This window comes from Cryptomeria japonica, unplaced genomic scaffold (genome assembly GCF_030272615.1).
Source record: "Cryptomeria japonica unplaced genomic scaffold, Sugi_1.0 HiC_scaffold_12, whole genome shotgun sequence".
In the NCBI taxonomy this organism is placed as follows: domain Eukaryota; kingdom Viridiplantae; phylum Streptophyta; class Pinopsida; order Cupressales; family Cupressaceae; genus Cryptomeria; species Cryptomeria japonica.
The window spans coordinates 2,747,477-2,819,565 of record NW_026728834.1 but is presented as its reverse complement, the minus strand read 5'-3'; the positions used below and the strand labels follow the sequence as shown (position 1 = coordinate 2,819,565).

Genomic DNA, 72,089 nt, shown 5'->3' with positions numbered 1-72,089 from the left:
TGAAGCACTAATTGCTCAGATATTTCCTAAAGGTGTCGGTAAGTATGATGGAAATTTACCCTTGAAATGTTTTTCTTGTAATAAGATAGGACATTTTGCTTCTAGACATCCAGAGAGAATGGCTAAGTTTGATAAGTATGATATGAATGATAGATATGATAAGCATGAAAAGTATGATAAGCCTTACAAGTCTAACTCGAAGTTTAGGAACTAGAAGAACTATTATTATACTGCAGATGAAGGTGTTATAGATGATGAATCAGAAGGAGATGAAGTTGTGTTTATTTCCATTAAAGAAGATAGACCTATGCCTAGTAATTCCACAAGCTGTCCTATTGAGGAGAAAGCTTTGGCTGCTAAGGTAGAAGAAAAGGGTGTATGGGGGATTAAAAGTGGTTGTTCACATCATATGATTGGTGACAAAAGAAAATTTATAAGCCCATGGGAGAGGTTCTATTTCTTTCGATGGTAAGCATAACATTGATGATGTCTTGTATGTTGAAGGTTTGAAGCATAATCTTTTGAGTTTTGGACAAAGGGTTGATAAGGGTTATGATCTACAATTCAAGGATGGTAAATGCAAGATCTTGAATACCTCTGGTATAGAGATTTCATCTAGGATTAAGACTAAAGGTAACATTTTTCATTTGAATGCTGGTGAGAAAATTTGTTTGATTGCTAAGATAGATGAGCGTTGGTTGTAGCATAGAAGGATGCATCATGTAAACTTTGATTCATTGATTAAGATCAGTTCTACAAAAGTTTTTAGAGATCTACCTCATATTGTTAAACTTATTAATCCGATATGTAAGGACTATCAGTTCGGTAAGAAAACAATGATTTATTTCAAGAGAAAACCTTATACATCTGATGGATTGCTAGATCCTATGCATATTGACCTATGTGGACCTACAAATGTTAGAAGTGTGTAGGGTGATAGATACTTTATGCTACTAATTGATTATTATTCTAGAATGATGTGGGTTGTCTTTTTGAAGGAAAATCAAAAGAATTTGATAAATTTAAGATATTCAAAGATAAAGTGGAAAATGAGTCTAGATTGAAATTGAAGTGCCCGAGATCTGATAGAGGTGGAGAATTCTATTTCGGTGAATTCAATTAATTCTGTGAAATGCATGGAATTGAAAGATAGATATCTTCTCCTAGGACTCCATAGTAGAATGGGATTGTTGAGAGGAAGAATCATACTACTTTGGATGCTGCAAGAACCATGTTGATTAAAGGAAATGTTCTAAACATATACTCGAGAGAATATATTGGCACTGCAGTTTATATACTCAACAATGTTCATATCAAAGGTGATACTGGTAAGACCCCTTATGAGCTTTGGTTTGTCATATTCCTACTATGAAATATTTCAAAGTTTTTGGTAGAAAATGTTATATTAAGAAAGATGAGGATCTTGGAAAGTTTGATGCTAGAAATGAAGGTATCTTTTTGGGATATTCCACAAAGAGTAAAGCTTACCGGTGCTATAACAAGAGTTCGAGAAAGATAGTTGAGAGTGCAAATGTGATGGTGGATGGGAACCTTTGGAAGGAGATCAAAGCTTATGATAATGGTCAAAATGTTGTTTAACTCCTATTCAGCTTGAAGATCCTAATAATAATGATCTAGTAGAAACTGTTAATCTAGATGTTGTTGCTATTGGTGATGATGTGTAGGAACCTGAGGATCATAACAAATAGAAGAATTTGAGGTATATTAGACTAAATCAATTTGAGAATTAGATTATTGGTGATAAGAATAAAGGTGTGATGACTAGAAGAAGGTTAGCTGCAGAAGAAGTATGCCTGATTTCTAAAGTTGAACCTAAAGATGTTGTTTAGCCTGTAAAGATGAAAAATGGATAAGATCCATGGAAGAAGAGTTGGATCAATTTGAAAAGAACAATGCTTGGCAACGTGTTCTTAGACTTAAGGATTGTTGGTATTATGGATGTGTTGCATTAGTTTTGTCATTGATGTCAACATTTATCCTTTCGGAGATCTTTGGTTATGTTGAACCAGCACATTTTGTTTACCAGCATGTTCAGTGACTTATGCATAGTCACTGGTATATTGTTCACCGACAGGTTATATGGTTCACCGACATGGTTGATGACATGTTATCATCTAGAGATCACTTGATTATGTCAAAGGCATGGTTTGGATACTTGGTTTTGGTATTTTGGTTATTGGTCTAATCGGGTTGACATATTTACTGTTACCAACAAATTGGTCTAGGTTATGGACCGGTATGCATTATCTATTCCAGATCAACATAACACATTATGGAGATGATTTTTTGATTGGATATTATTGTAAATATATTAAGTTGACATTATGTATTGCATCTTGACTTATTTGTAATTGATTTTATTGTAATATTATTAATGAGATGACCTACACATTTGGTCTTAGGTTTTGTATATATGTAAGATCTCAATTGATGAGATAAAGGATATATGGTATGTAAGGTTATGGTATTGTAACATGGTATGTGCGAATATTGAAGATCATATGAGCAGACCATAGAGAAGATTCAAGGAATGTTTGAAGGTGATTATCAAGGCTTAATCGGTACTGAATCTAGCATTGTAGATGCTATTTTGAGTAGTACATTATTCTAGGATTTAACCATCCTACTGTAGTCATTGCGACTCCCATTTGAGCAATGTTCTCTAGGCGGTTGGCCTTTCTACATGTGCAAACCCCATTTGTATACGGATTCTTTTAGGAGTAGTATCATATGATTCTAGGTAAGGTTCCCACTATGGGTTTTCCCCTTACAGGGTTTCCACATTAAAATATCTATGTTATGTGTTGTGGATGTTGTTTCTCTCTTTGTTTCATGCATTGTCACCGATATTGATATTAAATTTTAATCTATTAACCCACATTAAGTTTGGTTTACCAGTATTAAGTATCAAGTTTGATTAAGTTATATTTGGGTTGAAATTAATAGACAACTGATTCACCGCCCCTCTCAATTTCCTTCTGGGTCCTAACAATTGGTATCAGAGCTAAATCCTCTTTTTGTGGAAGCCTAATAGCTTGAGGAGATCCTATGGCAACAAACATTTTTAGGAAGGAAAGTCTGAAACTTGATGGAACTAACTATATTATATGGAAGATCAGAATGGAGACACATCTGAATTGCATTGGAAGAGACATACAGGAAGTTACAAAGAATGGTTATGTTGGTCCTACACTGAATCAACCTAATCCACCAACATTGGGTAAAGATCAAGAAAATGATTGCAAAGCAAGAGAAGCACTTTTGAGGGCATTATCAGATCAATAAATCATGGGATTATCAAACTGATCCACTGCTAAATCTATTTGGGATAAATTGGAGAGACTGAATGAAGGAGATATCACTGTCAAAATTGTAAAACTAAAATGTTTCCAGGCCAGGTATGAAAATTTGAAAATGGAAGAAGATGAAAGAATTTCTGCTTTTATGGAAAGAGATAATGAAATAGTTTTAGGAATATAATATTGTGGAGCATCCTTAAGTGAAGATGAAATTGTTTCTAAAGTTTTAAGAGTATTGCCATTGACATACAAAATGAAAGTAACTGCTATTAATGAGTTGAGAATAATGCCTAATACATCAATATCTAGAGATACCTTGGTTGGAAAACTTTTAGCATTTGAGCTTGAGGAATTTGGTCTTGTTGCTACAATTAAGATAGATTTAGCCTTCAAAGCATCATCATCTACAACATCATCATCATCATCAAAAAAATATGATTGGAAAGCACTTTATGCAAGAGATCTTGATGATATCAGAAGGGAAAATGAAGAACTGGAAGAACTTGAAGCACTATTTGCAAGGAAAATGCCTAAAGGTCCAGTTGGAAGTAAGTATGAAGGTAAAACACCATTTTAATGTTTCAATTGCAATAAAGTTGGTCATATGGCATCTAGATGTCCTGACAGACATGCAAGATTGAGGGAGGAAGCAAAAAGAACATATAATCCTAACCCTGAATATCATAGATATAGATTTAAGAAGAATAGAGATAAATCTTGTTACTATGCTGATGAAGGAGTTATTGTTGATTCTGATGAAGAACTGATAGATAATGGATGGGATTTTGTTGCAATAAAAGAAGATCAACTAGCACCTACTATTCCACCAGTAGGGTAGGCCCTAACAGCTAAAATTCAAGAAAAGGATGAATGGATCATAGATTCTCAATGTTCACATCATATGACTAGTGATAAAAGTAAATTCTTATCTTTTTAGGAATATAGTGGAGGTCTAGTAAGATTTGGCAATGATAAATTTTGTTTGATCAAAGGAAAAGGCACTATATCTTTGGATGGTAAGCACAATACTGACAATGTTTATTATGTTGAAGTTTTGAAGCATAATCTTTTGAGTGTTGGTCAATTAGTTAAAAAAGGATTTCAGTTACAGTTCAAGAATGGTAAATGCAAAATCATGAACAAAACTAGATTGGTTAAGTAGTATCTTTCATTTGAACAACAATGATAAGACATGCTTGATTGCACATATTGATGAAATTTGGTTATGGCATAAGAGACTTTGTCATGTAAATTTTGATTGCATTGTAAAGATCAGTTCAACTAAGGCAGTAAGGGATTTACCTAAGATTGTGAAACCTCATAATCCGGTATGTAAAGAATGTCAAATGAGAAAGCAAGTTAGAATAACTTTTAAGAGTATTTCTAAGAAATCCAATTATGTTCTTGATTTAATCCATACTAACTTGTGTGGTCCGAAAAGAACAAGAAGTCTATAGGGAGATAGATACTTTATGCTAATTATTGATGATTATTCTAGAATGTGTTGGGTTACTTTTCTCAGGGAGAAATCAAAAGCTTTTGGAAAATTCAAACTATTCAAGGCAATGGTAGAGAATGAAACCGGTAAGAAAATCAAATGTTTGAGATCAGATCAAGGAGGTGAATTTATATCTAAGGAATTTAATACATTTTGTGAAGTGAATGGAATCAAAAGACAACTATCAATGCCCTGGACACCTCAATAGAATGGAATTGTGGAAAGGAAAAACATAACTATTCTAGAAGCAGCTAGATGCATGATATTGGAAGCAAATCTACCTCATGTGTATTGGAGAGAAGCAGTGAATACAACAGTTTACACTTTTAACAGAGTTCACATCAACGGTGAAACCGATAAGATCCCTTATGAACTATGCTTTGGAAATAATCCTACTCTTAAATACTTCAAATTTTTTTGAAGCAAATGCTATAGTAGGAGAGATGAGTATATTGGTAAATTTTAACCTAGAAGTGATGAAGGATTATTTCTTGGTTATTCATCTAAGAGAAAAGCATATAGATGTTTTAACAAAAGATTGGAAAAAATCATTGAGAGTGCAAATGTGAAGATAGATGAACAATTTAGAAGAAATTCAAGGTCTATAGATTCTTAACCGACAGTTGAGCTGATCATAAATGAACCTATACATAGTGCACCAGTATAGAGTGTGGATCTAGTCACACCAGCATCATCAGAGAATTCCACAATGACTGAAGAACAACAACATGTGAATAGACAACTGATTCAAACTGCCCAAAGGTATGCTAGATTAGTTGAGGAAGAGCAACCCAAATCCACAATCCCTTGCTTCTCTACACTTAGCCCAAATTCCTAAAACCAAATCTATCTTTTTTTAAAAAAATTCTTGTCTCCAAAAATGGAGAGTGGGTGATTTCCTATAAAATCTCCCATTCTTGCCTAAAAAAACCTCAGTGAGAGTTCTCACAGGTTTCTAAAACTAAAAAAGGAAAAGTCAAAAAAAAGATCAAAAGGGATCTCTCATCAAAAAGGAAAGTTAACAACTTAGATGATGCTTCTAATTTTTTTTCAATTTTCGCTCAACTTAGGAAACCCACTTTTTAGGGTGTCTAAATGGTCACATGGGAGTTGAAACATGCCTAAAATTACTCCTAACCCTTAGGTATACCTTATGGGCTTTAGGAAACACTCTTAAATTACCCCTAGGTGTCCATTAAACCCCTTTTAAACCCCTCTGAAGTTAATTTTCGGGTCAAACTTAAGTTGACCACCCCAAATATTCTCTTCCCAAGGCAATTATGGAATCACATTAAATTAATTGAAAAAGCTATGGTTAAACAACTCCCTCCAAGAAACAATTAAAAAAAAAAAACCAAAACATAAATCAACGCATGTGTCAAGTGACACAATAAAAATACTTTTACAAAATTATGCATGAAATCTTGTCTCTTGTTGGATTTACACAAATAAATAAATTCAATCTAACACACATGCAACATCCACTTTTACAAATAAAATACTATACAAACGGGGTGTTGTCTCTCCAAATAGACAAACCTTGGTTTTATGTATGTACATAGGTCTAGGTTTGGTTCTCCATAATATTTCCATGGTCACATGGATAATTTTCCCTGCGCATGTCAATTACACATTAGTACTTCCAAATAACTTCATATAACATTTAAACACATGAATAAGAATACACGTCAAACACTCTGCATACCATATACATTTAAACAAAACAATACATCTTACATCCAAATAAATCTACATATGCAGTTATCATAATCCTCGTAATTTTAAATCCATACATAAAACATACATCCTATTTCTATCATCATAGTGAAGTCCTGCAAATCCAATAATGACATATATCACCTCAAAGTAATCCTATTATGGAATCATATACAGTTCTATATCATAATGCATATAAATGAAGCATCAACATACATCAATGTTATCCAAATCCTGGAATCTTATAAGTTCTAAATGCGTAATGCATAAAAATGTACACCTCAAGGTGAAATGATTCTGTAACTTGTTTCAATTACTTTTCTCACCAATCTATCTATCTAACATAGCCCATCCTATTGAATTATAGCATTTATTAGTAGGGTCAAACATGGTCAACTAAGTTAGTCAAAGCTTGGTTAGGGAGGGCCTTACAAAATAATACTAAAACTCATGCACTAAAGGGGGGAAATTAATTTTTGAATTTTGAAATCTAAGTTGAATAATGCAAAGTTCTAGAAAGAAATGATGCAATCTCCTAAGAGATTGAAAATGAAAATTATCCACAACAAATTGAATTTTAAAATTAGTGCCTAATGAATATAACCTCTTAATTTGAAAAGTGAAATTTGAAAGGAGGGAAAATTTAAATTTAAAAATAAGGGTTGTCAAAAACTAACCTCTTAATTTTGAAATTTTGGAATTAATTTTAAAATTAGGGTGTATGTAATTAACCACTTAATTTTAAAATTTAAATTGAAAATTGAAATGTTAAATTTAGATTTGATTTCGACCTTAGGGTGACCTAAAATCAATAAAATTTCACAAATATCTAGATTTGAACAATAAAATATAGTCAAAATAGGCTCCTGAAATTTTGAGAAAAAGTTCGGGACCAGGTAGCCCCCTCTTGATTTGACCAAATTTTTGCCAAATTTTCGGGGAAGCTAGATATTGTGATTTTAATGCGAATTCTAGAAGGATATGGAAATTGGAGTTGTCTAGATATGCAAAATCAAGCCTTGAAGGTCCAAATAGGACATACTTAGGATATGTAATGAGATGATTTGTTGAAGGAAGGAAGCAGAAAAGGGCACGCTTAAGGTTAAGGGCCAACTTTTATGAGCTTTATATTTAATAAAATTGATTAAATGCTTAAATTAAAATTGAAAATTGCACAAGATTAATTTAAATTAAAAAATGAGGGTTTGTTGCATAAACCGCTTAATTTTAAAAATTTAAATTTTGATAATTTGAATGTTGTAAGGTGGGAATGTGAATTTTGAATTTGAAGAAATAACCCAAATCTGAAAATTAATTCAACATCAACACAATCCACAAGTTCAATTTTAAAATTAAAAACTAGGGTTTTTTTATTTAACCACTTAATTTTTGAAATTTTGTTGAAAATTGAACATTTAAATAAAAAATTGAATTGTAAAAATTAGAGTTCTTAGATCTGAAACAATTAATCCAATTTAGACAAATCACAAGATCAAATTTGAATCTAAAAATTAGGGTTTTTTTTTGTGAATTTAACCTTTAAATTTTTTAAAATCGCAAGAAAATTAAACTTGTAATTGAAAATTTGAATTGTAAAATGCATAACACTCAGATTTTAATATGAAAATCAAAAGTAAGGATAATTCACGTCATGTTCACCAAAATGTAAAGTGGAAAATTTTGAGCTTAGCAAATTCACCACATGGAATGGAGAAATTGCTAAGTCAATTTTCACTTGGAGGACATTACATTAAAAAGAGGGGAAAATCCACTAGATTCGATCACTAATTTGAGAAGGACTAAATACTAAGTAGCTTGGTTGAATGTGGAATGTGTTTGATGCTCTTTTGTAAGTTGACTAGTTGAATTAAGATTGAATGCAAGGAATGAAGCCAAATATGAGGAAACAATGAGTTGTAAAGTCAAGATTTTTTTGTGCACCTAAATCTGAGAAGTATGAGATGATTCAAAGCTACTCTGTGAAAACTGTAAAAAGTAGCAAGGATTGTGTGCAGGGACCAGGGTGCCCCCTCTTGGTCCTCCAAGATTTTTGATCGCTGAAAAGGGTTTTTCCATCTCTATGTCTAAAGTTTATCTCAAGAGTTACAACTGTGTACCTATTTTTTTACACACAAAAGAAAAGGGAAATGCGTTGGGAATAGGGGCTTGCCTTTAGGTCAAACCCTAGTTTTGGAATTAACTAGGTGGTTGAAATAATGAAGTTGAAATGACTAAAAGTAGAAATCCTCCTCTTTGAAGGGATGTTGAATTGACTAAACATGAAATGATTATAGCTCCTTGTGAAGTTTTTCTTGTCTCCACATGAAATTAGGACTTCATGAATTATAATGATGATCTCCTCTTCAATGCTTGAAATATTGACTCTATTATTGCTCCAAAGATTGAAGGAAGACTGAAAATGCTTAATTGCTCTTGAATGCTTGAATGCTTGATCTCTTTGATGCTTCAAGACCTCTTGTGGATGCATGATATCTTGTTAGGATTCCCACAAATACTGAGAGGGGAGGGGGGGTGAATCAGTATCTAACCGGTAATAAGATTTTCTTAACTTAAAACATGTAGAGCATATTAATATTGTGTACCAGTAAACAGAAAGTAATGCAATAAATAGAAATAAAAACAACCACATGAAAAACAAACCATAACACAATATTTTAACAAGGAAACCCGGTGTGGGAAAAACCTCGGTGGGATTTGTGACCCACAATATTCACTTATTGGCCAATAAGAGAATATTACTGCTACAAGAGGGACCTGCACATGCAGGAAGGCCAAGTGCCTAGAGCTCATTGCTCAATTACAAAATGGGAAGTCTCGCTGACTTACAAAATGGATTATATAAATCCAGTGTCTTGTACTGCTTCAAAATAGCATCTATAATGTCAGATCTAGTACCGGTTTCTGCTCTGCTTCTTACATAAACCCTTAACCTATAATTCACATAATAGGTTAGCCTTATTTCGCCTAATTACATTCCTCTATCTATTACCAAACGTTCTACAATGATCTCTTATATATATGAGTCATTTTACAATGTTGCCAAGTTAGCTTAAAATGATTTTACAATAATAAACAAAATATATTACAACAAAAATCCTGTCAGCTTCTGTGGCGGTATGCTTGCTTTTACTGTTGGTGCCGATGGTCTGTGTGTCGGTGTAGATTCTAACTTTGTTGGTGCCGATGGATTGCCTTGCTGATGACATAGTATTGTAAGGTTTCCATCAATGACAAAACCTTTAATCATCTACAATGTCTCATTGGAGTGTACATTTTCCAACAATCTCTCCCTTTGGCATTGATAGCAACACTCATGAGAAAATTCAAAAAAGTAAAGTCCAAAGATATGTTACCAAAAATGTGTGAACCAAAAAAGTGTGAACCCCCCTGAGCAGATGAGTCTTTAGCTGATTATTTTCTCATACCACTACTCCCCCTTTGGCATCAATGACAAAGGTTGTCAAAGTGTCAATAGAGTATGGTTTCTTGTCTCAAACTTGTAACCAGGTGGTTACAATTTGAAAAAGATCCGCCAAAACCAAATTTAGGCTTTCAAGAAACTTTTTACTGTCCTTTATTGTTGCCTTTGTTCTTTGAACTGTACCGGTGAGGTGTTGCATTTTCTCTGCCAGTGTTTTCTATACTTGAACTAATGCATCAGATATTTCTTTCCTTAAACATGTGAGGTAGTCCAACTTTGGACTTAATCTCCATTTCAGATCCTTAGCCTTACTTTTTAATTTCTCTTTTTCTCTTTCTAGATTTAGTAACTCTTCCTCAAAACCTGTTATCTTTTGCTCAAAAATTGATAATGAATCAGATGAATTAATAAAATTGTCACCTAGCTTATTAGTTTCCTCCTATATCTTAATCATTTTCTTGTCTATATCAACTATCAAAAAGTTTGTCTTACAAATGTCTCTGTACAAAGTTTTGAACTCCTTAAGTTTGCTACACAGTTCCGGTACAAGTGTGTCAAAATGCCTTGTACACTTCTTTATTTGTTCCTCAAGGAATTTTTGTTTTTGTTTTTCTAACCTCTCTTTGAATGCTTCTTCCTTTATTTGCTCAACTGTCACTGAGTTGTCAATAATATATTTAGACAAAGTGTTGAGTTGACTCAAATAATCCTTATTATCTACATTGCATTTTGGAGATATCATCTTCAAAATTAGAATTGTGTCATCTATAGCTTTATATGCCTATGAACTACAATCTGTTATTTTCTTTATAGAATCTAAAAGAACTTCAGTTACATTTGTTGATTTAAATCCTATAGTTGAAGGGTCAACATTCTAAATTCCGCCAGTGAGAGTAATATCCTTGCTTGTAGTGACCTCTAGTAGGTTAGTCTATGTTTCCATTTCTTTAAGAAAAGGTTTTTGTTGTTCTCCTATTGTTGGTGGCACTATTTCCACATGAACCTGTTGCTCTATGTTACCATCTGTTTGTTTTCCTTGTGTGTTATCTATTTCATTATTTACCAGTGGCTCACTAGCCATATCTGTCTTACTGGTTGTGTCCTTGTCCATCATAATGTTGACTTTCTAAGTATCAACATCAATTGTGTATAGTACCTTAGAATTAGGATTTGTATCCTCTTGTGATACATCCATACTCTCATTAGCCGGTTGATTTTCAGTTGTTGTTATCGGTGGAGTAACCAGAGGCGGTGGGGATAAGTTATCTCTTATTTTGATGATTGGAGGTCCACCAACCTTTCCTTTTCCCTTATCCTTGTCTTTCTGATATACCTTGATTGGTTTAGGGTTTCTATACTCTTCTTGTTTTTCCTTCTCAACAAGGAATATATCCCATGCATTTTCAGTTTCTTCTGCAACGTCATTTACTCTTCCAACCATTAGTGCAATATTCCTGTGTGTAGTAGAGAATACTAACCGGTTAGCCTCTGTAATTAGATCATCTATTTCTTTCAGAGAGTTAACTGGGTAGACAACAAGTAGTTTCTCAATCTTTATTTTCTTGTCAAGCTCTATAACAGCTTGCCTTCTAGCTTCAAGTCTCTTAAATAGTTCTACTGGTACTTCATCTATAATTTGCACCAAAAATTTCTTGTAGATATCCAAGTGTAGAATTACACTATTTTCAACTTTCTCCTTTTCATAAACTGATAATGTATCATATAGTTTGTTAATTTTCATAAGTTGTCCTTCCTCTATTATTTCATCCAAAAGTTTGTCAATTGGAACAATATTTTGTTGAGTCCTTTTCTTTGGTGTCAACTTTTTCTTCTTAGGAGTAGACTTCTTGACCGAGGGCCTCACTGCCTATTGTTTTTGCTTGGTTCTTCTAGGTGAAGGTTCCTTTTTCCTTACAACTCTTTTAAATGCTACAGGCATATCACTCTCTGAAGAAATAGCTACCGGTGAAAGGTGAGTTTCAGGCTGCGGTGCTTCTAACTCATCTTCAGTGATGTTGGTTTGTTTCAGTACATCTTCTTTTATAGCCTTAGCCTACCTTGAACCTCTCCTCACTATTGCTTCTACTTTCTTCACTCTCTTCTTGGATTGAATTTGTTTTTCAATTGTTTCAGCACTACTAAATACCTCTTCCTTAGGTTCATTGGGTGCTTCCAGAAGGGCTTTAGCATATGTTTCCATTAGGTGATCATCTGTCTCATAACCCATTTCAGTAACCCAAATTGTTCTTGGGGTAACTGCTTCCATCCACATCTCATCCTTCTTGATGACAAAACATATCTTATCCTTGTATTTATTTACAATTTCCTGTGACAGTCTGACTCTGTTTTTCATATGGGCCTTCAATGCTAGAAAATACTCATTGATATTCTTCTCTTTGTGTTCACCCATATTGTTCAATAAGTCAGATAACTATTTCCCTACCAGTATGTCAAATCCAAGGTTCTTATTACCTATACCGGGCACCTGTTTTGTTATATGTAGTATTAAACATACAAGTAAATTACCAAATCTGAATGTGCCTTTCTTATCCTTCTTGATCTTTACCAGATTGTCAATAATTTCATCCTTTAACCATTCACATACATCAATTTTCACATTATCTTTAACCATATCATGAGCACTTTTTATGCATAAGCTAGAAACTGAGTTAAGTTTGTTTGCATGAGTTGTTTTGTAACCTAGAATCATGCTAATGAATCTCACATTTGTGTCAGTTACATCATTCACCCTTAGAGACCTTTTGTCAGATGTTGCACCTATTAGGTTCATTACTAGGTCATTTGAGACCTTTTTTGTCTTGTCTAGTCTGTTACCAATGGAAGGTAACCCTGTTACAACTTTCACAGCTTCCTTGGTAATTTTATGAACCAAATCTAGCCAAAAGAATGCGTCATGTACCCTGCTCAATACTATCCTAATAACTACCTTAGGGAAATCCAGAATGCTGAGGATTTCAGTGAATCCTAGGGTTTCAATAATTTTGTGTTCAGGTTTCACATTACCAGAATCATCACATATGATAGTCTTGTACATGTTCTTGATTTCCTCATCACCTAACTCTTCTATGTGGCAATGGATGTACATTCTAGGATCTTCTGCAAAAACAATTCCTTTGGGGATTTGGGAAAATGCACCAACATTATCATCCTTTTTAGCTATCTTGAGAACTAGCTGAAATATGGGCCTAGGGCATTTGATTACCTCGACTACAGTAGGGTTTACTATGAATTTAGGTATAGAAGAGGATGCCATGATTATAAATACCTTTTTCTATCTTTGGAAAGATTGATTGCTGAAATGCTTTGCCTCTTTGCTCGAAATGCCTTAGCTCTGGAAATTTTGCACTCTTCGAATGTTTGAATGCTCGGTGAAGTGAAATGGAGCCAAAAACACTAATTTATAATGTCAATCTGCCAACTACCACATTTAATGCTTGTCAGTTAAGTAATCACTTAACATATCTACTGGTATAGAAGTAATTTCAACTTCTTACCATCAACCAAGGGAATAATAGCATATTTCTCATTTGATTGCTAAACCCTCAAAAGAATTTTCTTCAATTAGATGAAGAGACTCCTGCCGGTGGAGTGCTACTCTGCTTTGCCGGTGGAGTGTTGCTTGGTTCTACCGGTGGAGGAGTATTCCCAACACCATTTAGGTCTGACTTTCTAATCCATTGTTTTGAGAATTCTTGCTTAACTTCTTCAACTTTTTCTTTTCCTTTCAAACTAGAACCTTTGTTGTCTGTCGATGGTGCCTTACTTCTGTAGAATTTTGTAATATGTCCAATCTTGTTAAAAGCATAACAAGTCACATTATTTTTTTGAATAGACTTCCCATAACCTATGTTGGTTTGTGTTCTACATTGATTAGATAAGTGTCCAAATCTTCCACAAACATAACATCTTACATTCATTTCAAAATTTTTAGAGTTATGACCAATTTTGTTGCATTTTGAACATTGATCGGTGGGTGCATTGGTATTCTGATTTGCTCTAGATCTACATTGATTTTGTCTATGACCATACTTGTTATAGTTAAAGTATTTGCCATTGAATTTATAAGCAGTAGGTTGTCTTACCGATTTGCCATGATCCTGTGTGTTTGCAGTACCGAAGCTTTCTCCAACTTCAAAGCCAATTCCACAAGTGTCACCTTTAGGTTTTTGATTCTTCAGCAAGTTACCAAGTTCTTCTGAGCTTTTCTTGAATTTCTCTTTATGTAGATTTGTAGTATCTAGTTCTCTTTCTAAGACTTCTTTTTGCCTAATCAGATCATTTGAGTCATTCTATGTGTGCATCAGATCTATCTTCAACATATCATTTTCATTACTAAGTCTTGCATTTTCATTTGTAGCATCATTTAGTCTTCTAGTCAAGTCTTCTTCATTCTTCTTTCTATCTTCAATTTCTTTACAAAATCTCATAGTCATATCCTACATCTCATTCTTTGTTGTCATGTTTTCTTGTTTCAACTTATTCATCAGATCACTAAGAGTTTCTTTTTCATCATTCTCATTTTGCATCTTTTCACAAAGTTCTCTTCTCTTGTTTCTTTAAATAGTAAGATTTTCTTGAAGTGCTTAAATAATATCCTGAGCTGCTTTTAGGTCATCTTCAAGTTTGATATTTTTCAATTTTTCTCCATCATAGTCTGAGAGAGCTGCTTCAAGTTGCTTCATCAAGTTTTCCATCTCTACCGGTGTCAAGATCTTCCTCAAGCTGTTAGTCTTCTAAAAATAGAGGACCAAGCTCTGATACCAATTGTTAGGATTCCCACAGATATTGAGAGGGGGGCTGAATCAGTATCTAACCAGTAATAAGATTTTCTTAACTTAAAACTGTCATGCTCTGTGTGGTGTACTTGTACCTGCAAACATAATGCACTCAATAAATCATTACAAGCAATGGTTAGTAAATTGAAACAATGAAAGACAAAACCATAGCTAATCGACTTATTGCCTCCTAGTAAATGCGAGTATGAAAAATGCTCTCAAATTTTGCTATGCAAATTCCAGTGACTTGACTACACTTAGATGGAGGATTTGAATGCTGAAAATGCATGATCTAGCAAGAATAGCATGATTAAGCTATATGAGTTCATGATTGATCTAGAAAATGAACTAGAATGAAGATGCAATTAAGCTAAAATGAGCATGATAACATTGCTAAAACTGATAAACTAGAAGCTAGATGCCTATAATAACAGTGCTTAAGCTACGAATGAGATGGGATCCATATTGCTCAAAATGAGGTCTATTTATAGGATTTTCCAAGGCTAGGGGTGAGTTGGCATGAATCAACGGTTGAGATTGATCTAAAGATATCAATGGTTAAATTGGAGGAGGTTGGCAAAGGGAGTTGGATTAAAGGGAACACTTAGTGACAAGTGTCACAAAGGTTCTAGAAGATGTTAGGATGAAAGGGGACATGGGGGTAGGTAGAATGGGTTAGGTTTAGGAATGGTTAGGTTTAGGAGTGGTAGAAGTTAGGAGAATTTGAATTAAAAAAATTCAAATAATATTAAAAAGGCTAATTAATCTCAACAACTCATGGATTTGATTTGTTTTAATTAATTAGGGGATTTAGAAGAAATGATTTTGGATGAGGGAATTAATTAATTAAAGAGGTGAAATGAACCTATTTAATAAATCCTTAGATTTATTAATAAGTAGATGAATGAGAGATTTAATCAAATTGCGTAGTGAATTCAATTAAATTGGTAAGGAGATATTAATTAAATAATTGCTTATTTAATTAATTATCTTCAGACCATTTTTAGGTGTATACATTTTTCCCCTCTTTGAAGCGAGGTGTGATGACATGTTGATTCAAAGAATAATCTCATTTTGATGATGATATTGATTTGATAAGATTCCTCAGCTCTTGATTACTAAATTCTGGTATGATGATGCCCCCTCGGGAGATCAATTGAGATAATTGATCTTTGGATTTTTTGAAAGATTGATATCCCAATAGATTTGATTTGATTTCTACAATTGTGTTTGATGAAAATGCGAGTTCTTCGATTAGCTTGATTGCTTAGATTGGTAAGATTGAAAAATCTTGATTGATTAGATTCAGTCTGGTTTCAGGAAGGATTCATCCTATATAAGACAACAATGATCAAAGCGTCTGGTTTCAGGAAGGATTCATCCTGTATAAGACATGATCAAAATGTCTGGTTTCAGGAAGGATACATCCTTTATAAGACATGAATTAGAATCAGATCGTCTGGTTTCAGGAAGGATACATCCTATATAAGTCGTGATAGAATCAATTAGGTTTGATTGATTGATTTGATTTGATAAGGTTGATAGATAAGGAACTAACAGTTTGTTGATAGCAAGTTGCTGAAATATTTGGATATGTTGATTGTTGATTCTGTTGAGAGAGATAGCATAAGATTTGAGTTGGGTCGATAATATCTGAGAGAAATATGAGTCATTATTCTGATTGCGTATACACTTGTGATGATACTTTGATGATTCTTGCAATAGATTTAACCTTGGATAAAAGGAGCTTGTAAGATCCCATGTAAGAATGAAATGCAAGCTAAAATGAAAATGAAAATGTAACAGAATGCAAACTATGACCGGACCAGTCACTGGATTATTTTGTGTTTTTTTATTCATCATTGAGCTTTTGAAATGTGGGAAGTGAGTGCAAACATCGATGGTATAATTAAACCATGATGACCTGAGCACTTCTTTCCTGGATTTTGATATAGCAAGTTAACACAAGCATCTAGGTATAATTGAATCTGAGATGACCTGAGTGTTGTTTGCGTAAAGCAGGCAGTATTAATCATTTCAATACACAAATCAAAAATGTCTTCAATGATACTCCGATGATCATGTCTCAAGACAAATTTGCACATATTAATGATTAATTTTCAGACAACAGACAAGAAAAATATCATGTTCCTTCCTTGTTCCTCTAGTCAATGACATCCTAGAGTCACTCAAAAATCATGATAGCGAAAAGCAATATAGAAAAGTTGAACAATCATGTTACAATCATTATTCAAAAAGATATTATCCATTGAAAAGTGTGTGATGTGCTTAGATTGATTTCGTGATAGCATGATAGTTGATAGTTTGATCTTGTGTTCAATGTTGGATGTGTCTTAGTTTTCGCTTGATAAGATTTGTCTAACTGTTTGTTCTACTTGTTTGATTTAGCTCAAAATTAATCAAGAGTTTGCCCCCAACTAGGTGTAGGATTTTGTCCCAAGCCTAGAAACAAAGTTGTTATGATATATTCAGTGATCCAAACCATGGTAAGAAGCCACCTGGGATGTCTACGTATGTATAAAGGCTTTATAATGGTCATGTATAGCACTAATGGAAGAATGAATGCATGAAATAATAGATGGAAGAGCTACTGGACAAATAGCACCTGTTTGCCAAGTTTTCACCATCTGTTTTTATTGCACTTTTTCTAATATTTGATTTTTTTTCAATTTTTAGGATTTTTTTTCTTTTTTAGTGTTTTTGATTTTTTTGATTTTTCACTGTTTTTGATTTTTCTGATTTTTCACTGTTTTTTATTTTTTCTGATTTTTCACTGTTTTTGATTTTTCTGATTTTTCATTGTTTTCGATTTTTTTCTGCTTTTTCACTATTTTTGATTTTTTTCTTATTTTTCACTGTTTTTTATTTTTTTGATTTTTTAGACATAGAACTTCTTCAGGTGCATGCTATTGATAGGTTCTTCAAGCTGATCTTCATCTTGTGTTGATAACTAATATGCTCCTGACCCAAATACTGTTGTGACCACAAATGGACCTAACCAGTTTGGTTCAAATTTTTCTTTCTTTTCTTGATCTTCTTGGTTGCATGGATTTTTCTTTAGCACTAGTTCTCCAACTTGAAAGGTTCTTGGTTTAACCTTATGATTATAGCTCTGACACATTCTTTGCTGATATACCTTTAGATGATCAAAGGCATTATGTCTACATTCATAGATCAGTTCTAACTCTTGTAGTCTAGATACTCTTTGTTCTTCATCTGGGATGAGACCTTCTAGTGATACATGTAGAGAAGGTATCTCTACTTCAATTGGCAATATGGCTTCTGATCCATATACAAGATAGAAAGGTGTGGCACCTGTCGGTGTGCAGATACTAGTGCGGTAGGCCCATAGAGCAGGGTTTAGCTCGGTATGCCAATCTTTCCTAGCATCGTTCACTATCTTTTTAAGAATTTTAAGGATAGTTTTGTTAGATGCTTCTGCGTCCCCATTTCCCTATGGATAATATGGTGTAGAGAATCTATGCTAGATTTTGAACTTCTCACATAGCTCTTGTACATCTTGATTCTTGAATGGTCTCCCATTATCAGTGATAATGGTCATTGGTATTCCATAGCGACAGATGATATAGTTCAAGATAAATGCAGTAATTTGTTTTCCTGTGATATTGATGAGAGGTACCACTTCAATCCATTTTGTGAAATATTCAGTAGCTACCAAGATGAATTTGTGTCTGTTAGATGAAGAAGGATTTATCTTTCCTACTAGATCAAGACCCCATTGGCAGAAAGGCCAAGATGTTGCTAAAGCATGAAGTTCTTATGCTGGTACATGAATCAAATTTTCATGGATCTGAGAGTTTTTGCATGTTCTAGCTATCTGAAAAGATTCGTGTTCCATAGTCGGCCAATAATAGCCCAAGCGTATGAGTTTTTTTGAAAGGGTAAGACCACTTGAATGAGTGCCACAAATGTTGTTATGGACTTCATGTAAGGCCTTCTTAGATTCTTCTTGTTCGAGACATCTTAAGAGAGTACTGTCCAGACCTCGTTTATATAGGGTATCTATGATGAGAGTATAATGGGAAGATTGGTGAATAAAGTTTCTCTTTTGGTTCTTTGATAAGTCAGGAGGTAAGATGTTGTCTTTCAGGTATGTGTAGGTTTGGCCATAGCGGGAGGAATCATGTCCAATAAGTTGATAGATGGTTTGGGAATCAGGACAATTAAAGGTGGGATGAAACAACTCTTCAACCAGGAATTCATAATGTTGTTGATTTTCCTATGTCTGCAATAGAGAAGCAAGTGTAGCCATGGCGTCTGCTTCTTTGTTATCATTTATTGGAATCTGTTCAAAAGTTATTTCTACAAAGTATTTCTTGATATCATCAACTATCTTTTTGTAAGGCATTAGTTTGTCATCTTTTGTTTGATAGTCATCATTGATTTGATTAATGACACGCTGAGAGTCTCCAGAGACTTGAAGTTGTTTAATATTCCATTCTACAGTAATTTTGATACCTATTACCAATGCTTCATACTCTGCTATATTGTTTGTACATGGAAAGCTTAATTTGTATGCTTTCAGGATTATATGCCCTTGTGGTGTGATGAAAAGAATGCCTGCTCCTGATCCGTGTTGTGTATATGAAGCATCGAAGTATAGTTGCCATGCTTTTGTTATAGTTGTTAAGATATCAGCATTAGGAAATTCAATCTGTAGAGGATGATTATCTTGAAGTGGTGTCTCTGCTAGTTGATCTGCGATGACTTGTCCCTTGATAGATTTTTTGTCAACATATTTGATATCAAACTCGCTTAGAATCATGATCCATTTTGCTAGTCGTCCTGTCAATGTGGCTTTGCTGAGTAAATACTTTAGAGGATCAATTTTAGCTATCAACTTGATGGAGTGAGATATTAGATAGTGTCATAGTTTTTGAGAAGCAAAAACTACTGCCAAGCATGCTTTTTCTATTGATGAATAGTTAACCTCATATCCCACTAGTGTTCTATTGATGTAGTACATGGCTTGTTCTTTTCCTTCATTATCCTCTTGTGTGAGCAAAACTCCCAATGATGCTTCAGTAGTTGATACATAGAGTAATAATGGTTTTCCTGGAATTGGTGACATTAGAATAGGTGGTTGCATGAGATATGCCTTGATCTTGTTGAATGCTTCTTCGCAATGATGGTCCCATTTGAAATTAACATGTTTGTGTAATAGGTAAGTGAATGGTTGACATTTATTTGCTAATTGAGCCACAAATCTTCTGATTGACTGGAGTCTTCCTTGTAGTGATCTTAGTTGACTGATATTCTTGGGAGATGTCATTTCCATGATTGCTTTTACCTTAGCTGGATCTACTTCAATTCCTCTTGCTGAAACAATGTATCCCAATAGCTTTCTTGAAGTAACACCAAAGGCACATTTCTTAGGGTTTAGCTTTAGCTTGTATTGTTCTAACCTGTCAAAGATCTTTTCCAGTATGTCTATATGTTCTTCTCTATTGTATGATTTAGCTAATATCTCATCCACATAGTCTTCCATGAATGTATGCATCATGTCATGAAATATAGTTGTCATGGCTCTTTGATATGTAGCACCTGCGTTCTTTAATCCAAAAGGCATGACGTTCCAGTAGAAAGTACCCCATGGGGCATGTAAAAGTTGTCTTTTCTTGATCTTTGGGTGCTATTTTGATCTGATTGTATCCAGAGAAACCATCCATTAGAGAAAACATGGAGTGTCCAGCAGTTAAATCTACAATGATGTCAATGTTAGGCTAAGGAAAGTCATCCTTTGGACATGCATTATTAAGATCTCTAAAGTCTGTACATATTCTGATGCTTTTATCTAGTTTTGAAATAGGAACAATGTTAGATACCCATTGAGGATATGCTATAGGTCTAATGAATCCTACATCCAATAATTTCTTTAGTTCTGCTTTGACTAGAAGAGCGATATGCGGATGCATTTTCCTTAACTTTTGTTTGACTGGTTTGGCTCTTGGACTAAAATTTAAGTGATGCATAATAAGTTTTGGATCTAACCTTGGCATGTCTACATATGACTAGGCAAAATTTATTTGCCATCGTTTGAAGAGTTCCACATATTGTTACATTTCTTGCTCAGACAAAGAAGTTGTTGGATGAAGAATCTTTGGTTGCTCTTTTGTGCCAATGTTAACTGCGTTTGTTGGTTTGCTCAAAATGGATGATCTTTCTTGATAGTGCTCAAGTAAAGTGTTAAATCTCCCATCTTTTGGTGCCTTGAGGAGGTTTTCACCATTAGATGCGTCCTTTATTTTTACTTTTTCCTGGTCTAATGTTGCCAATAAATGGTTTTTCAGCATTAGACCTGATATTTTTTTCTTTATTTTCACTTTTGCAACTAGGAGATTTGGCACCCACTTGACTGGAAAATGCATTGTTGAAATTCTTGGTGAGAGTTGTTACAGGTTCGATTGCATTAATACTATGTACCGATAAACAGAGATAAAAACAACCACATGGAAAACACACCATAACACAATATTTTAACGAGGAAACCCGGTGTAGGAAAAACCTTGGTGGGATTTGTGACCCACAATATTCACTTACTAGCCAATAAGAGAATATTACTGCTACAAGAGGGGCCTGCACATGCAGGAAGGCCAAGTGCCTAGAGCTCACTACTCAATTACAAAATGGGAAGTCTCACTGACTTACAAAATGGATTATATAAATCCAGTGTCTTGTACTACTTCAAAATAGCATCTATAATGCCCGATCCAGTACCGGTTTCTGCTCTGCTTCTTACATAAACCCTTAACCTATAATTCGCATAATAGGTCTACCTTATTTCACCTAATTACATTCCTCTATCTATTACCAAATGTTCTACAATGATCTCTTATATATATGAGTCATTTTACAATGTTGCCAAGTCAGCTTAAAATGATTTTACAATAATAAAAAAAATATATTACAACAAAAATCTTGTTGGCTTCTATGGCGGTATGCTTGCTTTTACTGCCGGTGTCGGTGGTCTATGTGCTAGTGTAGATTCTAACTTTGCTAGTGCCAGTGGATTGCCTTACCAGTGACATAGGATTGTAAGGTTGCCATCAATGACAAAACCTTCAATCATCTACAGTGTCTCATTGGAGTGTGCATTTGCCAACAAATTGCTCTTGAATGCTTGAATGCTTGATCTCTTTGATGCTTCAAGACCTCTTGTGGATGCATGATATCTATCAAATGAGAGTAGAAATCCTCTTATATACCTTCCTATCGAATTAATTAACTAATTTTCTAGCATGATGAGCTGACATTGAGGAATTTTTCCCACTCAAATTTGAGATGGGTGAGGGGGTCCAAAATGGGTCCCCGTTAAGGAGGACTAGGGCGCCATGAATTAGTCCTAGTGAGGACCAGGGCATCACACCCTAGTCCTTCCCTATTTTGGGACAAGATGAAGGTGTCATGTGAAGTGCACTTTGAGTTATATGATGTTTTTGACTTGTATGAGCATAATCAAGTCTCCGATTAGACCAAGGGGAACAACCACTAAGATGAAGACCCAAATGTAATAAAAAATTATAAGGGGTGCAATTTTAGTATTTTTCACTATCTTTCTCGTTGCCTTCAAAATCAAAATACTTTTCCATCTTCATGATTTAATCCAACAACTCATCTGAATCCAACTTGCCATCATAATCCGATGGGGTAAAATGTGGTCTAGTATTCACTCTTGAAAAATCTCTTATAAACCCTTCCTCATTCGGATCATTCACCAATGGATTGTCTCCTTGTTCTCCAGCCACTTCTTCTTCTTCATCGATCATCACTCACATCTTCAAAATGTCAACCTCTTCTCTGGGCCGTTTCAACAACTTCTAATTGGGCTGCAATTCCTCTCAACATTTCCATCATATCAGGGTCTTTGTTTCCATGCGCTCCACCACCTTTAGCATCCCTTTAGGCCATCTTTATGCTAGTCCTTTGAAGTTGTAGATCGGATCCTCAATCCGCCACCCTTTAATAAAAAACCTGTAGGAAAACACAATCTCTGAAATGAAACTTGCTCTGATACTACTTGGTGTAGCCACGATAGGAGATTCCTCAAAGAGATCAATTCAGACTATGCAACAAGAGTTACATAGAAAAAACAACACAATTGTGATAGAGGAAATGCAGAATAGACTTTATTATAACTTGAAAATCAATTATAATCTGTCGGAAACATACGGGCTCACAAGATTTGACACACTGGCTTGATTACATACATTCTCAAATACAATATCTGGGCTCAAGCAAGAATGCGAGCCAACTCCAAACCTCCTAACCTTCAGATTTATCTTCTATGTTCTGACGATTCATTCTTAATGCTCAATGATTTATATGATCAAGAATGATCTGTGTCAGCTCAAGATGGAACAATAACCATAGAACAAGATAAAACGTGTAAAACAACAAGGTCATCCTCCGCTAAAGATATCCTTCCATAAAATTCATAGAATGAAGTGCAGACCCAAAGGAAGGTCGGCCACAAGCCAAGAAACATTGGAAACAATGAATGGAAGATCCACAAGCTACAAAATCCAGCTCCACAAGATCCGATGAGAAATGCCAACACTACAAAATAGGAACAAACTAAAAAGAAAATATTTTGTTTTTGGTTGATGTAAGATTGTAAAGAAACAGGGATGCTCTTACATCAAATTCAGAATGATCTACACTAGTTTCCTTATGTTTTTCATTAGGAGTTATAATAGCCATGAACAATGTTTCTTCCCCTTATTCAATAGATTCATCAGAAAGATTGTTTGTAACATCTACATACAAAATCTTCTTTTTGAAGACATTCTTCTTCTTGAAATTAGTGAACTTTTTCTTTCCTGATTTTCTAGTGTTCTCATCATCACTATCAAGATCCTTATTTGGACATTGAGAAGCATAATGTCCAATCTTACCATAATTGAAATACTTAAAGGGTAATTTCCCTTTATATTTACCAGACCCTCTTCTTAGTTTGTTGACAAAATTCATGTCATGTTCATCTAGATTTTTAGATTCACACATACTATCACTATCCTTTTTGATAGACTTAAAAGAAAGTTCTCTACTAGTAGAACAATTATCATTGATCCTCATTTCATAAGTAGTAAAGACACCATGCAAAGCATCTAATGTGACTTTTCTGATATCCCTTTCCTCTAAGGTAGAGATTTTAGAATAAAATATACGTGTTAATGACCTTAACACGTTCTTGACAACAACTGGTTCTTTCAAATCTTCACCAAGACGTCGTATAGAGTTCACAACTTCTTGAATTCTCAAGAAATAATCTGCATTTTTTTCATTTTTAGTCATTTTAATTCTTTCAAACCTAGCTCTAAAGGTTTGTAATTTTTCTTCTTTAACATGTTCATCACTGTCATAGATATATGAGAGTTTATCCCAAACAACTTTAACATTTTTTTAATCCATGAATTTAACAAGAACATCATTAGTTAAGACACAACAAATAGCATCAAATGCTTTAGCATCACACTCATATTCCTTCTCCTCATCAGGAGTAGAAGGTGTTGTAGTGGCATTGTATGCATTTTAAATAACAGACCAAACTTTATAGCCTAGAGAGGTTAAATGCCTTTTCATTCTAAAATTCCAAAAGGAATAATTGAAATCATCAAATAGAGGTTCTCTAACAGAGGATTGACCCTCTTGACTAGCCATAAGTACTCCTACTAGGAAACCCCTAGTTTTCTTTTGAATAGGGGTTTGGCTCTGATACCACTTGTTGGAGTATAGTCAACACTGAGAGGGGGGATGAATTATTGTTAATTAATATTTTCTACCTTTTAAAAAACTTTTTCAATTTTGATAGATATAATCAACATGAAATGACAAGTATATGCATCATCATGAACAAATAATACAACACAAATTGATACAGTGATATGTCCTGAGTGGAAACCCTCCTAGGGAATAAAACAACTCCAATTGCCTCATTGAATTATTTGAAAAATAATCACTTTTACAATGTCTCACTAACTAATTTATGTATCTCACTAATAGAATTTTCAATGCCACATCATCTTATCAAAATTTTCCACATAAATAGTTTGAATTACATATAGAGTTTATGCTCTATTTCACTTCTTATCATCTTCTAATCTCATATGAGCATTAGAAGTAATTGTACAACATTTCTCAATGTTCAAATACAAGATACCATTGTACATTTACATATACAAACATAATAGTATCATGCAAAGAATAATTTATTCACATACACAACACTAATGTGCATATAGAAGAAATGCATAGTAGTATACTATATAGAACTATTCAAGAGATTAATTTGATGTTCAATAATTTTTCACAAATCTGATTCAATCTAAGTAATTCATCACAATGATATCTCTGTGAAAACAAAAGTCAATGTACAAAACAACAAGATGATAGATCTGGTTAAGACAACTTCATACACTATCTCTTGGAAACCCTTCCACAAAATGCATATATAATATCTTTTGTTGACACACAAAAAATCAGCCATTGTTCAAAAATTGCCTTTCAAATCAAAAGTTGCATCTGTAAAACTATCAACCAACCTAGAATTAGGTTAAACCAAAGTTGTCTCATAAATAGAAGGACCCATATTTTAATGTGCAAAGTAATGACAAGCCCTTGAATAGGGTTAGAACCCCCAAAAAACTTATACAAGTAGGCATAACCCTTATCCCAAAATACTTTGACTAGGGTTTGATAAATATTATAGTTACAGAAAAATAATCATAAGCCCTTTTCAAGAACTGAGATACACTCTAAACAGAAATATGGGTTTAACAAAATAAAATTCTTTACACCCTTTTACAAATGCATGACTCATAACCATTTGTAAACAAAATGATTAACCCATTTCACTGTCTCAAAACCTAAATTCTAACTGACAAGAATGCATATATATAAAGAAAAAATAATTTTCACAAAACTCACTAAACCCACATTTGTTTTGAAAAAAAATGAATATGCATATAACTTAGCCTATTCAAACAAGAACATGCAAACCTCAAAATGACAAGTAGCCTGGTATGATGATGATTGGTTGGAGATGTTTTTGCTCATTAATCCAGCAGCATGACGACGTGATGTAGATGATTGAATGATAAAACTTGACAGCATAAGGATAGAATATGAAGAGATGGTTAAAATGAGAGAAGTGGCCTCCATTTATAAATTTTCAAATTTGAAATGGAGGGTGGAGATCAAAAGATGATGAAGGGCTAGGATTGGTTTGAGGTAGTGGGCATTGATCAAGGATACCTTGAAGGAATAAAAAGGAATATAAAATTCCATGGAGAAGGTGGGGGAAAGGAGTTTGAAATTTCAAAATGAGGATACATAGGGGGATTCAAATAAATTTGAATTTCTTTGAGAGGCTCAATGTTGATGTGAGCCAAGTGGGGAATTTAAAATTGAAGAATAATAATAAGGGGGGGAATTAATTTGAAATTTCAAAATGAGGATGCATAGAGGGATTCAAAGAAATTTGAATTTCTTTGAGAGGCTCAATGTTGATATGACACAAGTGGGGAATTTAAAATTGAAGAATAATAATAAGTGGAATTATGAGAGATTCAAGAAGAATTAATTAGGCTGAGTGGGAATAGGAAAAAGTGATTTGTAAGAATCAGATGACTAGGTTAATTAATGAAAATTAATTAACAGAGTGGGTTTAGAGGAAATAATTATTGGAGGGAATTTAGAAGAATAGGGAAATAATTAATTTATTTGATAAATTAATTATTGGACTATAGTGATAATATTAATTAAATTAATTAAATTTAATTTAATTAATACCAAGAAAGAATAAGGATTGACACAATTAAATAAATTAATCATGTGGGAGAGAATTAAATTAATTAATTAAAATAATTAATTTAAGTGTCTACATTTTGCCCCTCTTTGATATAGCATCATGAAGTGATGTTATATCAAAGAAGAATAAAACATAGTGGATAGAAAAGGATAAGGACTAGTAGCATGATGCCCTAGTCATAGGTGGGTTAGGAAGGATGTCTAGGAGGTAGTGGTATGGTATGCCCCCTTGAGAGGACATGCGGGTTTCAAGAACATAGGTGTGCTCTCGAAATGGATAAGACTTTAGGATGAAAGGTGAAAGGGAATATGATGAGGATGATGAAGGAAATAATAAGAAGAAAAATGGAGGAGAATAATGCTACAGTAGTATGAGAAACCTAGATTTGATATTGCTCTAGGTAACCCACACCACTTATTATAGGAACCAGGATGCCATGAGAAACCCAAGGCGCAGACTGACTCATAGTCAAGTGGAAATTCCTTACAAACAGCTATGCAAGTGTTGAGAAATAATGATACAAAGTTGTGGGTATGTGCAAGGAAACCCTCAAACACAATGATATCCCTTGTACATGACAAGGTAAGTGTTGATGAAAAATAGTACCAGGTTGCCAGTTCATACAAGAGAGATCCAAAATATGTCATGCCATGAAAATATGCCCCAATATGCACCTATCATAGACATACCAAGATATGGAAGATCCAAGAAGTCGTTTATTGATGCAGTCATAGGACACAAGATATAAGTCAAAAAATGAAAATCCAAGAAATCAAACAACTCACCCATACATGACCAACTGATACCTCTTGCGAAGAGTAGTATTAGGATGGAAGATTAAACTGTCAGGCAAGGGAATGATTCATCCCAAGGGAAAACAATGGGGTGACTGCGATCGACTAGGGAATTGATCAAATGATCATGAGGACCAACCTACAAACGTAGGACTAACATCCAGACTTGACAAAGCTCACATACATGCACAAGCTCAGTATATAGGGTACACAAGCTTAGCTTTATGGGATAAAGTTTAGTTTAGTGGGGAAATCCTTATTCATGATTTTGGCATAGACTCATCATCATAGGAGTGATTATTTTGTGAGGAGTGTGATTGGAAGATTAGATATCGATGATTATGGATATGAAATGGGCTAGCAGTGAGGAAGTTTGACTTGATAGACAATGGATCCAAATTATTAACCTTGGTTCCTGCATGCAAGTTTTCACCAAGGTACTTGCCCATAGCACCACGAAGTGGTTTTCACTATTGGACAAATTGATTTTTCTTTACTTTTTCCTTTTTCTTTTTCTTTTTTTTTTGATTTTTAAGACAATTGGTGACCTTTTGAGGACTAGGCATAGAATTTATTTAGATGCATGATGTTCATCGGCTCATCTGAGGGATTTCCTTTAGGAGTAGCCAACTGATATGCCCCTAATCCATACTTTGTTGTGATCACATATGGTCCAATCCAATTAGGCTCAAACTTTCCTTTCTTCTCTTTTTCTTGGAGGTTTTTGGGATTTTCCATGAGGAAAAGATCACCAAATTCAAATTCCTAGGTTTTGACTTTCTTGTGGTAAATCAAGCATAGGCAATTTTGATATACTCAGAGATGATTTAAGGCCTTGAGGCGCCTTTCATCCAGCAGTTCTAGCTCTTGTAGTTTGGAAACTTTATACTCCTCATTTGGGAGGATATTCTACAGGGACACCCTTAGGGAGGGGATCTCAATCTCAAGAGGGAGGATTGCTCCAGAGCCAAAGACAAGGGAATATGGGGTGGTGCTTGTGGGTGTGCGGATGGAAGTGCGGTAAGCCCACATAGAATGATGTATTTGGAGGTGCCAATCATGACCAACTTCATTGACTGTCTTTTTGAATTAAGGTTTTATTAGAAGCCTCATCTTGATAGTTACCTTGTGGGTAATAGGGAGTGGAGAAGCGGGATTGGATATCAAACTTCTGACAGAGCTCTTTAACATCCTATTTTTTGAAGGGTCTACCATTATCTATAATGATGACCTTGGGGATTCCATATCACAGATTAAGTAGTTCAAAATAAATTTAGAGATTTTTTTACTAGTGGTAAAGGTAAGAGGGATGGCCTCTACCCACTTAGTGAAGTATTATGTGGTGGTAATGATAAATTTATGACCATTAGAGGATGCGGGGTGGGTTTTCCCAATGAGATCAAGCCCCATTGTGAGAAGGGCCATGGTGTAATGAAAGGCTACAGATCTTATGATGGAGTGTGAATTTTGTTGCCATGTTTCTAGCAGGGGATACATTTCTTCACATAATTGTATGCATCTACTCCCATTATAGGCCAATAGTATCCCATTCAAAATATTTTCTTAGCCAAAGTGAGACCACTTGATGTTCCCCATAGATACCTTTGTGCACTTCACGTAGTGCCCATTCAGTGTCTTGTTTGTCTAAACACATTAGGAGGTAACCATCAAAATGCCTTTTGAATAGGTGGTCTCCAAGGATAGTATAGTGGGCACATCAATGGATAAAGGTTTGTTGTTGAGTTTTGGTAAGGTGTGGGGGAAAGGTGTTGTCTCTTAGATAAGTGAAAGTCTCTTAATACTAAGGGATTGAGAATCAACAAGTACACACACTATTTTAGACTCTACAAGGTCATATGCCAGTATGAAGAGTTTCTTGACCAAAAAATCACACTTGTGACTATGTGTCGACATCTGAAGAAGAGAACCAATAGTGGCCATTGCATCTGCAACTCTGTTGTTTGTACATAGAATCTGATCAAACTTGATTAATGTAAAATGCTACTTGAGGTATTCAACCATACTACGGTAAGGAAGAAGCTTGTCATCTTTTGTTTGGTACTCATCATTGACTTATTTAATGACAAGTTAGAAATCACCATAGACATGTAATTCCAATATCTTTCATTGGATAGCTAGGCGTAGTCCAATAATTAGTGCTTCATATTCTGCAATGTTATTGGTGCATGCAAAGGCTATCTTGTATGATTTAGGGATGCAATCTCCTTGAGGTGTGATCAACAGTATTCCTACCCCCGATCCATTTTGGGTACAAGAACCATCAAAGTATAACTACCATATGGAGGATGTGGTCATGGTCATTATAAACTCATCTAGAAATTCTGTGAGGATAGGATGGTCACCTGGAAGTGGAGCATCGACCAATTGATCTACTATTACTTGTCCTTTGATTGATTTTCTATCCACATATTAAATGTCAAATTCACTTAACAAAATGACCTATTTAGGAGTTCTACCAGTAAGAGCAACCTTTGATAAGAGGTATTTGAGGAGGTTGATCTTAACAATCAATTTTGTTTTTTGCTAAACATGTAGTGCTAAAGATTTTGTGTACTAAAGACAAGTGCTAAGCATGCTCTCTAAATAGGGGTATAATTGAGCTCATACCCTATCAATGTGTGACTGAGGTAGTATATAGCATGTTCTTTTCCCTAATCATCTATTTGTGCCAATAATGCCCCCAATGCCACGAGAGTAGCAAATATGTACAAAAGAAGTGGCTTTCATGGAATAGGAGGCATAAGAATCAGAGGCGATGCAAGATATTCTTTGAGTTTATCAAAAGCCTTTTGACATAGGCATTTCCATTTGAATCTGGTATCCTTGTGTAATAGGTGAGCAAATGGGTTGCATTTGTCGGCAAGCTATGAGATGAAGCATTTGATAGATTGGAGTTTTTTTAAAAGGTTGTGTAGCTATTTAAGGGTCTTTAGGGGAGGCATTTCCTTGATATATTTCACCTTTTTTGGATCAATCTCGATGCCTCTATGGGAAACAATGAATCCTACCGGTTTTCTTGATGTGACAAGACACATTTCTTAGGATTGAGCCATAGTTTGTATTTTTCCAACCTTTCAAAAAATTTCCTTAAGATAGGGATGTGCTCATGTCTTGTCTTGGATTTTCCTAGAAGATCATCCATATAATCCTCCATGATTTTGTGCAAGAGGTTATGGAAAATTCTTGTCATTGTATGTTGATATGTAGCTCCACCATTCTTGAGACCAAAAGACATGACTCATCAATAGAAGGTGCCCCATGGTGTTGTGAATATTGTTTTGTGTTGATCTTCTTCTACGATTTTGATCTAATTGTAGCTAGAAAATCCATCCATAAGTGATAGAATTTCATGTCCCACTATGAGGTCTAAAATAATGTCTATGTTGGGGAGTGGGAAATCATCCTTAGGGAAGGATTTTTTCAAATCTCAAAGATCAGTACAAATGCAGATTCTCCTAGTAGCTTTTCCAATAGGTACAATGTTGGATTTCCACTCAAGATAGTCTATTGGTTTTATGAATCCATCTAATAACTTTTGTGGTTCTGCTTTGATGAGGAGTGCAATGTGTGTATGCATTTTGCATAACTGCTTCTTTATTGGTTTTGTATTTAGACAGACAACAAGATTATGAACTACCAAGTCAGGATCTAGGCCTGGCATGTTAGCATATGACGAAGAAAAATTGATCTTCATTTGTGTAAGAAAATTGATAAAATTCAGTCTCTCTTGATCTTTCTAGGACTTGGCAATGAATACATTCTTTTGAGTGTCTTTAGTACCCACTTTAATAGTGTATGTTTCCTCTATTAGGAAAGTTTACCTATCCTATTAAGGAGGAACAATGGTAGGGAGGTCAAGTCCCTCATCCTCAAGTGCCTGATCCAAGTTTTCACTTTCGGATATGAACTTTGTTTTTAACTTTTTCTTCATCCAAAGGTGCCTCAGGGAGGTTTTCACCTAGGGAATTATGATTTTTCTTGTTATTATCTTTTTTACAACTAAGGGCATTGACCTGACTACCAAAGTATCCTTTTTCATGTAATTGAATGCCATGAACTCTATTGCAGTCTTCAAAATTGCATATAGTTAGGAGAGTCATGAGAGCATTATCATCGGCATAGATGTCTAAAGTCGATCTGTCTCATTGGTCCCAATCTATGAGCTTGGGGTGAACAAGCTATAGTTTATGTGGAGTGGGGGGATTATGGGGGTGATGGTGTTGAGGTGGGTATCAAATAAAACATCATCTTTGTATGCAAAATGCATTTCATGGAACTCCTCTTCATTAGAGTCTTTGACATCCAAGGAAGGGCATAAAGGGGCACCAATGATAGTGATATTAGGCATTGGAGTTTAACCCAAGCCCTTTATGTATTTGTATGAGATGGGATTTATTGGTGCTTTGATTCCTTTCTCTTCTCACCCTAGGTTGTGTCCTTTATAACCCATCTTCTCCAATATGGCTGATGCTTTTGGATGCATGTTCTTGGGTATGTTTGTTGGTTCTTCATCCTCTTCACGATATATCCAAGAGGAAAAATTTGTCTCTAAATTTTCTTCATCAAGTGGGCCCCACTACTTGAAGGTGGTGTCTTTACATTGTATAAGAAGTTTCTGATTTTTTTTTATTTCTTTGGGTCCACCAAACAACTTAGGTGACAAGGGGAGATTACCTATTAATAAAACATCTCCTAGTTTGTATTTTCCACAACCATTGTATAGGATCTTGACGTTGGGATTTTCTTGGGATGATGTGGAGGCAACGTTTGATGCATCAGATGGAGGAGTGGGGGTAGTTTTGTTTAATGGGCAATGATATGGATGCTTCCCTTCTAGGATCTTGTAGTACTGCAAGGGTTGGGGGTCACCTTTGATAGTGATCTCTCTACCATTAAAAGGGAATTTAATGCATTGGTGGTAGGTGGAAGGAACATCTTGAAGAGAATGAATCCATGGGCAGCCAAGGAGGATATTATAGTGGAGATGAAGATCCAAAACTTGGCAAGAGGTCCCAATTATAATAGAGCCCACTTGAAGAGGCAAAGTGATTGTTCCTTTAGAAACCCTTTTTGCATCATCATAAGCTTTTATTGTGATTCTTCTTGATGTATCTTTCAGGTCCTAAGAAATCCCCAATTGCTTTATTAATCTATATGTACAAAGATTGAGTCCAGATCCACCGTCTATCAAGATCCACTTAATCTTGTGTTTTTGGATAAGGGCTTCAATATGAAGTGGTTTTTTATGGTCTTCATCTATAGGAGCATCATTAGAGGTGAACACAAGGTGTTGGTGGGTAGCAAGGTTTCTAATGAGATCTTGGAACTGGGTAGCATTGATGTTGTCAGGGACACATGACTCAGGGAGGGCTTGCTCCAAAATCTCCTTGTGGATAGGGGAAGTCTTGAGAATCTCTAGGATGGAGATCTATGCAGAGGTCTTCCCAAGATGGTCAAGGAGGTCACATGTACAAGTTGAAGACATGGGGGAGGTTTTGGTGGGGGATTGACTCCTTGAACAATTACTCTCATGTGACGAGTAGTTACATTGCAGTCATTCTGAGAAGGGGACGGTGTCGCACCTTGAATGACTATCTTAGTGGGATTAGGTCGACTTGGTAGTTGGGGTGGGGGAGAACCACCTTGGATAGTAATTCTAGGTCTATTTTGGGGTGGGGGAGGTTTAGCTCCTTGGATAGTTATGACATTGACATGGGTATCTGCAGGCTCAATGCGACCTACTAAAGAGTCACAAATTGTTACATGGTTGGTATAATCATAGTTTGCCACATTAGATGATGATCCCTTGCCTTTTTCATGTTTTGGGAACAATTCTTGGTACATCTTTAGTTTGTCATTGTTGTTAATAGGTTTTATTGTTGCTACCTCAATATCACCCTTATCAATAAGATCTTGTATGAATATTTGTAGCTTCATACACTTTCGTGTATCATGCCCATTAATACGATGATATTCACAATACTCATTCTAATTGTACCACCTAGGTTTGAGTTTATTAGGATCAAATAGGTGAGTCATCAAGAAGACTACTGCACCTTCTTGGACAAGATTTTGGAACCCTTTTTGCATCATCATAAGCTTTTATTGTGATTCTTCTTGATGTATCTTTCAGGTCCTAAGAAATCCCCAATTGCTTTATTAATCTATATGTACAAAGATTGAGTCCAGATCCACCATCTATCAAGATCCACTTAATCTTGTGTTTTTGGATAAGGGCTTCAATATGAAGTGGTTTTTTATGGTCTTCATCTATAGGAGCATCATTAGAGGTGAACACAAGGTGTTGTTGGGTAGCAAGGTTTCTAATGAGATCTTGGAACTGGGTAGCATTGATGTTGTCAGGGACACATGACTTAGGGAGGGCTTGCTCCAAAATCTCCTTGTGGATAGGGGAAGTCTTAAGAATCTCTAGGATGGAGATCTATGCAGAGGTCTTCCCAAGATGGTCAAGGAGGTCACATGTACAAGTTGAAGACATGGGGGAGGTTTTGGTGGGGGATTGACTCCTTGAACAATTACTCTCATGTGACGAGTAGTTACATTGCAGTCATTCTGAGAAGGGGATGGTGTCACACCTTGAATGACTATCTTAGTGGGATTAGGTCGACTTGGTAGTTGGGGTGGGGGAGAACCACCTTGGATAGTAATTCTAGGTCTATTTTGGGGTGGGGGAGGTTTAGCTCCTTGGATAGTTATGACATTGACATGGGTATCTGCAGGCTCAATGCGACCTACTAAAGAGTCACAAATTGTTACATGGTTGGTATAATCATAGTTTGCCACATTAGATGATGATCCCTTGCCTTTTTCATGTTTTGGGAACAATTCTTGGTACATCTTTAGTTTGTCATTGTTGTTAATAGGTTTTATTGTTGCTACCTCAATATCACCCTTATCAATAAGATCTTGTATGAATATTTTTAGCTTCATACACTTTCGTGTATCATGCCCATTAATACGATGATATTCACAATACTCATTCTAATTGTACCACCTAGGTTTGAGTTTATTAGGATCAAATAGGTGAGTCATCAAGAAGACTACTGCACCTGCTTGGACAAGATTTTGGAACACAACCTCAAGGGGCTCAGCAAGAGGAGTAAAGTCTCTCGGAATCCTATTGTTAGATTGGGGTGGTTGCCCTTGAATTGAGACATTATTAAAAGATTTTTGGGATTGATTTTGATTGTTTTGATTGTTGAATTGGTGATTGATGGTAGTGGGTTTTGGAGGAGAGGCCACAGTCTGGACCCATTTTGCTTCACTCACACCATCATTGACTATGTTCTTGTTTTTGGACCAAAATTTTGGTTTGTTATTGTGATATGAGGAGAAATTTTGACTTTATTTTTGATAATGTTTTAGGGTACCTTCCTCTAACAAGACATGTTCAAGGGCTAAACCCTTGTCAGTCAACTTCTGGAAAAAAATTATACATTGAGATGTCAACGGTCTAGATAGTTCAGGTACTAGATTTTTTCTGAAATAACTCAATTTGATGTTGTTTTGGCATATCCCACTAGAATTTCCTAATAATGTGTCACCACCTTTGCAAGAAGTTAGCAAAAGTTTCTCTAGGCCTCTATTTCATGTTACAAAGGTCCATCATAGAAACATTGTTAACAATGTTATAAGCATAGTGGACCACAAACGTTTTTGCTAAGTTTGGGAAGGAGGTGATAGAACCTCAAGGCAAGGATGAGAACCATGAAAGAGCGTCTCCCGTGAGACTCTTAGGAAAGAGCCTAAGAAGATACAAGTCACTATAAGAGACTTCTTGGCATAAGATATTAAACTCACTGACATGGTTTCGAGGGTCCCCTTTGCCCTCGTACTTTGTGAATTTAGGCATTTTAAACCCTGATGGGTATGGTGCAACTGATATGGATGGGTCATAAAGATAGGGACAAAATTCCTGAAATGAGTAAGGTTTCCTCTTGTTATTCCCTTCCTTCATTTTTTGATGATGTTTGTCATGTCCTAGATTTCCTTGATGATATCTTGTTGTGGATTTTGAACATGATGGATTGTGCTCGCATCTAGTATTGGATGGGTTATGGAAGATGTTCTACCACCACTAATATATTGATATGATAAAGAATAGCGGACATGAGATGTGATGACTGATGTCACGAGGACTTAAGTGATAATCAGTTTTGACCCATTAATTGTTGTGATGGGGGGAAGTGAGGCCTGGATAAAATTAGCGACATTGTTGAGAGAAATGGAGGATTGTGAAATGGAGAAATATGGTTGGGTAGAAGAAGAGGGCATAGAAGCATGTTGGAGAATTTATGTTATCGGATTGGATATTGACATGGAAGCCAAGAAGGAAGAAGGTGGGATGGAGACTATGAGCACGGATGCCACGAGTGCTATTGATTGGGTTTGAATGGTAGATGGGGGTGCAATTGATTGGGGTTGAAGGATAGGTGTGACGATGTGGGTAGGAGCAAGACCTCCTTGTGTTTGTTGATCAAGAATGGATTTAACAAGATTGGGGGGAAGTCGAGTTCTATTTTCAATAAGAGTCTTTATAAGACCACTAGGATTCTATCGGATGTATTTCTCCATCATTTCTTGATTGTACTTTCAAAATGTTTGTACTTTTGGGGAGAGTTCATCTTGGTCAACCATGTCAGGGCCCCCTTCTTCTTATTGATCTTGGATGTCAGGCTACGCATTTTGGGCAGAACCTTATGTAGAGTCTTGATATAGGGCATTAATGTTCAGCATGTCATATTGTTGTTTGGCCATCTTTTTCTTTCAGGATTGAGTTGTGACCATACAAGAATAACCTTAGAAATATTGATTGGAAGAAAAATATTTGATGAAAGGACTTAGAAAACATCTTGGATTTTGGATTTGGTTTGGATTTGATGAAATTGGATTGATTGATTAATGGGGTCCTTAGATTAGGACACAAGTTTGATTAGGATTTCACCTTAGTCCTTGGATGAGGATTTTAGGTGGGGGATGTTGATGAAACCACAAGCAAGGTAACAACCAAGTTGGGTAATATTTGGCCCTTAGGATAATGATCGAAGCCTTTCTTCTACTAAGGATTGACTAATGATCCCAAGAAAAATAAAGACATAAGATAAGAGTCTTGATCGACCCAAAGGAGGTGGCAAAGATACTTGGGGAGAATTCTTTCCCAAGCATAAAGACTGGATGATTGATTGATTAAGGATGAGGTCTAAATAAAACTTCACAAGGCATAAAACCTTAGTGTGAGGTTAATTTGACGAATGATTGAGAATTGATTTGATTGAGGATTGATTGATTAAAGATGATTGATTGAAGATTGGTTGATGTGCTAAGTCCTTAGAAAATGTTGATGATGAAAGATCAAAGAGAAGTGATAGTGATGATTAGAATAAACTTGATAACTAGACTATTCTTGGTATAAACATGACTCAATAAGTGATTGGTTTGAATGGTAAGTTTTATGAGGGTATGCAAACACCCTGATTCTGGTGATTGTTGGTGTTGAAAGATAAGCTAGATCCTTAGTGTAAATCTCATACTCTTAGTTCATGACTAGCATCAAACTCATTTCTATGACCATGTATGTAATCATGATATTGGTGTAGAAAGGTCCTATGTTTAAGCAAGAGTTTGCGATTTGTATACCAAAAATTTCGGTGTCTAATGAGTTGTGCTTGTGTGAGCTTCTTTTTCTTGATTGGGTGGTGGATTGACTTCTTAGGATGTTTTTACAACTTCATCTTATTAAATATAAAGTGAGCGGAGTTTTGACGTAGTTGGAAGACTTGGATTTTGTTATGACTTGGACTTGATGAAGGTTGGTTCAATGTTTTTATATGACTAGGGTATGATTTGGGTATGAATTGAATAGGACATGGAAATGATTAGGGACTAAGATATGACTCAGATTATGATGATTAGGATGTTGACTTGGATAGACTAATTATACTCTTGGCAAGAAGACATAGCAAACACATTAGCCATTGATTCAAACAAATACATCAAGAACATCATGTTACCCTAGGAAGTTGGCTGAGGAGGAAAACCTTTTCTTGTTGACTCAGGTACACACCCAATAGCTAATCAGAATATGACCACTAAGTCTCACGCAATGGATTCTCAATATTGTATTAGCCAACTCCAAACACTAATGGGAGCACAAAATGGCAAGTCTCTTGGGGGAGTTACTATCCCCCTTGCAAAAAGATTATCCACCTTTTAAAGGTGAACTGGGTGGCTTCTAATCCTGAGGCTATTAGTAAGGATTTTTTGTTTGAAGACTACTCCTTGTAGTCACCCAAGTGTGATTAAGGCCTATAGCCTTACAAAGTACTGAGAAAAATGTAGTCATGTAAGCATGATCGAGGCCAAAAGGCCGTACAGAATGCACGATATGAGAGTGAACTCTAAAATAGCTCTATCCTCCAGAATTTTCATCCCAAGAGGCTTATTTATTGTAGTGAATTGGAATGCTTGGGTTTTAGTCATACTCACTTGGGTCATTCAACTCTCACCAATGCCTATGTGAATGTGTCAAACAAATTAGGAAGGTATGCACACAACAAACTTAAAAAGATTCTGGGGTCTATATTTCTGATTTTCTATATAGACAAGAGTATACTCTCCTACCTCTACACTTTCCCCAAACACAATCAAGCACTTGATCTTTTACCCCTAATTGAAAGTAAGTGCCTAGAAAAATGATTAAGAAAATACAACATTTGGTCAAATTTTCTTAGGCAACCTACAAAACAAACATGTTAGTAGCCTCAAAGTTGGATCAATGAAATCTTTGACGAGTGGAATCTTGGGCCGATGTCCTGTAGAAGATAGTTTAGTAGTCTCGGGTAATGCACTTTTTTTTTGGCTTTTGAAATGTTTTGATTTTTATGATTTTTTGATTTTTTGAATTTTTTTTTTTTTTCAATTTTATGTCTTTTTTAGGTTTTATGATTTCTTTTTGGATTTTTTGACTTAATATGAAAAAACACAATGAAATGATACAAAATAAAAAATGAAAACAAGATCACTTATTTCAAGTGTACTCAACTTCGACACTAGGATGCGAGAGGAGAGCATACATAAGTGGGTCTTGGGTTTAAACTACACTTGCTCTTTTTAATTCGAAATCCAAATGTGTAGAGTTCATTTTAATCCCATTTTGAAAATGTGATTAAAACACACCAAACTGATTATCTAAAAAAAACCATACTTTCAAAAGTGAACTCCTTATGACTTTTTGATAAATTTCAAAAAAAAAAATTCTCAAAAATTCTCAAAGGAAAGGTCAAATTTGGACGTGTTCAACTAATTTTTGAAGACAAATCTTGAAAAAATGGTTTAAACCATAGATTAGATCTCTGAATCATCTTTCCAACACTTTTAGAAAATAAAAAATCCGAGTTAATATGCAAAGGTTATGCCTTTTTTCATTTTTTACCCTATATTTTTGCTTGTTCCTAGAGCCTCATAATCAACTAAAAATTAGTTATTGTTAATGTTTTAATGCTGAAGTTTTTATGGCCAAACTCCATGTTGGCTGGGAGATTTTAATTGTTTTATTTTTTGGTTACCCATATACGCAAACAATTAAATCTCAAGTCTTATATGTCCTATGAAAAAATTATTTCTAGGTTATGCTGTACTAGGCCCATTTATTCTATAGTTAAAATTTCATAAGAAACAGAGCACTCAGTAAAAAGTTATGGAGGTTTTCCTATGGAAACCCAAAAGAACAATTGCCATTGAACTTGAACCTTGAACCTTTTCAAAAAGTTCAAAGTTCGGGTTCAAGTTCAAAGTTCAAATTCAACTGAAGCGGGTTTCATAATTTTTGTTCATTGAACTTGAACTTTGAACCTTTTTGGTTCAAGCCCATAGGTTCAAGCGCACAAGTAAAAAAGGTTCAAAGTTCAAATTTTGGGTTCATTGTAATTTTTGGTCTTTGAACTTGAACTTTGAACCTTCTTTTCTTCAAGGTTCAAAGGTTCAAGTGCGCAGGTTCAAGCGTGCAGGTTCAAGGTTCAAGGTTCAATTTTGGAGGTTCAAATTCAGAGTTCAAATTCATCAGATGCAGGTTCAGAGTGATTTCAGTGAGTTCAATAATCCAATAACATTGGCATGTCTAATGTTTATAATTTTCAATGTAATCTATAACCATGAATTTTCTGAGAGAGAAAAAATCAATCTCAGTGCGGGGGGCATAACTGTCAACTCAACTGCTGGATCGCACTGTATTTTTAATATGTTTTAGAAAACCTAGTTTTCTAAATTCTCACTGGCGCGATCGGACAAATATTATCACGTTAAAAAGTTATTTATCTCTAAGTATGGGTCTATAAAAATTCTGAGATAAAAGATTTGAAGATTTTTTTTAAAAAAAGTTATTTGGAAGTGGATAAAAGATTAAAGAAAAGATTAATTAATAATATTTCTAGGAATTAGTTATTGATAACTGAAAGTCTCTTAAAAACAAGAGAGACTATATATATGGGGGAAAAAGAAAAGAAAGGGGCTAGAAAAACTATGATTTTTCGAGCAACAGACAATATCCATTTTGTTTTTCTCTGAATTGCTTTAAACTGGAATCGATGATTATCAATAAAATGTTATGGTGTGCAGTCTTTGAATTTGTGTGTTTAAAGATTAGCAATATTTCTTGAGAAATCTACTATGGGCATGATATCATTTTATGATCAATTATTTCTATGTTTTTTTTTGAATTCATGGTTACTATTAATTGTTAGCAGATTTATTGTGTATTGAGTTATGTTGATCCCCCTTGTCCTGTGAGGCATGAGAGAGTATTGATTAGACATCAATACTGCTGTGCATTTTCTATGCTCTAAATTTATAAAGTGAACGTGTGTTTGAATTAGAGTTAGTGAGCTCCTATTTAATCTTCAGAATATTATATTTGTTTCAGTTTGAAGGCATTGTTTTGTGTTGATGGATGAATGCTAAAGCCTTTCCATGCTTTCTGGTAAAAAGTGTCAACATTTAATTTTGTATTAAATTCATTGCAAATCATACGAAGAGCTTCCCTCTAATGCAGAGGTTGGATTTTAATTAATTCATCCAATTGTTGGTAATTTGTTTCCTTTCATAAAGGGGCATACAAGAGTTATAATTTTGTTCAAAGAAAACAAATAAATTTCAGGAAAGGGACAAATCTATTTACCAATAGATTTTTGGCAACTCTGTTGGGGACTCAGAATCAAAGATTAGTGCATTTGGTTTCCCTAGATTTTTAGATTTATCTCTGTGTGTGTAGGATTGGCGACTCTATTAAATCATCATGCAAAATCAAAAGGCTGCAAGATTGGGGAAAAGACCAAGTCCCACCAGCTTGTAAATTCTTGAGATGGATGATAAAGTGTTGCATGACTTTTGGGATCACTACAAAGAAATAATTTCTCATGTTGTAAAAACCAAACTAAGTATAACAGACGATCATGTATCTTCTCTTTTATGGAGAAGTCTTTTTGTTAGATTTCACAAGCTCAAAGAGCTAAAAGAAAAGACAAGGTTGTTGCAAGAATATAATAAAAGGTATCCCAATTGAAAGAAGAATTAAAATTTTATGATGATGAGGCTCCATTCATCTCAGTTTCATCTCTCTCCTACAACTACCTTGTCATGAATGAGCAAGAAGTTCAGCAAGAAACGGTTCAGTCTCATGCAAGTCAAACAATGGTAAGTGAGAATAATCAAGACAACATTAGAGAACCTACGAGATTGAATGAAAAAGGTTTTTTGAGGTCTTTCTATTACCTAGAAATAGAAACTTTTAGTTTTAATAGTATGGAAAGTTATCTTGTTCCAAAAAATACAAAGGATGAAAATTTTCAGATTTACATGCAACCAGAGTATGAAGCTTTCAATCTTATACATGAAGTTAATGAAAATGATTCTTTATGTTTAAAAGCTTGTGATGAGTCCTTCATAGAATCATTTCATTTTAACAGTAAAGCAATACAATGTCTTCCTAATGAAGATTGCTATATTTATGATTGAAAGATAAAAATTGACAGTATAAGGATAGAATATAAAGAGATGGTTAAAATGAGAGAAGTGGCCTCCATTTATAGATTTTCAAATTTTAAATGGAGGGTGGAGATCAAAAGATGATGAAGGGCTAGGATTGGTTTGAAGTAGTTGGCATCAATCAAGGATACCTTGAAGGAATAAAAAAGAATATAAAATTCCTTGGGGAAAAGGGGGGAAAGAAATTTGAAATTGCAAAATGAGGATGCATAGGGGGATTCAAATAAATTTGAATTTCTTTGAGAGGCTCAGTGTTGATGTGAAATGAGTGGGGAATTTAAAATTGAAGAATAATAATAAGGGGGGAAAAGAATTTGAAATTTAAAAATGAGGATGCATAGAGGGATTCAAATAAATTTGAATTTCTTTGAGAGGCTCAATGTTGATGTGACATGAGCAGGGAATTTAAAATAGAAGAATAATAATATGTGGGATTATGAAAGATTCTAGAAGAATTAATTAGGCTAAGTGGGATTAGGAAAAAGTGATTTGTAGGAATCACATGACTAGATTAATTAATTAAAATTAATTAACTGAGTGGGTTTAGAGGAAATAATTATTGGAGGGACTTTAGAAGAATAGGGAAATAATTAATTTATTTGATAAATTAATTATTGGACTATAGTGACAATATTAATTAAATTAAATTTATTCAATACTGAGAAATAATAAGGATTAACAAAATTAAATAAATTAATCATGTGAGAGAGAATTAAATTAATTAATGCAAATAATTAATTTAAGTGTCTACACAAATCAAACTCCCCTTAATCACTTTCATAACTCAAGCAACAGAAAATAACAATTTTCCTCAAACAGTTTGAATTCAAACAATAACATTACTAAATGCTGGAAAGAGATTAACAAACACAAAATATGGGTTTTGGAATGAAAACACCTAAAGACGTCTTCAAACTTCCTATCATTTCCATGTTTTTCCTAGTCAAACTATCATGCATTGCCCATGAAAAACTGTCATGCACACTTATTGCAACTTCCTTGGTTGAGAACAAAAACTTGAATTCCATGTGTGTGCCCTACTTCGATCTTAAAGGCTTTCAAAACAAAAATAAAGATTTTACAAAGCTAAGCTTTGAAACCATATAATATGCCTCTACAAAATGCCGATGATATGTCATGTCCTACTCACCAAGTATTTCAGTGGGAAATAATAAAACAAACCAATATGCCTGGTATGTCCTTGTCAGTGCGGTGAATAAACATTATAACATGTTTCAGGTAGTCACTTAGGTGGCTTAACCACTTAGCCATCACCTAGTGACTTAGTCACAACCATATATGCACAAGTTTTCAACGGCAAGCATAAAATGTCAATGCTTCAAATGTCAAGGAAATATCAACCATTTGACACTAATGCCAAAAATTCCTTAGGGGTTAACACATGCTCCAAGAGTTTAACACTAATCTATCTATATTGTCAACCAAAAATTTCTCTAACAAAACCACTCTAATAGACCGCCATGAACTTATAGAACAAATCCTTAAGTTTGGTATGATAAGCACAATATAAATTGAGAAAGAAATTATAGAAAAGATTTGAAAATCTTATCATATATCTATGAGAGTACTTGAAAATTTCTTAAAATATAGCTTCATTTAACTTTCATTGTTTCATAGTATGTAAAATAAAAGAAATAAACTTTGGATTGAATTTATCCATATTATAGTTTTCTTTATTGGCCAAGCTCACCCCGAGAAATTAAGAAATGAAGAGGTAAGGAAAACAAAAGAAAATAAAAAAATTATCAAATGGGTACCAAATAAGTTTAATACTTGGATGGTTTGGACACTAGAGTGATACTTGTCGCAATAATATCATGCCATATATATATGATAGCTGAATTAAGTCCATAAATATGAATATTAATAGAATTTGAGGGTGTCAATTTCTTGATTTCATTCTGTTAATTTTTTTTATATTTTTTATTATTTGCTATTATCTATCTTAATTCAATTATTTGAAATTATGACTAGATTGATGTAAATCAATGTTTAATTTGGGAGTGTTTTATTCTTTAAATAAATATTATACCCTACAAGAATTATTTAAATTATTTAAATTATTCGAGTTTTATCGAAAAAAAGTCATACATTTTAATCTTATATTTTGGAGCATTACATTTTGTAACATTTTAATCTAATATTTTGGGACATTAGACCTTTGAACTCAATGATGATAGTAGATTTACATTAACATTATCTAAAGTGAACCTATAGTACAAATTCACAAAGATCCCCATAGGATCTAGTATTATTATCAAGTTTTCTTAATTTTTCAAGACATCGCGTGATAAAAAGTGGAGATCTTATACTATCAAGAAGTAATCCCACAAGATTTAGTATCATGAATGAGTTTTTATGGAATGCTTTATACCATGCAAGATTTTGCTAAATATGTAACCATCCATGATTTAAGAGCTCCAATGAAAATATACAAGAGATCAAATGTGAGAGAATAAGAGTATCTATCACAAGACGCAAGTATACAATGATAATGAATTATAATGAAATAAAATTTCATTAAGAGCCAATGAGTTATATAGACCAAAATGAAACATAAGATTATCTAGTATTATGACATGTGTCGTAATCAGATTGTGACTTCAGACTTTAAGTGATAAGTATCTTATGTGTATCCTAAGTAAACTTACACAATTACTGTCAATAGAACCTAGGCGATGAGTTGATTACATAACACTCCATTCACACCAACATATTTAAAACTATTACTATTATTTTAGACTTAACTCCTAATATAATTTATATAAGATATTTCATTTAATTTGTATATTATCTAGTATATAATTTATAAATAAATATTCATACATCTAAATTCATTGATTTTAATATTTGATTAGAAGACTCAATAAGATTCCCTCATTAATTTAATTTCATATCTTAAATGTAGAATTTGAACTACAAATAGATACCTTTTCAAAAATATTAGGTATATTGAGAATCAGTTGTAGTTATTTCAAAAAATAGTGTTTCAGTTACATTAAGAGCCAATGTGTTATATAGACCAAAATGAAACATAATATTATCTAATATTATGACATGTGTCGTAATCAGATTATGACTTGAGACTTTAAGTGATAAGTATCTTGTGGGTATCCTAAGTAAACTTACACAATTAGTGTCAATAGAACCTAGGTGATGAGTTGATTAGATAACACTCCATTCACACCAACATATTAAAAAATAATGCTATTATTTTAGACTGAGCTTCTAATATAATTTATATAAGATATTTCATTTAATTTGTATATTATCTAGTATATAATTTATAAATAAATATCCATGCATCTAATTTCATTGATTTTAATATTTGATTAGAAGACTCAATAAGATTTCCTCATTAATTTAGTTTCATATCCTAAATGTAGAATTTGAATTACAAATAGATAGCTTTTCAAAAATATTAGTTATATTAAGAATCAGTTGTAGTTATTTCCAAAAACAGTGTTTCAGGGTCATTTAGTAAATAATTTATTAAATTAGTCGTCCTTCTCATCTCATTTGATTGAATTCATTAAAGTAATAATGTGTGTCTCTAGTATTATATTGTAGTTCTATATCAAGTTGGTCGATCCATATTGATTGTAAATATGATATTATAATGAGTAAACAATACAACTAGTCTTCCTCTGAGCCAAACTCTTCCTTGAAGATTGGTCACAAATTTAAGAGAGTCAAAGCATCCCTTGTGTCCACTTTTAATTCTGAATCACTTCCCTCCTACAATTCTATCCCGAATAAGTCCATTTTTGCACCCATTAGGAGTGATAGACCCCCTTCTCAAATGATCTAAATACAAATTTGTCTTTTCTTATCTTGGATAGAAAGAACCCAGATGATGTCTTGGCCATTACCCATGATTCAATTGTGGATAATTTTAGGATGTTTAAATGGGCTTTCCATGAGATCAAGGGCATCAATATCAAACTTCGGGCAGTCAATAGGAAACAAGAAAATCAAGGTGTAAAATAGTGGATGGTGGACTAGAGAAAATCAATTGTGGACTATGTGCAGAAAACGATGAGCACTGTAAGTGATATAAAGAGAGATTATGATAGAAAAATATCTTTTCTCAAAGATAAACTCAAGAAAGAATATGAAGGCAGACTGAGTCAGATGGAGAATAAATTTTAGAAAGTCAATGGGAACCTTATCTCTCTGGTTACATGTAGACACAAGGTGGTGAAGAGTTTTGTTGAAAGTGTAAATACCATGGTAGGGAAACTAGAAACTATCCATCAAGAAGCAGCTACCTTGGATGTGGATTCCATAGATAAAAAATAGGAGGAAATGGTTGGGCCATCCAAAAGAACCAAAGCCAACTTGAAGAAGAAATTTGCAAACCAAAAAATTTAGGAACTCAAGAAAATTGCTCTAAACATGACTCAACTGGAAACAAAGGTTGCGAAGGCCCTAAAAATTTTGTATTAGTTTCTTCCTCTTTGCTGTCTTTTTGCTAGGTTTTCACTTTTTGTTGACTTTGGGTTTCTATTTTAAAATGGGTATATCTTTATCCAGCTACTTGTTGTAGATCTTTGTTAAAGCGTTTTGAGTCCCTTCAAAACCTGTTTGTTCTGTAAGAAAAAATAATACAACTAGTCTTTTCTTTTTCATTTTAGCCATATGAATTATGGGAATTACAAAGAAAGTTTATCGAATTTTGCATTCAATATAAAACATTTTTTTTAAAATGCATGTATTAATATTAAATAATTTTATTTAAAAAATAAATAAATGATATATTTTAAAAATATATAAAATAACAGAAAACTATACAAAATAATCTTATGGAAGAAAATTATATTTTAAACATATAAAATTACACATCTTTTTAAAAGAATCAAGCTACTAAACTACACATATCTTTTTTAAAAATTAATAATTAAATAAATCTTAAATAAAATTAATAGAACACAAATATATCTTACTAATATACATTACTACATATCTAAAAAATATCAAAATGTTACACAGTAAAAATATGATGGAGAGATAGAAAATAATGTAATTTGAGATATTGACATTCACATGCATGTATGCTATGCATGCATCCATAGAAATATCTTTATAAAGTACATTAGTATGTGTGTTTTAAAAATATCAAATTCCCATGATTAAAATAAAATGAAGATAGAAAGAAAATAATGTGATAGTAGATATTGACCAAAAATATCAAAATATCCCACAATAAAAATAAGATAAAGACAAAAATAAAATAATGTAATTTGAAATATTAACATGCATGTGTTATGCCTACATCCATAGAAATATTTTAATAAACAATTATATGTCACTTATATCTTCCATTAGTCTCTACAAGGCAATGTTTTGTGGCTCAGAGCCACTTGAGATCCATATAACTATTCAACTACGCTTGCTATATATATTACTCTCATTGAACTTGAACTCTAACCCTAACCCTCATTGAACTTGAACCCTAACCCTAAGCCTAAAAGAATCCTAACCTAACCTAACCTCAATCCTAACTCTTATTGAACTTAAGAACTCATACCTTAATCTTAATTAAAAACTCAACCTAATCTCAAACTTGACCTTGCCCTATCCCTAACCCTAGTTCTAATATTGACCATAACCATAATTATAACTTGATATATAATCTTTATTCTAACATTAACCGCAATTCTAATGTTAACCCTAATTATAGCTATAACCCCAATTAAAACCCAACCCTAAACCTAATTTAATCTAAAATTGAATATTTCTCTTAATTAATTTGTAACCCTAATATAACCATTACCCTAACTTAATTCAATGTGGACACTAACTATAATGTAACCTTGACCCTAACCTTAAATCTACCTGAACACATTGCATTATCTACATTGAGTTGCAACAAAAAATTAAAGGATTTTTTTGTGAATTGAATACCCATATGGAGCTTTTAAATGGAAAATGACATAAATACACCAGGATAAATGTAAAATCTAGAGTTTAGAAAATTTGGTGTCCAAAAATAACTTGGAATGACTAAATGAAGAAATTGATAACTAGTCTTGGGAGAAAACTAAAGAAATGGCTGAAATATTCCAGAGATGGATGGTTATTACAAAGGGAATAAAAAAAATATGAATAAAGAGACTAAAAAACCCAGGTGGAAGTCTACATAAGTGACTAAACTAATACAAAACTAGGAGGTAATTATGAGTAACACCAAAGAGATGATTGATCTAGGAGGATTCCCATAATTGATCCAAATTGACAAAAATTGCTTATATTAATGCATGCATTATCCTATAGCATAGGTCTTTAGCTCATGAAAGTTATATCGAATAGTATGCTAGAGATGGAAATTTCAAGGATGTATATGAAACACTAATCCATGGTACACAAGTATAAGAATTCTAGATTACATGTTCATGACAAACTACTATATCATCTTGGTAAATTGTGTGGTCCAAGGGATGAAAGAGTACATGTAACTAGAGAAGCACATACTTCTCTTATTTCTGGTAATTTTGGTAAAAAAATAATAGGTTTGCCCATGCCACTTCTAGTACCTTCTCATTTATGGGAAAGCGTATTTATAGATCTTGTCAAGAGTATACCTATGTTTAAATAAGGGAATTTTAATAGATCGGTTGCACATTTGAAGCAAAAATAGAGACGTAGCACTCAAGGGGTGAACTTCATTAACAACTTGCAATGTATGGTCTATATTTTTTTATTGTTCTCTTTTTTCTTTTTTTTCTTTTTTTTTTTCAGCTTTAGTCTTTTAATTACTTACTGAATTTTATTAATTTAACAAAGTAGTTGACACATTGAATAATGGTATTTAAATTGTTTGGATTCAAATTAGGGTAAGAAGTAGTTATTTCCCACTAATTTGAGATCAATGATTGACTACTATAGGGTCTCTGTAAAGAGCACAACCCTCACCATACATTTTTTACAATAAGAAGTTTATTGGATTCCTTGCTAACCCCTCTACACAAGTTATGTGGAAAGAGGAGAAAACAAGAAAAAGTTGTATGAACTCATCTAATGAGAAGTGAGGGAAAAATAAGAAAAGGTTATATGGACTAATACTTCTAATTGGAAAGAGAAGAAAAGAAAAAAAATCATATGAATTCCTTGCTAACCTCTCTATACACATTGCAACCACAAACCCCATCAAAAAGAATATATCACATAATTTTGCTACTGTACTATAATTGTTTTTAAACATTATCCAGATTAAATTCAAACGATCAATAAAAATAAGATAAAATAATATGAAAATTACTATAAAACTATGATTATTTAAATAGAGTGTTGCCACAACCAGCCATTTACTATAAAACTGTTTGATGATTATTTAAATATCACATAAGAAATCTATATTCCCAATGACTATGGACACGTACGCCCTGACATTATATCGTCCTTTTATGACTCTCACGTTTACTTCTGTATCTCTAAATCACTACAACATGTTGTCGGTGGGACTGACTGTCTTTCACAAGATGGTCATGGGGATTAGAAATAAGTCCGAGTATTAAATATTTTAATTTTTAATTAATTTTTGTCTTCATATAAATGTAATAACCTTTCAATATTGGATTGTCTTTTCGACTTCCGATGAGGACAAAAATGTGGTGGTTGTTCAGCTTCTTTGAAAGCTTCTAAATAAGCCTAATTCGAATCCAATTGCAAGGAGTTGGAGAGTTATAGAGTTACAGAGTTATAGGCATACGCTCCTTCACAAGATTGCTTAAATTGTAGAGGCTCGGGCATACAACTCTCTTTTACAGAGTTTGCCCAAATTGGATAGATTCTAGGCATACAACTCTCTTTTATAGAGTTTGCCCAAATGGGATGGATTCAAGGGCACACAACTCTCTTTCACAGAGTTTGCCAAAAATTGTATGATTCTTATATATTTTCAATGAAATGAAATTTTATATGATTTGTTGTGTTTACAATACCACAAATTCTGCTTTGGGTATTGTCCTTTGAATTGACAAAATAATTCAAATCACGGAAAAAACAGAAAAAAGAATTCACGTAATTTATGATTAATCTGATAACTTTACTTTGATAGCGTTGCTTTTCAGTTTTGCAAGTGTGAGACAATAATGTTACTGAATTCTAGCCCGTGATTATCAATAAGGTGGCTCCCGCTTCATCAGCTGATATGGACGTTGATATTTTTAAAGTTGCCTAAAGTTGGTCGACACTATAAACCAATGTAGCATACGATCTGATCTGATATCTTCCAGATATGCCACCTCATGTCTATTTATAATTTCAAAAAATATACAACTAATAACTATTCAAAATAACATTATGGAAAAAATTAAATATTTTCTATCTTAAAGTTATAAATTATTTTTTCCATCTTAAAGTTATAAAATTATATATATCTTTTCAAAAGAGTCGTGCTGCTAAAACTATAAATATATTTTTTTTAATAAATAAAGCTCAAATAAAAGTAAGAGTGCATAGAAATATCTTAGTAAAACTAGATAATATCAAAATGTCCCACAATACAAATAGGATGAAATGATTTGAGATATGGGCATGCATATGCATGTATGGTATGCCTGCATCCACAATGGCGGCTTCCCTCGTCTTAAGCTCAGTATTTATATGGACAAAGTCCTCTCTCACTTGGTATCACAGCTGACTGAGATCCAGGCCACTGCTCAAGTGCGCTCGCTATATATAAATAAAGAATTTGCAGCATCAATCAAAATTTTTGCATAGGCATCAATGATTAATGCATCTACCTCATAGCCCGTTTCCTCTATCCAAATCTTTCAGGGCTTGATTGCCTCCATGAGAGTCACATCCTTCTTCATGATGAAACAAATGTCGGTAGATTATTTCTCTACTATTTTCTTAGGTATTCCTATTCTAGACCTCATAGATTTCTAAAAAGCCTTGAAGTAACCCCATACCTTATCAACTCTAAGACTTCCCAATGCAACAATTGATTGCTTTATTTTTCTTCCTATCAAGATGTCAAAAACCCATTACTTCCTTCCAGAAATGGGAGTATCATTCAAAAAGTATAACTTTAAGTAGACTAACAAATTTCCATACTAGAACGTGCCCTTCTTCTCACCTTTAATCTTCCCTAAATTGATCAATAACTCCTCAAGCATCCAGTCACAAAGATCTAACTTGATATTTTCTCTCATCAGCTTATAAGCAGCCAAAATGCATGAACTGGAAACTGAATTCAGTCGATTAGACTGAGTTACCTTGTAGTCTACAACCATATTGCCAAATTTGATGTCAATGTCGGTGATGGTGCTCACCTTCATCGATCTCTTGCTTGATGTGGCACCGATGATCTTCCTTACGAATTGATTTGATACTTTCTTATCCGGATGTTTCCCTATTGATGGCAAACTCGTAATTGCTCGGATGGCTTCCTTAGTAATTTTCTAGGGTCTGTCCAGCCATATAAATTCCCCATGTACTCTAATTATTACATATCTGACAATCTTATCCTCGAACTCTGGCATATCCAGAATATCTGTGAACCCTAGATCTTTGATGTGTTTATATGCTAGTTTGATTTTACCAAATTCTCCCATGAGTTCATTCATATACATCCCCTTGATCTTAGAAGTTCCTAAGTCTTCTATATGACAATGAATGTAGGCCCTAACATCTTCCACATATAGCACTCCTTCCATGACGTGAGAAAATGCTCCAACTGAATCTTCCTTGTTAGCCACATGTGGAAAGAATTTGAAAATTGGCCTGAGGAGGTCCTTAAATTCTCCTATAGTTGGATTTGCAATGAAAACAAGAGCAGAAGATGATCCCAATTCCATGATTCAAGAAAAATACCTTTTGTTCACTCTTAGTGAAAACCTCCAACAAATCCTTCCAGATGTCGATGTGATCGCTCAAGAATAAATCTAATCACCTCTGAATAGCTTCTGATTGCACTAAGTTGCTCTGAATTGCTCTAAAATTGCTTTGAATGCTAGGTGGTTGATAATAAAGTGTAATCGGCATTTTATACATCGAGAAAACCCTAATCTTCCATTAACATAAATGACTACTGGTGAAAGATACCGGATCTCACTCTAAACATATCAATGTTGGATAATCCTCTCCAATATCTAGAACATCTTCCATGAAATTTGCATACCCCTAAAGCATTTGCCTTAGTTACTGGATGAGCTCACTGTCGGTGCAGCAATAGCTTCTTCTATCAAATAGGTAACTGAGACAATCCCATCTGATGATTGCTCTTCTATCTTTCTAACCCATCTTTGAGTGTGATCTTGCCGGATTTCACTAACCTTCTCTTTTCCTTTATCATTTGATCCTACATTTCTAACCGATGGATTTTTGCTTCTATAAAACTTAGCAATATGTCCAATTTCATTGCATGCATAGCATGTAACCTTGTTCTTTTGAATTACCTTGCTAAAACCGGTGAAATTTGAACTGCACTTATTAGCCATATGTCCAAATTTTCCACAAGCATAGAATTTTACATTCATTCTGGAATCTTTTATCTTATGACCAATTTTATTTCATTTAGAACATTTATAGGGAGCAGAATCAGGGTTCTAATTTGCTCTGTTTCTACATTGCCTAGCCATGTGACCAAATCTATTGCAAACAAAAAATCTACCAGTGAATTTATAAGTATTGAACTTCCTTATCAGTGCCTTATGGTTTTGATCTTCATTAGTAGTACCGTAATTCTATCCTTGCTCAAATCCAAGTCCAGTGGAATCTCCAATCCGCCTCTATCTCTTCGATAACTCATCAAGCTATGCTGAGCTGATCTTGAATTTTTCTTTCTACTCAGTTGTAGTAGTTAAATAATCTCTTAGTATTGACATTTGTCTTTCAATTTCTTGCTCATTGCTATGGGATTGTACCAAATCAGACCTCAACATCTCATTTTGATGAGTCAACCTACCACACTCTTCAAATTTGTTCTTTAGGGATACAACAAGATCTTCTTCATTTTTCTTTCTATCCTCAGTCTCCTTAGACATCCTTATAGTCATAGCTTGCATTTAATTCTTCATAACCATGTTCTCCTGACTCAATTTCTGACATTGTTCCTTAAGTGCATTTTCATCATCTTGATTTTGCAAAAGTTCCTTTCTCCTAGCTTGAACAGATGATAGTCTCTCTTGTAGGACAAGAATAAATTCTTTAGCATAATTAAACTCATCTTGTTGCTTTAAGTTCTTCAATCTTTCAGCATCATAATCTTCAAGTGCCATCTTAAGCTACTTCTCCAAATCCATATCCAATGGTTCTGGTTTCAGGATCTTTATCAAGTTGTCAAACTTCCTTTGACGCACAAGGCTCTGATACCAATTGTTGGAAACCAATAACATTGAGAGGGTTGGGTGAATTAGTGTTATACCAGAATATAAGATTTTAGCCTTAACAAAACATTCATTCACCAATTGGTATATCGATATAAACAAAATTGAAAAAAGCAATGCAACCATTAAGAGAAATACATAAATGAGAAACATAACACACATTATTATACATGGGAAACCTCAAAGAGGAAAAACCATGGTGGGGTTTGTGACCCACAATATCAGTTCATTGGCCATATGAAGAGATATTAAAATATATGATGGGCCTGCACTTGCAAGAAGGCTTACAACCTAGACCACACTGCTCATCACAATAGGAGCCTCACTGACTACATAACAATCCAGACAACAATCTAGAGAAATATGAACTGCTTAATATAGCATCTCCTATGCAAGAATACAATTATGTTTTAAGATCAATCTATTCCAGTTAAAACCCTAAACCTCAGTACCAGAATAACCCTTACAATGAGTTCCTCGCATACACAGTCTCTATGATATATTTCACATTACATTATATCCATGTATCACTTCCACATATCTATCCTTATTCAAAATGATCTAATCAATCTCCCCTATATACCCTATACAAATTTATGCCTTATGTCGGCTTACAAGGATATATACAATATCATATTAACATGTTGGCCATATAACATAAATGAATAAGCATTAAAACAAGTTGCTGATGCCGGATCCAAGATGTGTCGGCCTCTAATACCGATGACCTTTACCATACCATGTCGATCTGCATTGCTGGTGACCAAAGAAATCTTTTATCCTGTCGGTGTCGGTGCTAGTGCCGGTGTAGAGTCTATAAAGTGCTTGCCGGTACACCATATGAAGTCGGAACCCAAAATAATGTTTCCATCAATGACAACATAGTGAAACCTAACCAATAGTGTCAATTTCCAACAACCCTAACCTTAAATCTACCTAAACACATTGCATTATCTACATTGAGTTGCAACAAAAAACAGAGGGATTTTTTTGTGCCTTGAATACCTATATGGAGCTTTTTAAATGGAAAATGACATAAATACACTAGGATAAATTAAAAATCTAGAGTTTAGGAAATTTGGTGTCCAAAAATAGCTTGGAATGACTAAATGAAGAAATTGATAACTGGTCTTGGCAGAAAAATAAATAAATGGCTGAAATATTCCAGAGATGGATGGTTATTACAAAGGGAATAAAAAAGTATCAATAAAGAGACTAAAAAACCCTGCTGGAAGTCTACATATGTGACTTAACTAATACGAAACTAGGAGGTAATTATGAGTAACACCAAAGAGATGATTGATCTAGGAGGATTCCCTTAATTGATCCAAATTGATGATTTATAACATCGACAAAAAGTCCTTATATTAATCCATGTATTATCCTATAGCATAGTTCTTTAGCTCATGAAAGTTATATCGAATAGTATGCTAGAGATGGAAATTTCAAGGATGTATATGAAACACCAATCCATGGTACACAAGTATAAGAATTCTAGATTACACATTCATGACAAACTGCTATATGATCTTGGTAAATTGTGTGGTCCAAGGGATGAAAGAGTACATGTAACTAGAGAAGCACATACTTCTCTTATTTCTGGTCATTTTGGTGCACGTAAAGCAGTAGCTTAGTTGCAACATTATTGTTATTTTCCTCAAATGAATGAAACTATGTAAAAATATGTAAATGGGTGTGTCATTTGTGCTACAAGTGAACTCGGTAACAAAATAATAGGTTTACCCATGCCACTTCCAATACCTTCTCATTTATGGGAAAGTGTATTTATAGATTTTGTCAAGAGTATACCTATGTTTAAACAAGGGAATTTTAATAGATCGGTTGCACATTTGAAGCAAAAATAGAGACATAGCACTCAAGGGGTGAACTTCAATTAACAACTTGCAATGTATGGTCTATATTTTTTTATTGTTATCTTTTTTCTTTTTTCTTTTCTTTCTTTTTTTCAGTTTTAGTCTTTTAATTACTTATTGAATTTTATTAATTTAACAAAGTAGTTGACACATTGAATAATGGTATTTAAATTGTTTGGATTCAAATTAGGGTAATGAAGTAGTTATTTCCCACTAATTTTGGACCAATGATTGACTACTATAGGGTCTCAGTAAAGAGCACAACCCTCACCATACAATTTTTACAATAAGAATTTTATTGGATTTCTTGCTAACCCCTCTACACAAGTAATGTGGAAAGAGGAGAAAACAAGAAAAAGTTATATGAACTAATACTTCTAATTGGAAAGAGAAAATAAAAAAAATCATATGAATTCCTTGCTAACGTCTCTATACACATTGCAACCACAAACCCCATCAAAAATAATATCTCACATAATTTTGCTGTTGTACTATAATTGTTTTTAAACATTATCCAGATTAAATTCAAAAGATCAATAAAAACAAGAGCTGTGATATACAGCTAGAGTCCCTGCCTTATGCTAAATCTGGTGAGGGAAAGGTAGAGATTGTGGGCACTAGGAGAAAATGAAATATGGGAAATGAAGAAATATCAGTACTATGCTGTAAAATCATAGTCGAATTGAGATTGCTCAAACTGTCTCATGATTTAGAGCTTAACATCTTGATTATTCAACTCTGTATTTTTTGTGCTTAGGTGGATTAAGATTGATGGGTTAAACTGAAGGCATCAAAATAAGAAAAACCGTATGAATATGAGAAGAAAAGATTTTTAATTCTCTTGAAATAGCGTGTAGGTGAACATGGACTGAAATTTATCTTTATAGTCTTTGAGGCATAAATAAATAAATAAGCATAGCACAAAATGCTATTGACTTTAGTTGCAGTGATGTGTCACAGAAAGCTACAGACATGTATTAGTGGACAACAAAAGAAATCATATCCAAATATAAGTTGTCATGAGAACCGTCAAAGGTTAAGAACAATTTTCTAGTATAAAGTTACTTTGAGCATGTAAAAAATGTATAAAAATAAATAATACTACATATGAAAAGGTAACAACTTTTCTCACTTTACTGCTTGCAGGAATCTTTCTTTAAAAAAATACATATATAATATGATTTTAAAAACAATTTACAACTGATATTTGGTACAAAACTGATAACTGGTTGTGGTGTTCTAAGAACTAGTTTTCAAAACTAGTATAAAGTGGCAGTTTGGAAAGTGTAGTGTGTAATACCATGCGGGTTCTGAATGCAACTAAATAGTGCAAAAGATTTGGATTTACAAAAACTAAGCATAATATCAAAAGTTTGTTGTGAAAGACAATTAACTAGTTATTTACAAAACAAAAATAATCTAATTTGGGATACATGGTCTAACAACTATGTAATATCTTATCTTTTATTTGGAAAAGAACATTGAAATTATGCTAATGCTCTTGATTGAATGAAATCATTCAATTGGTGAAAATCCTAGCAAAAGGTAAAAGATAAATAAGAAAATGTTTCTTATCTAAACCAATTAACTTGGCAAAGAAAGCAACATGACATGAAATGAACTAGAGTACACTACAAGATGAGCTATCTGAAGCCTAAGTTGTCTTCAAGCATCTTTAAATGTTGAAGAGTTTCACATTAATATTAAACTATCTTTGAGAGAGCAAACCATTGTGTATTGTTATTGTTTTCAAACAACTTTAAATGTTGAAGAGCTTCACATTAATATTGAACTATCTTTGAGGGAGAAAACTATTGTGTACTGTTATTGATACCTCAGAAGTGTCACATCACCTATCAAATTAGCATGGAAAGCTACATCTCTCTAACTTATCAACACTGGTAGAAGCAAAGATATGACCTTAAGGTAATTTCAAAAGACATAGAGAAATTTACTATTATTCAGATATCACTTTAAAAACTGTATCTATTTCTTTATTAAAATTAAAAGAATTACACTACACTTGTTCAACAATCTCTCTCTCTTACAGAATACAAGAACTCTAGGATTTACAAATGAATAAACTCCATCTCAGTGAATTATTACCTAGGCTAGATGAAAAAAAAACAAAGCCTAATATTTTGGTCATATATGTTTGAAGAACAAATCAAAAGAAACAACTTTAAGAAATAGTTACTTACCTTGAGCAGTAAGCATGTGAAATTTGTAAGACTGTGTTGTGCAAAGGATACCCTGCCAGACAAAAACACATTTATATTGTCAATTCATATCACAATATTATCCTTTACAAAGAAGAAAAGCTGAGTTTGGGAATCCATTTTTCTCTATTGGGTGTTTCTTACCTAACCCACTTGTCTAATAATAAAGAAAAAAAAAAAACACAACTTCAAGGAAAGTGAACCCCAGTTTCCCTATATTCTGCTAAAATTTATATGCCCCCGAATCCATTCAAAAAGCGTTGCATAATAAAACTATTAAAATACTGAATATCCCTATCAAACTCCATGAATGGTAAAGCTAGATGTATGCTCACTCAAGTTTTAGCCAACTGGAAAAAGGAAAAAGGAAAAAGAGGAAGGTTCAGGAATCCACTTTACTCCATTGTGATTTTTTTATCATACCCACTTGCAAAATAATTACACAACTTCAATCTCAATGAGCCCTAGTGTCCTTGTATTCTGCTTAAATTTATAAATTTATAATCCTATGATTCCGTTCAACAAGGATAGCTATTATCACTATCAAATTCACACGGGTTTCATTTAAAGAATACTTCATTCAATATTCGATACAAGACCTCAAATTCAATTAGAAATGCAAAATGTCAGTACAAAATGAATTTGAAAAATAAACACGGAATGCATAGGATAGGCCTAGTGCACCAGTAGGCAATGTAAGAAGGCTACAGGCCATGCTGATACTGTAATACTATTATGCAAACGGAAAAAATGGAGCATGCCCAGGTTTTGTAACTGCCATGAAATGCAATGGTTGTAATATACACACAAATTTTGTCTTGAGTTATTTGTTGCAACTGCACAAACAACCTTGAAGGTGAAACCCCTACCAGTTGCAGGGAAATAAGAATGGAATTGGTATTATGCAGATTTCTATCTACATTTGCAAAAAAGAGTCCCGAGCTTTAACCTATAAGTGCACACCAATGGAAGGGTCAAATTGAATAGGATTATAGAATTTTCCCTACAAATATTTGATAGGCGAATGGCTGACTTGGTGGGAGGATGGTTTGCCCCTCGAAATTGTTTGTTGGGATCAAAGAGTAGTTAATGGGTAACGAGACCAGCCTGTAGTGGTGTGCAGACTAAAAAAATTCCTCTTAATCGCGGCTTTCAAAATTCATAAAGATCCCTAATGCAAGTGGACAACAAAAATGTCCAATCTGATATTGATTTGCTGGATAAAAAAATTCATATGCATTATAGAAACACCTCAAATTCCTGCCATTGTTGTGGCGAATTTTGTGGACAACGGAATATAAAAAAAAAAACATTTCCGCTCTTCTGCTTCGTTTCAAGCGAGAAATCTATGATTTTGTAAGGAGAATTTTTCTCAACACAAGAACGACATTGAGGACAAAGTGTCTGTGCAGAAGGATATCAGTAGCCTTAGCCTATGCATTGGCCATAGAGCCAAAAGTCTTGAAAATGAAAATGAAGCTAAATGAAAATTCTTCAAATTAAGTCACAGTAAACAAAGCTCCTGCAAAAAAGTCTGGATACTGTTCTCTAAAACCCCTGTCAGTGAACAAATAAATGAATGAAAGTCTCAGGCAATAATCAGCGATTTTGGAAAATACCCACATTAGTAATAACAATGAAGTTGAGCAATAAAAAAAATAGGGGTTTTAATTAAAAAACAAATAATGAAAATTTTTACTAACAAAAACAGAGAAACAATGGTAGCGTTCTGCAACTAAGAATTGCTGACAAATCATACCTGTATTTATGCAGTCTTCTTAGGAAACTTTTCGCAAACAAAATGGTCTGCTTCCTTAAATCTTTTCAACTTCTGATGAGGACAAAAATGTGGTGGTTGTTCAGCTTCTTTGAAAGCTTATAAATAAGCCCAATTCGAATCCAATTGCAAGGAGTTGGAGAGTTATAGAGTTACAGAGTTATAGGCATACGCTCCTTCACAAGATTGCCTAAATTGTACAGGCTCGGGCATACAACTCTCTTTTACAGAGTTTGCCCAAATTGGATAGATTCTAGGCATACAACTCTCTTTTATAGAGTTTGCCCAAATGGGATGGATTCAAGGGCACACAACTCTCTTTCACAGAATTTGCCAAAAATTGTATGGTTCTTATATATTTTCAATGAAATGAAATTTTATATGATTTGTTATGTGTTTACAATACCACAAATTCTGCTTTGGGTATTGTCCTTTGAATTGACAAAATAATTCAGATCACCGAAAAAACAGAAAAAAGAATTCACGTAATTTGTGATTAATCTGATAACTTTACTTTGATAGCGTTGCTTTTCAATTTTGCAAGTGAGAGAAAATAATGTTACTGAATTCTAGCCCGTGATTATCAATAAGGTGGCTCCCGCTTCATCAGCTGATATGGACGTTGATATTTTTAAAGTTGCCTAAAGTTGGTCGACACTGTAAACCAATGTAGCATACGATCTGATCTGATATCTTCCACATATGCCACCTCATGTCTATTTATAATTTGAAAAAATATACAACTAATAACTATTCAAAATAACATTATGGAAAAAATAAAATATTTTCTATCTTAAAGTTATAAAAATATATATATCTTTTCAAAAGAGTCGTGCTGCTAAAACTATAAATATATTTTTTTTAATAAATAAAGCTCAAATAAAAGTAAGAGTGCATAGAAATATCTTAGTAAAACTAGATAATATCAAAATGTCCCACAATACAAATAGGATGAAATGATTTGAGATATGGGCATGCATATGCATGTATGGTATGCCTGCATCCACAATGGCGGCTTCCCTCGTCTTAAGCTCAGTATTTATATGGACAAAGTCCTCTCTCACTTGGTATGTCTGAATCATTGAACTTGGTGTCTTTCACAAGATGGGAATTCTAACTAGTTTCATTCTTCTTATTGTATGCTTTCTCAAGAAAGTTCATATAGTTTGTAATTAATTTGACTCGAATCTAAACAATTTTTCTTTGCTAGCTTGCTTATGAGTTTTTTGTTGTTTGGAATTGACAGTCAGTAGCAGCTATCCGAGCGGCGCATTTGCAGGGTGAAAGGGTCTCTTGGACTCCGAGTATGGCGTACTGGCACGAGAAGCTGCCCACAACACCCATGCCAGAAGCTCTGAAGGAACTCATCTCAGCCAACGATGAGAAAGTGGAGGTGAACGTGGGCAAGGGAGGAGTGAAGGTGAACGTGGGGATGCCTCCGAGAAAAGTTGGGACGCAAAAACAGGCAAAAGGAGTTGGGAGGTGCGTCGCGGGCATCAATTACGCTGCAATTACGCAAATGCCAAGGGACATATCGCTGTGCATGCTTCTGCTGGAGAAAGATTTGGTAGGCGGAACCAAAGTGCCTCTCACCTTTCTGCACGAAAGCATTCCCAATTCTCATCAGAAGTATTTTCTTCCACGCGCCGTTGCAGACGAAATCCCTTTCTCCTCCGACAAGCTTTCCGTAGCGTTGAAGGAGCTCAACATAGCGCCAGATTCCATCACGGCCCTGGCTATGAAGGAGACTTTACAAGATTGTGAAAGTCCTGCTATGAAGGGCGAAACCAAATTCTGCCCAACATCGTTGGAGGCCATGATTGATTTCACCACGTCGAAGCTGGGAAGCAATCGCTTGACTGTGCTGGCGACGAATTTTTCAAAGACGTCAAAATCTGTAAGGCAGGAGTATACCATTACGGGAGTGAAATACGAGAGCAAAGAAGACAAGGCAGTGTATTACTGCCACAGTTCACAATATCCATATGCGGTGTATCTCTGCCACGATCTGCAAGGTACGAGGACCGCAAGAGTTTGGGTGAAGGGCGAAGATGGCAGCACGGTGGAGGCGGCAGCCATCTGTCACACGAAAACCAGTTCCTGGAATCCTGACAACATGGTATTCCAGGTGTTGAACGTGAAGCCTGGTGCCGCTTCTATCTGTCATCTCGCTCGCCAAGGGGACGTTTTGTGGCTCACCGCTGACTGAGATCCAGGCCACTGCTCAAGTGCGCTCGCTATATATAAATAAAGAATTTGCAGCCTAAGGAGCAGCAGAACATGCTTTTCAAGTTTGTTGAGTGGAGCAATAGCTCTCTTTCTGTCATTTAGCACTATCGTTTGTAGTGAGAAGCAGTAGCTTTCTGTCAATTAGCACTGTCTCACATGTACACATATTGCATTTATAGACAATAAAACGTTATTATTAATGTCTGTTAGCATCTATAGTTGCAGCAAGTAAGATGTTAATTCAACGTTTCTATGTAAAATCATTCCTTTCTTTTTAATACACCTCATATATGAATCAATATCTAAAAGATAAAATAAATACACACATTCATTCAAACCAAGGAAGGAAAATGAGTTTCCAAAAGATTTTATAATGTGATGTTATTTTAATAATATGATTTTATTTTAATTACTTAATAATTATTTTGAAATATATTTTTAAGATATAAAACAATCACTCCATTTTATCTATTATTTTTCATATAGCTTATCCATTTTTTATGTTTTTGATTAGAGTAAAATGGGTTTTGAAAGGACTTGAAACTCTTGACACTAAGAGACAACCAACCCTAAAGAGCCAAAAGATAACCAACAACTAGCTCCAACTAAACAAAAGACAAAAAAAGGGTATGGCGCCCAACCCAATAGCCTATAGAATTTCAGCATTCTTGTTAATAATATTTTCATTGATATTTAGCACATCCTAGAAAACCTGGGCTTGAACAGTCTTACCTTTGTCCCAACTTTGAGTTCTAGATCAAGGGCCAAGAATAGGTCTATCTGCATCATGTTGAACAACTGCATCATTCTTCCTGGAAATAGAGGTGTCTAATGCCCACCAAAATACCCTAGAGAAAATAACTAAACTAACAGATTTTTTTTTTAAAACATCTACCAATACAACATATTCATCCCATTATTCATTAAGCAAACATCCAAACATACACATCTAATTCATAATCATAAACAAATGAATGTAGTATGCTAGTGGAATAACAATACATCTCACTAACAATCATTCCCTAGGGTATCTCAACACCATTACTTAACTATCGTTAACACATAAACAAATCCATATACCATGATACCATTAACCTCCAATTTATTCATACTATCCATATACACTCAGAAGATAACCAAATCACATTACTTAATTGTTTAATTCCTTTCCAATCTAGAATTACATACATAAATAATATCCATTTACAACATTCATAATCTATTACAACATATCATGATCTCAACCGACAACAAGTCCTATCATGTGTGACCACAGGATATTAGTTACACAATCTCCTAACCAACAATTATCCATGCATATCCAATCTTCAATTCTAAAAAGTAAACATTTCTCCTTTCTAATAGAAGATTGCACACAAGTCTAAAGAATGATTTTCATTTCAATCACATAAGATACACATATTCCCAATCCAATAACTTCATTCTTCATTCATGAACCTTAATCCCTAATAGCATAGATATTCATTAACCAGGATACAATATAGGGCAAACAAGGATTACTACACTATATTTTATTACAAGGGTAATGGTCACATCCTACCACATCCTAATCTAGTTCCAGCAGGTAAGATGTTAATTCAATGTTTCTATGTAAAATCATTCCTTTCTTTTTAATACACCTCATATATGAATCAATATCTAAAAGATAAAACAAATACACACATTCATTCAAACCAAGGAAGGAAAATGAGTTTCCAAAAGATCTTATAATGTGATGTTATTTTAATAATATGATTTTATTTTAATTACTTAATAATTATTTTGAAATATATTTTTAAGATATAAAACAATCACTCCATTTTATCTATTATTTTTCATATAGCTTATCCATTTTTTATGTTTTTGATTAGAGTAAAACAGGTTTTGAAAGGACTTGAAACTCTTGACAATAAGAGACAACCAACCTTAAAGAGCCAAAAGATAACCAACAACTAGCTTCAACTAAACAAAAGACAAAAAAAGGGTATGGCGACCCAACCCAATAGCCTATAGAATTTCAACATTCTTGTTAATAATATTTTCATTGATATTTAGCACATCCTAGAAAACCTGGGCTTGAACAGTCTTACCTTTGTCCCAACTTTGAGTTGTAGATGAAGGGCCAAGAATAGGTCTATTTGCATCATGTTGAACAACTACATCATTCTTCCTGGAAATAGAGGGGTCTAATGCCCACCAAAATACCCTAGAGAAAATAACTAAACTAACAGATTTTTTTTTTTTAAACATCTACCAATACAACATATTCATCCCATTATTCATTAAGCAAACATCCAAACATACACATCTAATTCATAATCATAAACAAATGAACGTAGTACGCTAGTGGAATAACAATACATCTCACTAACAATCATTCCCTAGGGTATCTCAACACCATTACTTAACTATCATTAACACATAAACAAATCCATATACCATGATACCATTAACCTCCAATTTATTCATACTATCCATATACACTCAGAAGATAACCAAATCGCATTACTTAATTGTTTAATTCCTTTCCAATCTAGAATTACATACATAAATAATATCCATTTACAACATTCATAATCTATTACAACATATCATGATCTCAACTGACAACAAGTCCTGTCATTTATGACCACAAGATATTAGTTACACAATCTCCTAACCATCAATTATCCATACATATCCAATCTTCAATTCTAAAAAGTAAACATTTCTCGTTTTTGATAAAAGATTGCACATAAGTCTAAAGAATGATTTTCAATTCAATCACATAAGATACACATATTCCCAATCCAATAACTTCATTCTCCATTCATGAACTTTAATCCCTAATAGCATAGATATTGATTAACCAGGATACAATATAGGGCCAACAAGGATTACTACACTATATTTTATTACAAGGGTAATGGTCACATCCTACCACATCCTAATCTAGTTCCAGCAAGTAAGATGTTAATTCAACGTTTCTATGTAAAACCATTCCTTTCTTTTTAATACACCTCATATATGAATCAATATCTAAAAGATAAAATAAATACACACATTCATTCAAACCAAGGAAGGAAAATGAGTTTCCAAAAGATTTTATAATGTGATGTTATTTTAATAATATGATTTTATTTTAATTACTTAATAATTATTTTGAAATATATTTTTAAGATATAAAACAATCACTCCATTTTATCTATTATTTTTCATATAGCTTATCCATTTTTTATGTTTTTGATTAGAGTAAAATAGGTTTTGAAAGGACTTGAAACTCTTGACAATAAGAGACAACTAGCCGTAAAGAGCCAAAAGATAACCAACAACTAGCTCCAACTAAATAAAAGACAAAAAAAGAGTACGGCGACCCAACCCAATAGCCTATAGAATTTCAGCATTCTTCTTAATAATATTTTCATTGATATTTAGCACATCCTAGAAAACCCGGGCTTGAACAGTCTTACCTTTGTCCCAACTTTGAGTTCTAGACTAAGGGCCAAGAATAGGTCTATTTGTATCATGTTGAACAACTGCATCATTCTTCCTAGAAATAGAGGGGTCTAATGCCCACCAAAATACCCTAGATAAAATAACTAAACTAACAGAATTTTTTTTTTTAAAGTATCTACCAATACAACATATTCATCCCATTATTCACTAAGCAAACATCCAAACATACACATCTAATTCATAATCATAAACAAATGAACATAGTACGCCGACGGAATAACAATACATCTCACTAGCAATCATTCTCTAGGGTATCTCAACACCATTACTTAACTATCATTAACACATAAACACATCCATATACCTTGATACCGTTAACGTCCAATTCATTCATACTATCGATACACACTCACAAGATAACCAAATCACATTTCCAATCTAGAACTACATACATAAAGAATATCCATTTATGACATTCATAATCTATTACAACATATCATGATCTCAACTGACAACAAGTCCTATCATGTGCAATCACTGGATATTAGTTACACAATCTCCTAATCATCAATTATCCATACATATCCAATCTTCAATTCTAAAAAGTAAACTTTTCTCATTTCTGATAGAAGATTGAACACAAGTCGAAAGAATGATTTTCAATTCAATCACATAAGATACACATATTCCCAATCCAATAACTTCATTATTCATTCATGAACCTTAATCCCTAATAGCATAGATATTGATTAACTAGGATACAATATAGGGGCAACAAGGATTACTACACTATATTTTATTACAAGGGTAATGGTCACATCCTACCACATCCTAATCTAGTTCCAACCACATTAGACATACATACAACACTAAATTCACATAAATAGATCCATTCACATCATTTCCATCAATGAATCAATATCCAAGATACAAAAAACACAATAATGTGTTCTCTTACTAGAGTAATAACTATATCCCAATATATCTGCTATCATTACATATATATCATAGGGTCATAGTTCTCATCTACATATGCAATTATCTTAGGAGATCCACAACACATATGCTATATGAATCATGTGCATCCATCTGTTACAATATCCATCCATAAGCTGTAGAGATAAGAATTCCACATCCATGCACAAGAGTATCCAACACGAACATCCCAATGGAAGAAGGCATCAAAATACCTGACCATGTGGAACCATAAGGAACCACCCCTCATGCTAGGAGATGACATAGGGTTCCATCTCACACTCAAGAACTAGGTTGACACCTAACATCCAAGGAAATCAACATGACACCCACAAAATAATAACCAAGAGCTTGATAATCAACTCACATCTCAAGGCTAATCATAAATCAATAAACTCCCAGAGGTGTAATTGGTGTAGGAGAACCTACCTATGAAGGCATGAGCCAGGAAAAAGATGATTTTCTATTAGTTAGAAGAAATGTAATAAGACCCTATGGGTCCCTTTTGTAATTCAATTTCCTAGGAGTGTGACAAGTTTGTCCATGTTTGGGTCAAATTGTCATCTAGCATTTGGTAGAGCAAATTGAGTTAATAAGGGTCACAATGGTCTAAATTGGGGGATCAAGTGACCACAAGTCTATTTGAGTCCTTTTTGATGTTTTAGAATCAAATTTAATCATTTTGGTGGACTATGACACTCTACAGTCTAAGTTGGTCGAATTATGCAAAAGTTGTCATATTGTCAATTTTTTGTCTTGACAATTTTGCACTTTTTGTAAGTTGTGATTCTACAATGGTGAGTTCGGTTTGAAAAAAATTTGGAGTAGGTTGTTGTCATTTGGAAAACACATTTAAAGGCCCCAGAAATATAAGAATGTATGTTGGTTCTATTGGTTGATTTTGGAAAGAAATTGAAGCATCAAGAACTATTGGAAACTCGGAAAAACTGTCTAATTTCTATTGATTGCATACTGAAGGTGGATTGGTAAGAGTTCTCATAGCATAAATCCTATAATTAGATTGTTTTACCTTTTTTTTTCTATCAGTGTGAAGTCTTGAAGTGACCGCTTCCCCATTTTACAAGCAAATCTCTACCAGGTAGCCTAAACCCTTAAATCCCTAGGGTTTGACTGCAATAATGGGTTTTGGCCTATCAATCCTTAATTGAACACTTTGTCATTATAGGAGATGATAGGCCACTATATCATACGTCAGTAGCCAAATCCATTAAGAGGATACAATAGGTCGAAGAGGATGGAGAACTAACCCTAGGTCTAACATCTCTATGTGATAAATTGGTTTGATGAGTGCAGTGCGTGAAAATTGAGTCGTAGAGCACTGGAAAAGGGTTTAAATGTGGTAGAAGAGTACTTTGGAGGTTTACATCACATTTCATGGTCAGTTATGGTCACTCATTAGGAGAAGAAAACTAGTTTGTGAAAGGCATTCAGTCAAATAAGTCTGAAAGCCCTATTAGGTATGTTAGTGCACCACCGGTTGGAATATTTGCAAGTTAATCCGGTACTGAAAACTGAGATATTGTTTAGAATAGTTCAAAAGGAGGCCTAATAGCAATTGGATCAAGTTTGTGGGCAAGTGAGTCAAATTGGATATTCCTGTGGAACTAAACCATGAAATCCTATTTCATTTGTGTTCAGGTGTTGTGAGAACACCCTTCCAAGGATTGGTGTTTTGAATTGGTTAAGTGGTCCATTCAAACCCTTAAGCCTAGTAGTAGCCCACTCATTGTATGCAAAGGTGTGTGTAGTCACATGAAAAATTGAGAAGTGCTAGTTGTCTGTAAGTGGACATAGTAGAGCCTTGGGGTTGTCCAAGGTGTTTTTTGGTGTCATTGAACTATTTCTTGAATTGATGTTCTGTAAGGATATTTGGAAACAGGGATTACCAGTTGAGTCTATGAGCCTTAGAGTTTGGCAGGTTCAAGGTTTACCTCCTTTTGGTCTGTTGCCTCCTCATCACATTGGTATCAGAGAAGGATTTTTGAAGATCACTTGGGTGGTGTGGTCTTAGTGTATGTCAGAGGAAGAGATTGAAATAGGGGTTGACTAAATGCCTCCTAAGAGTATGTCATAAGATGCGGTGAAGATGATTGAAGAGATGCTTCAGTCCAAGCTTGAAGAATTGAAAAAGACTAAGGATAAGGAAGACAAAAGTGACACTGATGAAGAAGGGGATAAAGAAGATGGGGAATCCTCTAAGCGGGTAGAGGATATACCTGCAGATCAGAGGGTATTTGTAGATGCCTTGAGGTTAGTCAATAGGGACACCATTGATGGGTTGCCTATATATAGTGGAAGTACGGAAGTAGAAGAGGTGATGGGATGGATTGAGGCATTGACCTATCATTTTGAGTACAAAGAAATCCCTAAAGATAAGAGAGTTAAGTTGGTAAAAATGAGGTTGAAGGAGTTTTCCCTTACATGGTCGAACTATGTACAAGGGGATAGAGTTAAGGAGGGAAAGAGTATGATAACCTCCTAGGAAAGGATGAAAGATAAAGTCAAGGCACAATTCATGCCCATTTTCTATGAAGTGCAGATGTATAGGAAATTGCAAAACCTCAAACAGGGAGACCTTGATGTGAATGCATATACAGAAGAGTTTCATAAACTTGGTCTCAGATCAAAGAGACGAGAAGAAAAGTCAGAGAAAGTGGCCAGGTACTTGAACAACCTAAGGATAAACATCCAAGATGAGATCATCCTACACTAGTTAGAGATATGTCCAAACATCCCACAAGCATAGCATCTCTTGTTTTGAAAATTATTCATTAATGCACTACACATATTTAACCTGTGACCAAAATTATTGCATATGAAACAGTGACCGGAAAAGGTAGGACCATTGTTCATATTATTCATTTCATTATTCATCCTACTTCTACATTGATTTGCCATATGACCAAATTTATTGCAAATAAAAAATCTACCATTGAATTTATGATCATTAGGCTATCTTACCAAAGGGTTCTTTCTCTTCTTCTGATTTGGCTTTGCATTGCTTTGTCCAGATTGGGAGGATTCTCCTTTCTAAAATCCAATTCCTCTCATTTCCTTTCCATGTCTTTGACTTTCCAGCATCTCATCAAGCCTTGCGAAGCTAGCATTGAATTTTTCTTTGTATTCATTTGCAGTAGAAAGTTCATCTCTTAGGGCAATAATTTGTCACTCAAGTTCTTGACCATTATTCTTTGATTGTGTCAACCCAAGCTCCAATTGATCATTCTCATAGGTAATCCTAAATCATTCGTCTTCTCTATCCTTCAATGATTGAGTCAAATTCTCTTCATTCTTCTTTCGGTCTTCAATATCCTTAGTTAGCTTCATCACAATGGATTGTATTTTATTCTTCAAAAAAATAGTCTCTCTCTCAAGCTTGTCACCTTTGTCCTCATTCTCCATGCATTGATCTTCTTTCTCCTATAGCTTGTTCATCAACAATTTCCTCTTGTCTCTTGAAGTGTTGACCTTATCTTTCAAATCATTAATGGAGTCTTCAGCTGCATTCAGGTTTGTCTTTAAGGAACTTATCTCATTTCTTGTTGTGTCAAGATCCTCAAGTGCCACACTAAGTTGTCTCTGAAAATTGAAATCCATTGACTCAATCTCTTGGACCTTCCTCAAGAAGTTAGGCTCTAATACCAATTGTTGGAATCAAGGAACACTGAGAGGGGGAGGGGTGAATTAGTGTTCTATCAGTTATTAAATTTTTGACTTAACCTTAAACCACTAGAAGCATAAGCATGAAATTGAAATGCAAAAACATAAAAAAATCAACCACAAAATCATAACACTAGGATTTTTATGTGGAAACCCAAATGGGAAAAACCATGGTGGGATTTGAACCCACAATATTATTCTACTATGGCCAATAGGAAAACAATATTACATGAAGGGGAATGCACAAGCATTCAAGCACATTGCCTAGAGCTTACAACTTAATTACAATAAGGGCTACAACCCCAGAAGGATCACTGCTTTACATATCAATTACAATGATGAATTAAAATGAAAGAACTCCAAAATAGAACCTAACAATGCCTGGATGAGTTCTGATTAAGTGCAAAACTCTGATTGTATCACCTATGCTACTCTACTCTATTTACTATCTCAGTCAGCTACCAGATCAAGAATGCGCATGTGTAACTATGCCAAAAGGGATTCTTGATCACTACTCACTCATATTACCTCATACCATACATCAAAAAAGATCTTCTCTATTGGTCTTATATATCCACAATCACAAAATAGATAATTATCAAGTCGACCCATAGTGTAAAGTGTAGAATTGAATTGGCTTGATTGGATAACCAAAAACAAAAGTGGATCATAAAAAAGATGATAAAATGATGTCTCTATGTTATCCCTATCATCCCATGCACGATTCATAACAACGCAATCACTAGAAAGCTTCCACACCAAAACTGCTTTGCTCAACTTGAAATATGGGTTAATTGGTTATCGATTCACATCCACTTCCGGTAATCAAGGTTTGTGATTACTAGATATGATTCTCATGAAGAGTTTCCATCAATGACAACCCAAAAACTATTATCCATGCAACAAAATTCATAGGATGAGTGTCAATTGCCAATAGTAAAACAAGAGGCCTTAGACATAATTCAGCCAATTAAATGCTTAAAGGAAAATAAGAAATTACGCAAGATTAATTTAATTTTAAAAATTATGATTTGTTGCATAAACCACTTAATTTTAAAAATTTAAATTTGAAAATTTGAATTTTGCAAGGAGGGAAAATGAATTTTTGAAATTGAAGCAAAGACCAAATTCAAGATCTACACAATCCACAAGGTCAATTTTAAAATTAAAAATTAGGGTTTTGTGATTTAACCACTTAATATTAAAATTTTGAAAATTGAAAGTGTAAATGAAAACTTTGAATTACAAAATTGAAGAGTTCTCAGATCTGAAACAATCAATCCAATTTAGACAAATGACAAGCTCAATTTTGAATCTTAAAATTAGGATTTTTGTGAATTCCACCTCTAAATTTTTAAAAATTGTAAGGAAATTAAACTTGTAAATGAAAATTTGAATTTTGAATTGCATACACTCAGATCTGAAAAATAAAATCAGAATTAAGGGTGTAAGGAGTTGGGCTCACCAAAATGTAAAGCAAAAAATTGGAGAGCTTAGCTAATTCTCCACATGGGAAATGCGGATTCAGTAAGCTCAATTTTCACTTGGGGAAACTTTACATTCAAAAGAGGGGTTGAATTTACTAGATCCAATCCTAAATGACATGCGAGGACTGAATACTATGTATATTGGTTGAAATTAGAATGCAATTGATCCTCTTTTATAACTTGATTAATTGAATTAAGATTAAGTGCTAGAAATAAAGACAAAGTATGAGAAAACAATGAGATACATATTCGGGATTTAGTCGTGCACATGGATCAAAGAAGTTTGAGATGATTCGGAGCTGCTCCATGAAATCAGTAAAAATTTGTAGAGACCGTGTGTTTGGACAGGGGCACCCTCCAATCAGTCCTCCAAATGTTTCGCATGTCGAAAAGGGTTTTTCATATTTGTGAATAAAGGTTAATTCCATAAGTACAGTTGTAGATCTATTTCCTGCACACATAAAGAAAGGGAAATATGTTGGGAATAGGGGTTTGCCTTCAGGTCAAACCCCAATTTTGGAATTAACCAAGTGGTTGAAATAATGTAAATGAAATGACTGAAAGTAGAAATCCTGCTCTTTGAGGGGATGTTGAATTGACTGAAAATGAAATGCTTATACTTCCTTGTGAATTTTTTGTTGCCTCCACATGGAATTATGATTTCATGTAATAGGATGATGATCTCCTCTTCAATGCTTGCATTCTTGACTCTATTATTGCTTCATATCTTGAAGGAAGATTGAAAATGTTCAATTGCTCTTGAATGCTCAAATTCTTGATAATGATTGCCGATGGATTTCATGTTATGTCAAATGAGAGGGGAAATCCCTCATATATACTTTCCAGTAGGATTAATTGACTGATTTTTTCACTTGAGCCAACATAGGGGGGATTTTCTCGCTATAAGTTTGAGTTAGGTCAAGGGGAGGGGATCAAGATAGGTCCCCATTAAGGGGAACCAGGGTGCCACGCCCTAGTCCCGCCCTATTTTGAGGCAGGATCAAGGTATCTTTTGAGTGCATTGTTTAGTTACAAGGTGTTTCTGATGTGAATGAGCATATTTAGGTCTTCGATGAGGCTGAGGGGTGCAAATACTAAGGCGAAGACCCAAATACAATCAAAAATTGAAAGGGGTGCAATTTTAGGATGTTACACTTGCCTGTCGGATTAATTGACTAATTTTATAACATGAGCCGACATGGAGGAGTTTTTTCCACTTAAATTTGAGATGGGTTAGGGGGTCCAAAATGGGTCCCCATTAAGGAGGACCAAGGTGCCACACCTTAGTCATGCCCTATTTTGGGGCGGGATCAAGGTGGCATGTGAAGTGCACTTTGAGTTAGATGACGTTTTTGAATTGTATGAGCATAATTAGGTATTTATTTAGGTCAAGGGGCACAAAACACTAAGGAAAAGACCCAAATGCGATCGAAAATTGCAAGGGGTGCAATTTTAGGATGCTACATTTAGCCCCCACTTTAGTGAGAGTATCAGCTTATGCAAATAATCATGGTAAAGTACAAGGATTTCAGATTGAAAGACTTTCACCATGTCAAAGA

General features: G+C 34.1%; 1 protein-coding gene across 1 annotated transcript; it reads left to right on the top strand.

The window, feature by feature from the left end:
- Positions 1-35,635: 35,635 nt before the first annotated feature.
- LOC131860465 (BURP domain-containing protein 5-like) lies at positions 35,636-60,932 on the top strand. Its single transcript, XM_059214867.1, has 2 exons — positions 35,636-35,845; positions 59,970-60,932. Exons 1-2 carry the CDS (start codon positions 35,636-35,638, stop codon positions 60,930-60,932), a joined length of 1,173 nt encoding a protein of 390 aa, XP_059070850.1.
- Positions 60,933-72,089: the final 11,157 nt, after the last annotated feature.

Bases quoted from the DNA above. Each gene is read 5' to 3' on its own strand.
- LOC131860465 (XM_059214867.1), top strand. From the start codon at position 35,636: ATGGGGGGAAGTGAGGCCTGGATAAAATTAGCGACATTGTTGAGAGAA. The intron at 35,846-59,969 runs GTTTGAATGGTA...TGGAATTGACAG, and splicing joins CCACGAGTGCTATTGATTGG to TCAGTAGCAGCTATCCGAGC.